Source organism: Gracilinanus agilis, chromosome 4, assembly GCF_016433145.1.
Source record: "Gracilinanus agilis isolate LMUSP501 chromosome 4, AgileGrace, whole genome shotgun sequence".
NCBI classification, from domain to species: Eukaryota; Metazoa; Chordata; class Mammalia; order Didelphimorphia; family Didelphidae; genus Gracilinanus; species Gracilinanus agilis.
This window is the reverse complement of record NC_058133.1, coordinates 262,624,482-262,696,403: the sequence shown is the minus strand read 5'-3', so window position 1 is coordinate 262,696,403 and position 71,922 is coordinate 262,624,482. Positions and strand designations below refer to the sequence as shown.

The window sequence follows — 71,922 nt, the reverse complement described above, 5'->3', positions numbered from 1 at the left end:
CCCCAGAATGAGTGTCGAGTGTACCCCCCCTTCCCCCTTGCCTCCCTGGTCCTCCCTTACACCAGACTGGGGAAGAGAAGAAGTGCTCCTGTTGGGCTGCTGGGCAGAGGGGCAGGTGATGAGAGGCACATGTGGAGAGGGGGAGGAGAGTGGCCTCAGTGCTCTGCTCACCTCCAGCTATGTGCTGTGCTGTGAGCTATACTCCCCTTAAACCTACCTCCTCTCCAACCCCACCATGGGAATCACTTTCACCATAGACTCAACAGGCTGCCATCTGTGCTGCACCCTCATGCAGCATGTGAACCCCCTCCCCAGCACCTTACCCCAGACAGGGGAGGGAGGAAGCATTTCCATTGGACTGCTGGGCAGAGGGGTGAGTGAAGTGAATGTCCTCAGGTGCATGGAGAGGGGGAGGGAAACAGCTCCAGCCCGAGTCTCTCTGGTTTTCTAGTAACAAATTCTGATGGGCATCTGCAGGCATGCCCACAGAGAGGACTCTGTGTGTCATTTTTGGCACACATGCTATCGGTTTGCCATCACTGCTATATAGCTGCAATAATAGTTCTGGACACAAAGTAATATCAAAGAATTGAGTAACACCATAACGATGTAGCTCAGAACTCAAATCAGATTCTAATTTCCTAGGTTGTGGCATACATAGTATTGATTTTCTTTTCTCTTAATAGGGGCTTTGTTGAAGTTTGTTCTTTGTGGTGCAGATTATGCCAACTCAATCAAAAGATATTTATTAAGTACCTACAGAGTATTTGATACCAAAAAATATCCCCCAGTGAATCTGTGACTTTATCTATTTGAGCATTCCTCCAGTTATATAAAACACCCCATTCATGTCTATCCATCCTGTGACTCTTGTCCCCATGCCTTCCCATCGAACGTCCAATTTGTTGGATATCTTTCTAAGTTTCTTCTGACTTTGCAAAGAGAGTTACCCGTGAAACTGGCTGACCATTGATTATCCTTCACTCTCACCATGATATCAGCCCACTTTTCTGTCATGACATTCTTTACTCAGCTTCTTGTTTGTATTGTTCATTCACCATATCTTTCTCCATTTCTCTTCAGATAATATTCAGTTTTACTTGAAGACTAGTATTCCATGATTTGAAACTATAAAACAACAATTATAGACTATTGATATAAAAAAATGGGCTTATGTCTTAAATAGAAGCTTGGAACATTAAAAGAGCATTGAGGGGGAAGCTGGGTGGCCCAGTGAATAGATAGCCAGACCCAGAGATAGGAGGTCCTGGGTTCAATCTGGCCTCAGATACTTCCTAGCTGGGTGACCCTGGGCAAATCACTTAAATCTCATTGCCTAGTCCTTACTGCTCTTCTACTTTAGAATCGGTACATGGTATTGATTCTAAGACAGAAGGTAAGGCTTTAAAAAAAATAGAGCATTGAAATTTCCTCAAAGACAACTCAAGCTCATTTCCTCCTCTTGCTCCATTCTGGGATCAATGCATTTGTAATGTCTCTCCACATACATACATACACACATATATATTTTAAACACTTACCTTCCTTCTAATCTAGAAGCAATACTAATTCTTGGTTCTGTAATAGTTAAAAAGGTCACCAAATTGTAATAATTAAAATTAAATTATGAGCCTGCTGGTAGCTTTATTATATCAAAGTAGTGATAGTAAAGAGAGGGAAATGTAGGAAAGAGGTAGGGAGCAATTTAGCTAACTCTCCTAATTGCATTCTGATGGAATGAAGTTCACCTAAGACAAAGACTCCTTCAGATCCAATCTCCAGTCAAGAAGTCCTCAAGAGTCTCTTCAGCAAGAGTCACCAGAGTAAGCATCTCACCAGCATAGTAGTATCTCCAGCAAGAGTGTCACCAACACAAGAATGGGTCTTCAGACCTCTGGAAATGCCTTTATAAGCCATTTTCTCCATCCACTAGCTCTCCCACATCACATCTCAGGAACCAATCGTAGTTCCTTAATTTGCTGGCACCAACCAGGAGGACAGTGCCCATGGGATCAATTTTCTGTCTTTGAGGGTGTGTCTGTACATGCACATCAATGGTAAAGTATCTTCAAGTTCCTGACTGATTACATCAAAGGTCTGCAGATTGATTACATCAAAGAAAACAAAGGGAGGATAATTCCTATTTCACATTTCTGAGGCAGAAGAGTGGAAAGGACCAAGCAATTGGGGTTGACTTGCCTAGGGTCATATAGCTAGGAAGTGTCGAGTTTAGATTTGAACCCAGAACTTCCTGTCTCCAGGCCTAGCATCTCTATCCACTGAGCCACATAGCTGCCCCCCTACATATATATTGATGAGCAATCTCAGTGAGTTCTCCATTCAACTCCATATCATGGTCTGGACAATATACATTCTTTGAGAGCTTGGTTTTTCCTGTATGGACAGTTAAGGGCAAATTCATTTATTTTTTTTATTTAGAATTATTTTATTAATGATTTTCTTTTGCACTGCAGTCACTTCTGTATACATACATACCTTGACTCTGTTAAGAAAGAAAAATAGCCCCAAACCAAATGATAAGAGTAATGACAATGTATGCAGGGTTCTGTCCTTATAGTCTCTTGCTTTTCTTTGAAGAAGAGAGAGTTATATCTAGTTACCTATTATTTGGGGCATTATTCCTTTTTTTAGTTACTTAGAATTTCTTTTCTTTTTTTAATCTTTCAATTTCTCTTGTTTGTGGTCACTGTGCAATCTTCTTATTTGGCTCTGCTTATCCCACTGGATAAATTGGACACGTGATGGGTATTTTCTCACACTGTGACCAGTATGGACGTATATTTTGCATCATCATACATGTATAACCCAGATCAAATTGCTTTCCATCTCAGAGATTGGGGAGAGAGGGAGACAATTGGGACTCATTTCCAGAAATGAGTGTTAAAAATTGTTATTACATATTTATAGCAGCTCTTTTTGTAGTGGCAAAGAATTGGAAATTATGGGGATATCCATCAATTAGGGAGTGGATAAACAAATTGCAGTACTTGTTGATGATGAAATTCTATTGTGCTTTAAGAAATGATAAGCAAGATGATTTCAGAAAAAGCTGGGAATATCTGCATAAAATGATGCAGATCAAAATAAGCAAAATTGGGGGAAAATTGTACGGAATTACAGCAATATTTTACTATGATCAACTGAGAAAACTTGACTACTCTCAGCAATGCAATGATCTGGGACAATCCTGAAAGACTTAAGATGGGGAATGCTATCCACCTCCAGAGAAAGAACTGTTGGAATCAGATGGATGCAGATCAAAGCATACTATTTTTTATAGCAGCATATTTTTGGTTTTAGGTTTTGAATAAGTTTGCTATTACAACAAAGACCAATTTGGAAGTATGTTTTGCATGATTATAAAAATAAAACTAAAAAATTGTCGTATTTAATTGGGAAAATAAAATTAAAAAATAAATTGGGCATGTGAATTAAGATGCTGTAGTTCAGAAGGGATGAGAGCTGCTCAAGAATTAAATCCTGAAGACACAAAGGCAAAGAATGCTAATGAGGAAAAATGGGATTTGTATGAAGCGTCTGAGGCAGATGCACAGGTAGCTCACTGACCACCTTAGATTTAAAAAAGATTTGTACAGAAGATGGAAGCAAAGAAAAGTAATGAAGACTGAATGTAAAAGTGTGGCACGGACCTGTAAAAAAAATTCAGGACTGCTTAAGCTCAGATTGAGCTGGGGTTGACAAAGGAAGTTAAGGAAATTAAAAAAAAATCTAATAGCTATATTGTTAGAGAAAGAGAAAGTTCAGAGGAGGGCTAGGATATTTGCATGGATGGAAGAGCTGCTGAATTTTTATTTCCTGTTTTCTTAGCAAAAGAGAATTAACTATTGTAAAAGGGAATTCTTGGTTCTCTTTGAATTCACACTTGTGAAAGGGAAACCTTTATTCTCAGCCTTGTTGAGCTAACACTTTAGTTAACACTAACTTAAGTACAAGCTTGAACTAGTGGAGGAACAAGCAAACCACTTAGTGAATTCACACCTTACTTAATGCTAGGTTAGAAGCCAGCAAAATGCTTGGAGAGCTCCACCCTTTTTTCTTTTGTTTTTTTAAACCCTTACCTTCCATCTTGGAGTCAATACTGTGTATTGCCTCCAAGGCAGAAGAATGGTAAAGGTAGGCAATGGGGGTCAAGTGACTTGCCCAGGGTCACACAGCTGGGAAGTGTCTGAGGTCATATTTGAACCCAGGACCTCCCATCTCTAGGCCTGGCTCTCAATCCACTGAGCTACCCAGCTGCCCCCATCCACCCTCAGCACACCTTCAGAAACTGTGAACCCTTTCAATGAGTATTCACCCCACCAGAAAGTGCAAACTGGTTCCTACAAACACTGCCCCCTAGGCAGTACTAGGCAATTTAGAAGCTGTGATTGGCCCCTGTGAAGAGAGGAGGAGACAATAAGCCACCATAAAAAGCCTTGAATTTCTGAGGCTAGAGGTAAGTCAACTCCAAGAAGAGAGTGGACTATAAGAAGAGAGTCTACTCCAAGAAAGAAGTTGGCTTTAAGAAGAAAGTGAGCCTCAGGAGTCACCTTGAGCTCAAGTCATTGTCTTGGCCTGCCTCTTAGAGGGAACTTGGGTGAGTGGATAGTTGGCTTTTCCTTCCTGTCTTCTGGAGAGAGTTTGATTCCCATCGAAGGTTAACAAGTCTTGGCTGAGCCAAGCACTGGAACAATATTTAGTTAGATAGATTAATGTCTTCTCTACCCTTTTGTATTTCTCTGCTTTCACTCTTTCTACCTCTTTTATAAATAAAAGATTTATAATTTTCATATATTTAGCCAAACCATTAATTTTAACACTTGTATTTTACACTGGAAATGTTAGAACATGAATGACTAATAGTCAAATTGATAACTAAGATATAGAAGCAGATGATAAGAGAGGAAATGGCTGCCTTTGATTAATTCAAATCACTTGACTCAGATGAATAACCTAGAATACTGATAGAGACAGCAGATGGGATGGCTGAGCCACTGTCAGAGCTATTTGATATAAATATTTTTGTAGATATGGGTCCTTTTACCTTTTCTTTGGGGTATAGACCTAGTAGTGGTATTGACAGGTTAAAAGATATGCACAATCTAACAACGTTGGGGGGCATACTTGCTTTCTAGAATGGCTGGATGAATTCACAGCTCCATCTATAGTGCATTAATATACCCATTTTCCCACAGCCCCCCTGGCATTTGTGATTTTAATTTTTTGTCAACTTATTCAGTCTGATGTGTGGTACCCTAGAGTTGTTTAATTTTCCATTTCTCTAATTTTTAATAATTTAGAACATTTTTATGACTATTGGTAGCTTGGATTTTTCCCTTTGAAAACTGCCTATTACTATATCTTTATTGTTTATCAATTGTAGAATCTCTTATTCCTATCAATATGAATCAGTTTCCTTTATATACATATGAAATGAAACCTTTATCAAAGGAACTTGCTGCAAAGACCTCCCCTTGTTTACCTGACTTTCTTCTATTATAGCTGTGTTGATTTGTATAAAACTTTCAATTTTATATAATCAAAATTATCCATTATTTTATCTCATATAAGCCTCTTTGACTTTTGTTTAGTCATGAATTCTTCCCCTGTTCATAGGTCTGACTCTTGATCTTAGATCCTTTATCTTCTAATTTGTTTATGATGTCACCTTCTTATCTAAATCATACTCACTTGGAGCTTATCTTGGTAAGGTGTGAAATGTTGGTCTATACCTAATTTCTGTCAGTGATATTTGGAAGATCATGGAAAAATTGGAGCAGTACAGAAGATTGGAGAAGGACAAATGTTCTGATTTTCAAAAAGGGATAGAGACCAGTGGCTTCAAATTAGAGCCCAGTGTGGGAAACTTCTCAAATAGATCATTGTAGAAATGGTTTTTGAACACTTAGAAAGGGCAGCAGTAATGGCAAACAAAGCCAGGCTGGCTTCATCAAGAACACACCACCCCATTTCTTTTTTAGATAGGGTTTACTAAAGTAGAAGATGAAGAGAAATATTACAGTTACAGTTTACCTAGATTTTAGTAAACTTTTGATACATTTTCTCTTACACATCTTGTCAGGAAGATAGATATGGATTAGATGCTAAATAATTTAATCAGAGAGATTCAGAACTAGGTAGATGGTCAGACCGAAAAAATTGTTAAAGACTCAGTGTCACTGTGGCAGGAAGTCTCCAGTGGAGTATCTCAGGGATCTGTGCTTGCTTCTGTGTTGTTTAACATTTTTATCAGTGATTTGTATAATGCCATAGATGGAATGCTCGTCAGATTTGAAGATGAAACAAAGATGGGAGGGACAATATATACACTGGATCTTAGGATCCAAAAGGATTTCAACAAGCTAGCCTTGAAATGAATTTAATAAGATGAAATTAAATGAAGATAAATACATGTCTTCCTGTTGTTGTTTAGTCATTGTCAGTTGTGTTGGACTCTTTTTTTCTCCTCTTTGGGTTTTCTTGGCAAAGATACTGAAGTGGTTTGCCTTTTCCCTTTCTAGCTCACTTTATAGATGAGGAAACTTAGGTCATATTTGAACTCAGGTCTTCCTGATTCCAAGCCTGGCACTCTATCCACTGCACCACCTAGTGCCCTATATATACTTTAGTACAAAATACAAGTAAAATAGTTAAAAGTAGTTGTTCTGAAAACTACCTGGGATTTTTAGAGGACTAAGCTCAACATGAATGAGGAATAGGAGCTAAAAACCCCAAGGTAGCTATTTTAAGAGGGGCCTAGTTTTTAGGGATATGGAAGAGATAGTCCTGTATTCTGCTCTCCTCAGACCTTATCCAGAGTATTCTGGAAGCTACCATTTAAGAGGGATCTTGATAAGTTGGAGAGTGTCTAGAGGAAGATAATCAGAGTGATGAATAGATTGGAGTTCATGCCATATAAAGATAGTTTGAAGGAACTAGGAGAAGAGAAGATGTAAGGAGAAACATGATAATTGTATTCACATAATTGAATGGTTGTCATCTGGAAAATGTATTAATTTTGTGGTTTGGCCCTCCAAAAAGAGAAAAAGGAACAAAGAATGGAAACTGCAAAGAGACAACTTCCTAACAATTAGAGCTGTCCAAAATATATACCGGGTTGCTGCTTTCAGAGGTAGTGGGTTCTTTTTTTCTTAGAGGTCTTTGAGCAAAGGCTGGGTGACCACTTTTCCAGTATATTGTAGCAAGAGTTTATTTCTTGTATGGGTTGGACTAAATTGCTTCCAAAATCCCCTCCACCTCTAAAATTCTAGGGTCCAGAGAAGTTTGTATAAATCTACCATGATTCTCTTACTCTTATCATATTCAATCAGTTGGTCAACCAACAAGAGCCTACAATGGATAAAGCACTGTGCTAGATCCCAGACACACAAAAACAAAAAATAAGTCTGTCAAAGGAGTATATATCCCGTTGAGGGAGGTAATGTGTGTATAGATAAATATATACAAAATCAATATGTAACAAGGTCCATCCCATGGAGCATGCCTGGAGTGTCCCTTCCTGGTTCCTGGTTCTGGTTGACTGTGTAGAAATATTGGATCTTGCTTTCAGTCATATGTGACTCAAGGGAAAGGTTTTGTACTTTATTTTAATTTAATTTAATTTTTTAAACCATTACCATTTGACTTAGAATTAGTACTGTATATTGGTTTGAAGGCAGAAGAACAGTATGATTAGACAATGGAGGTTGAGTGACTTGCCCAGGATCACACAGCTAGGAAGTATCTGAGGTCTAATTTGAATTTAGGACCTCCTATCTGGACCTGGCTCACAGTCCACTGAGTTACCTAGCTGCCCCCATGCCTTTCACTTTAAATGATGATAAATTCTCTTAATGGCTGCAGAACCAGAAAGGCGGATGATTCAATGGATTTTCCAAAGGAAGTATCCTCACTTTTGGTTTTCTCTCTCTTTCCAGCTGTGAATCATATTGTCAGGACTATTTTATGCTATTTCCAAAAGAGGACTGGGATCCAAGGAGGCTTGTGCTCTCTTTACTCTGGCGATGGAATGTATTTGAAGTGTATGTCCTGCCTATGTAAACCTAAAACTGAATTTGAGATGCTTCTTTGGGGTTTGTTTTCTCCTGGTCTTGGATAAATAGGTATCATTCCCAAGATGGGCATATTTAGGTTTGGAGGTGAACTTATAAGTTTGAGAGATTCAAATGTCCTGAGTCCTAGTCAACTCCTACCTAAATGGTGGCAGAAAAGGAATCTCTGACTAATATTTCTTGTTTGAAATTTGCTTTTGCCAATGCATGCTAGTATTTATTATTAATTTTGTGTGTAAGAAATTGCCTTGCACCTGACTTAAATTGTAGATTGAATACATCTTTCTAATCTGTTTTAGAAAAATCCTAGACATAGCCCCAAAACATCATCATCATCATCATCATCATCATCATCAACAACAACAAGTATTTATTAAGCACTTATTGTAGGCTATTGTAGTGCTAAGTGATATATATATATATATACATATTCAAGTATTTCATTTTTTCCTAATTAGATGTAACAAATTTCAAAATATTTGTTTTTTAAAAATTTGAATTTCACATTCTCTTCCTCCCTTCCTCCCTCCCCTTCCCCCTCATTGAAAAGGAAAGCAATTGGATGTAGTGTTGTATATATGTGCAGTCATGTAAAACGTATTTCCATATTATTGGGTTTTTGAATTTTAAATCTTTTAAAAATTTAAAAATTTTTTTCCAGATTACACATTGCTACAAGTTCTTTTAAACCTTTATCTTCTGTCTTAGAATTGATACTAAGAATCAGTTCCAAGGCAGAAGAGTGGTAAAGGCTAGTCAATTGTGTTGTGATTTGTCTAGGCTTACATAGCTAGAAGTACCTGAGGTCAGATTTGAATCTAGGACCACCCATATCCAGACCTGGTTCTATATCTCCTAAGTCACTTTGCTGCCCCTGATATAATTTTTAAGAATCATTTTCTGATATTTTTTGATCCATGTTCTCTCTTTCCCTCTTATCCAAGATATCTCTTATCCCTCTTACTCTCTCCAAGATGGCATGCAGTATGATATAGGCTATACATGAGTACTCATACAATATATATTTACATGTTCATCATGTTGTGAAAGAAGACACATATTTCTTACACTCCATAAAAAATCATAGAGGAAATAAAGTGAAGAATGGTATACTTCAATCTGCTTTTAGACTCTATCAGTTCCTTCTATGGTAGTGGATAGCCTTTTTTCATCATGAGTCCCTTGGAGTTGTCTTAGATTGCTGCATGGCTGATAATAGTTAAGTCATTCACAGTTGATCATCATACATTATGGCTGTTTCTGTGTACAAATTGTCCTGGTTCTGCTCACTTCACTTTTCATCACTTCATACAAGTCTTAACTTTTTTTGTGTGTGTGATCCGTTTGTTTGTCATTTCTTATGGCACAATATTATTCCATCACAATTATATCATCATTCTCCCAATGATGAACATCCCTTAAGTTTCTAGTTTTTATAATATATGATATTTATAGTATGTAGTATAATATGTTTATAATACATAATGTTTTCTATATTATTATCGTGAAAGAAAACACAAGATGAAAAAAACAAGAAAAATAAAGAAATTTAAAAAATATCCTTTGATCTACTTTTCTTTTTTAAATTCTTACCTTTTGTCTAAGAATCAATACAGTGTATTGGTTCCCAGGCAGAAGAATGGTAAGGGCTAGGCAATGGGGGTTAAGTGACTTGCCAAGGGTCACACAGCTAGGGAGTATCTGAGACCAGATTTGAACCCAGGATCTCCCATCTCTGGGCCTGACTCTCAATCCACTGAGCCACCCAGCTGCCCCCAGGTACACATTTTTTAAACCCAGTTCTTTATACCACAAAAAGTATCATTATGATTATTTTTAATGTATTAAAATCTGAGACTTCCTTCTTTTACTCCTTTGGCATCTTTTCTCTCCAGATACAATAAAAACCAATTCTCAGTGTTCTCAAAATTGCATCACAGACTTATGTGCATTTGATCTAGTCCTACATTTTCCCATATTTGTTCTCCTTGGAACTGTTTCCATATTTTCCACAAATATGTTAGATGTTAGAATCCAAATTCACTTTGGTCACTAATGCTGATGTTAAATATGAAAGTAATTGCAGATATTTTCCATCTTTCATCTATTTGTTGTCCTTCTAGTTTCATCCTTAAATACTCTCAGGATCACTTTCCTTATTGGGGTTTCTTACTAGGCTTTCTTTACATTGTATTTTCTGCTCATACTCTTTGACTCAAAGATCCTAGTGTCACATACATACTCCAAGATGATCAAAGATATAAAGAATCATCCCATGTTTACCCAGATATTTGTAGCAGCAGTCTTAATAGCAAAGAACTGGAAATAGAATAGATACCTGTTGGGGAAAGGCTGAATAAATTGTGGGATATGAATAATAGAATTTTACTTTGACATAAAAAAGTGATGAAGATCCAGAGAAGCATGAGAACACTATTTGAACTATGATGCAACAGTATACATAGTGACTACAAAACAAAAATAAAAGGAACCTCCAAATGAAACTAAATTGTAATATAGTAATAATAATCATGCTTAGCCCAAATGAAGGGAGAGAAAATGTATCCTGCTTCCTTCTCTGTAGAGGTGGAGACAATGGGTGAAAATATTGTGTACAGTCACTTCGTGTGTTGATTAATTTTCCCAAACTGCTTTTTCCTTCTTTCTATATATTTTTTATTCCTTATTACAAAGGATGGGACTCGAGTGAGGGGATAAATTAGGAAATGAAGTTGGTATAAAAACAAAAAATATTAATAAAGAAATTTTAAAACCTAGCTTTACTTTCACTACTTCTTAATGTATTATGAAATGTTACTACCCATAGTCTTCCAACATTCCTCTCTGTAAGATTTTTTCAAATAAATGTTATAAACTAGTGTTATTCCCAAGTTGCTTGGCAAGTAAATTAAATGTTTACTCATAAAAGCAGTTTTTAATATTCTCCTGGTCTCCTTATTATCACATTTGATTTATAGTGATACTTTTGTTCAAAATAACGGTCAGTGTTCATGTCCTTTCTTCCATCTACTTTATATATATTTTTTGGCATCAATAGCTTCTTTAAACAGGTCAGATTAGTGTTATTCTCATTGAATGCTATATATCTTCTTTTTTTTCCAGATTTGTGTTAATTTTGAAGCTTGTTCTAACAAGCTAGTGTCTGCCTGTATACACTTAAAAAAATCTTTATCTTCTTTCTTAGAATCAATATGATGTATTGGATTTGAGACAGAAGAGCAATGAGAGCTAGGCAGTGGAGGTTAAGGCACTTATCCAGGATCACACAACCAGGAAGTGTCTGAGGTCAGATTTTAATCTAGGACCTTCCATCTCTGGGCCTGGATTTCTATCCACTGAGCCATCTAGCCGTCCCTCTTATATATGCTTTTGACTTAGAAATTATTTCCATGTAAGTAATAAGAGATTTCATTTTTTTATGATGTCATTTGGTGCTCAATTTATCATACATTTATTGATGCTTCTTATGTGCCAGGCACTATACTTAATTTTGGGTATGTAAAGACAAAAACGAAATTGTCCTCATGTCTAAAGGAATTTAAAAGGAAATTTCCTGTGAGAAGAAAACATGTTCACATGTAAATAAACATAAAACATAAGCAAAGTAAGGAAAAGAGGGAAGGAAATAAGTATTTATTAAATGCTTATTATATGCCAGGCACTGTGCTTAGCACTTCACAAATAGTATTCCATTTGATCTTCATAACAACTCTAGCAGATAGTTGCTATTGTTTTCTTTATTTTACAGTGGAGAAAACTGAGGCAGATAGAAGTTAAGGGCCTTGCCCAGAATCACAGAGCTAGTAATTGTCTAAGGCTGCATTTGAACTTAGTTTTTCCTGACTCCAGGCACAGTACTCTCTCCAGTGAGATGCAAATACAAAGAATCTGGGGATGGGAAGAATACCTTCTATTGATTAGGAAAGATCAGGAAAACTTTATGTTTGAAGTGGCACTTGAACAAAGCCTTGAAGGGAGTTACAGATCCCAAGAAGTTAAGAGAGAGAGTGTTCTTGTACACAGGCACAGGCATGGAAGATGGGATATTGTGTAACAGGGGCATGTACACAAGTAGGCTATCTTGATTGGAATGTAGATTGTATACAGGAAATAAATATTAAAACAAGTCTAGAAAAGTAGTCTAAAATTAAAATAAAATAAAATATTAGAATAGTCTAGAAAGATAGGAATCAGATTAGAAGTACTTAAAATGACAAATATAGAACTTTGTATTTTAGCTTAGAAACAATGGAAATAACTGAAGCTTTCTGAAGGGAGTGACATGAGCAAATATATGCTTTTGGAAGATCAATTTGGCAGCTTTATGAAGGATGAATTGGAGAAAGGTGGGAGATGAATTAGATCTATTAGATTAATTAGAAATTAGGATCAATTAGAATCAAACCAGGATCAAACCAGAATCAATTAGAAAGTAATGGGGAGGGCATTTAGGTGGCTCAGTTGGACTGAGAGCCAGGCCAAGAGAAGGGAAGTCTTAGGTTCAAATCTTCCCACAGACACATCCTAGCTGTGTGATACTGGGTGTGTCACTTAACCCCAACTGTCTGTCTTTTGTTTTGGAACCAATACATTGTATTGATTCAAAGACAGAATGCTAGGTTTTAAAAAAAAAGTAATGAAGGCCTAAATTGGGACGATATTAGTGGAGAGAAGTGAATTGGGTACAAGAGATTCCAGGATAAAATCAGCAGGACTTGGTGTCCAGTTGAATGTGGGGATGGCAGTGATGAAGAATAAAGAATTGAGGATGATTTTGAGATTGTGAACTTGAGTGACTGCCAGAATGATGGTGTCCTCAATAGAATTAGGAAGTTAGGAAGAGGGATGGGTTTTGGAGGGAAGTCAATGAGTTTTATTTTAGACATGTTGAATTTTTGAGATGGTAAGTGAAAATGGGAATGAGATCACAGGACTATAGATGTAGAGTTGGAAAGGATATCAGAAATCATCTAGTTCAATCTCCTAATTTTTTTTATAATCTTTAATTCTTATTCCTGAGCCATATTTTCAAAAATACCTTTTCTTTTCCTCTTCTTTTCCCACCTTTGTCTTTTAATCATTTAATATCAACATATGTATTTATTTAGTTGGACAATCTTACCAAGTTCTTTTCAAAATTGTTGTGTCTCTTCATCTGAAATAGATGTTGTCTCATAAGCTATAATTATTTTAATGATAGTCTTTTAAAAATGATAGTCTTTAGGGGGCAGGTAGGTAGTTCAGTGGATTGAGAGCTAGGCCTATAGATAGGAAGACCTGGATTCAAGTCTGGTTTCAGACACTTCCTAGCAGTATGATTGTAGGCAAATCACTTAACCCCCATTGCCTAGCCTTTACTGCTCTTCTGCCTTGGAAACAATACACAGTATTGATTCTAAGACAGAAGGTAACTGTTTTTTTCAAAATGGTAGTTTAAAAAAATAAGCCTTTTATTTTACAAAACTTTATATCACATCCATTTCCTTTTTTTTAAGCAGTTAATTATTTAATTTTAAAAGGCTAGACTAGAGTTGAGGGGCAGTTAGTGCATGACTTTCTGTTCACAGATGATTTTGCACTCAATGCAGCTTCTGAGTCTGAGATGCCACAGAGCCACTTGTGCTAATTTTGGCCTGATTATTATCATGGGGAAAAAACCAACCTAGAGATTGTCCAGCCTGCCAGCACAGCACTACCCATATGTAGAACCATTGGTTACAGCAAATGGAGATATTTTGAATGCTGTGGATAAGTTTACTTACCTTATCAGTATACTTTCCAGGGATATCCACAGAGATAATGTGGTTGACTTATGTATTGCCAGAGTTAACTCAGAGTTTAGGAAACCTCTGAAGGAAAGTGGGGGAGAGAAGAGGTATTAGACAGCCCACTAAACCGAAAGTCCATAAATAGAGCTGAAACCTAGACAGGATACAAGCACCATGCCAGGAAATTGAATCACTTCCATTTAAATTATCTTAGGGAGTTTCTTCATAAGAACACAACGCTTTCCACAAATTGGTCAAAGGATATGAATAAGCAATTCTCAGATGAGGAAATGAAAACTAGTCATATGAAAAATGCTCCGTATTATCATTACTTAAAGAAATGCATGTTAAAACAACTCTGATCCACCGCCTTATACCTATCATACTGAATAATATGATTAAGAAGGAGACTGATAAATATTGGAGAGGATGTGAAATAACTGGGACACTAATTACTCTATTGATGAAACTGTAAACACATAAAAACCATCTGGAGAGCAATTTGGAACCTTGCCCACAGAGCTGTAAAACTCTGTCTGCCCTTTCACTCAGCAATACCACTACTAGATCTGTATCCCAAAGAGATCAATGATAGGGGCAAAGGACCTACTTGTATGAACATTTATAGCAGTTCTTTAAAAAAATTTTTTTATTATCCTGCAAAACATACTTCCATATTGGTCATTGTTGTAAGAGCATATTCAGACATAATCAAAACCCCCAAATAAAACTATAAATGCACTGATGTGAAAGATAATATGCTTGATCCGCATCCATCTGGCTCCAAAAGTTCTTTCTCTGGAGGTGGATAGCATTCCCCATCATGTCTTTCAGGATTGTCCCAGATCATTGCATTGCTAAGAGTAGCCATGCTTTCTCATATAGTAATATTGTTAATGTGTACAATGTTTTCCTGGTTCTGTTTATTTTGCTGTGCATCAGTTCCTACAGATCTTTCCAGTATAGCAGTTCTTTTTTAATGGTAGCAAAGAACTGGAAATGAAGAGATGCCCATCCATTGGGAAATGACTGAACAACTTATGGTATATGATTGTAATGGAATACTATTATGCCATAAGAAATGACAAGACAGTCACAAAAAACCCTGGAAGGACTTATATGAAGTGATGTGAAGTGAAGTAAACAGAACCAGGAGGATATTGTATACAGTAGCAACAATAATGTATGATGATCAATAGTGAAAGATTTACCTATTATCAGAAATGCAAGGATCCAGGACAACTCTAAGGGACTCATGATTAAAAAAGTCTACGCACTACCATAGAAAGACTTGGAGTCTGAATGCAAATTGAAGCATACCATTCTTCACTTTATTTCCTCCATGAATTAATAAGAGCCTAAACCCCTTATTTTCTATCTTAGAATTAGGTACTAAGTATTTATTCCAAGGCAGAAGAGTGGTAAGGGCTAGGAAATTGGAGTTATGTGACTTGTCCAGGGTCACATAGCAAGGAAGTATCTGAGGCCAGATTTGAACCCAATACCTCCTGTCTTTAGGCCTGACTCTCTATCCACTGAGTCACTTATTTGTCCCTCTTCCATGAATTTTTCATGAAAATAGTGTTACTGGTATGTGTCTTCTTTTATAATATCATGAACATGGGAATGTGCATTGTATGATAACACATCTGTCTATATAATAATATCATATTGCCTGCTCCCTTGGGGAGGGGGAAGGGTTGGGAGGAAGGTAGAGACTATGGACTGTAAAAAGTCAGAAAACAATTATTTAAAATGGTATTGATATGTAATCTGAAAAAAATTAAAAATGAAAAATAAAACAAAATGAAATAATTTGTCTTAGGAAATTTCTAAAGATCATCTGGCAAGACTACATAATGGACACTGAAGTCCTATCTTGAGCTAAAAGGCCAAGCATTCAGACTATTGCAGAGAGCGCAACTCTTATGGGCTGGCTATGATATTTGAATGCCAAACATATATTTGTCTAAAAGTGCGTTTTACGTAGAACTCACACAAGGTGAGTGTTCACATAGAGGTCAGAAGAAATGATACAAGGACACTCTCAAGATCTCTCTGAAGACCCTTAATATTGATTGTGAGACATGGGAGAGGCTGGGACAGGACTGTCTTGCATGGCATTCCACATCAAAGAAGGCACTGTGCTCTCTGAGCAAAGCAGAATTGCAATAGTTTAAAAGAAACACACCAGGTGCAAATTTAGAGATGTCCCCACCCCAAATGTTCATGCAGGCCATTTGTACCCCACCTGTGATAGAGCCTTTAGAGATCTTTTTGGTCTGATCAGCCATAGTTGCACACATGGTACATTGACTAGTGGTGTCATTTTGGTCCTTTTTCAAGTACAAACCACTCAATACTCCAAACAGAATCTGTTCAGGACACAGTATAGCAGGACCATCACCTTTCTAATCCTATACACTATGCCTCTCTTAAGGAAACCTAGAATCACATCAGCTTTCTTGGCTGTCCTTTCATACTGTTGACTCATATTGAGCTTGCAGTCCATTCAGACCCCACAATATTAAGAAAAGTTTTTTTTACTGTACTTCATTGATACAGCACATTCATTTTTGAACATATCTTTTCCCCTTCCCCTACATAGAAAACCTTCCCTGTGGCAGGGATGACAGGAGGAAGCTTGTACCAGGCAAATCAGGTTATCACCACCATTTTGATCACCATTAGACACTGATAGAGAAAAGTCAGGATGATGAACCCAAGAGCCTTGGGAATGGCATTGCTTCCAACCCAGAGTCATCAGCCATCATCCTGGGGAGCCACCCTTTTAGAGATGCAGCCTAGTAACTGCTCTTGCTGGTGCTATGGCCACAGCTACTGAAGACTCAGGAAAATGCTTATCATCCAAGTCTTTGTCACTGTCGAATGGTTCGCCATGAGAAAATGATAGAATTTTGTCAGAGGATATGACATTAAAGAAAAGGAATTACTATAAGTTTTGCCTAAATACTCTAATGATCATGGGAACTTTCTATCTGACCCATAGCTGAAATTTTCTCTATGTGAGCTCCTTGAGGGTGGGTACTATATTACTTTTCTATTTATTTCCTCCATGCTTAGTCTTGTGCTTTACACATTTATTTATTCATCCATTCTCTTATAAGAAAGATTAAAACAGAAGAAAAACAGCACTTCAGCAAAACTACCCAATCATTGACCATTTCTGACATTATATGTAACATTTTGTAGCCATAGTTCCCCATACCTTGTGGGCTTGTTCTGATGATAAAGTGGTTGCTTAGGGCCTAAAAAATCTCAGCCCACAGTAGCATGAATAAGATGTTCAACACTGATTCAGGTAGCTGCAGCCTCTCTCCTCGTATGGTCAGAAGGGTGTATTGATTCTCATGGCAAAATCCATTAAGTCTGAGGGATTCTGACTCCTTATAGACTGAGTTTTATGTCCCAAACAAGTAGAAAGGAATCCCTGTCAACAGCTCGAGCCCGAGTCTGCTGGAACCATCAAGTCTACAGATCAACCTCTATGCCTTTTAGGGAAAAACTATCAGCCTACCTGGGCATAGACCATAGTAGATGTTGCTCCCCTCAAAAATCCCAAGTTTTTTCCTCTTTAAGGAGAACTCAAATCAGAGTATGTTTTAAATCTTAAGGCCTCAGATAAATAAAGCCTGTATAGAGATATGAGCCAAAGAGTGATTATGTGAGAAATAGATTTGCATAAATCTATAGCTTTGGTACTGGATCATCAATTACATATTATGGTGATTTATGTCTTATTTCAGTATTCCTCCCATATTAGACTTTAACCTCTTTGAAGACAGTTTGTCTCATTTCATTTTCCTATCTCCAGTCTCTCCCAAAGCAAATAGGTGCTTAATTAGTGTTTTAAAAAAATTAATTGTTTTTCAGATTGAGTTAATCAAAACATTTCATGACTAAATAATTATTAATTGTAGGCAGTTACAGAGATTTATTCCTTTTATTTTATAGACTTGAAATTTAGGGTCTCTCAAGGATAAGGTGTTGGCTTATGCAAAACATGAAGCCCTGATATATATTTTTTTAAACCCTTACCTTCCATCTTGGAGTCAATACTGTGTATTGGTTCTAAGGCAGAAGAGTGGTAAGGATAGGCAATGGGGATCAAGTGACTTGCCCAGGGTCACACAGCTGGGAAGTGTCTGAGGCTGGATTTGAACCTAGGACCTCCCGTCTCTAGGCCTGGCTCGCAATCCACTGAGCTACCCAGCTGCCCCCCCTGATATTTTTTTTAAAATGAGATTACTACTCAACTTTGAACCTTGGAACTTATTTCCAGAGGTTTCTGTTATTTTTCTTAAACTATGTTGATAAGTCTGTTTTGCCTTTAAGGTTAGAAAAACCGTCAGGAAATCTATGTGACTGAATCTGAAAAGTTTTCTCCATTATTGAGAAGTGGAGAAGAAGCAGTAGTTTACTGGTTTTTTTTCTTTATAACATATGATAGAATCAAAGCAGGATCATAGGATGTGAAAGCCGAAAAAGCACCTTATACATAATACCCACTCCTCACTAATCTTATAGCTGAAGAAGTAGTGTCCCCAAGAAGTTGTGATGTGCTCAGGGTTACATGGAAACAGAGTCTGAATGGAGGCCCTCTGTCTCTATTTCCAGCATTCCTTCCACTAAATCACACTGCTTCTTCAAGATGTATTCCATTTTATTCTTTGTTGCAAGATGAAATTTTGATTATTGGCTAGCCATGGTTTACAAAAGACTGAATGAAGTTGGAATATCTGGATTCCCAAATTCTAGGTGACAAGTTCTAGATGTGGTTCTTCTACTAATGAGTTACATGACATTAGGTCAAAATTGAATTTTACTACTCTGAGACTTAATTTCCTTACCTGGACAATGAGAGTATAACTGCCAAGACCCCTTCCATATCTAAAATTCTTTGATTCTTTGTTTTCTGGGGTGGTGTGATCTAGATTCTCTTTTTCTAAGCAAAGGCTTTCCCTCCCCTCCCTCTGGGACCTGGGTTTCCATTTCTTCTTCTTCTCTTAAGATTTTGAAGCTAATAGCTCCTTAGGGGAATGATTTGATTCATCCCAGGGTTTGGTAGTATATTTCTTATGTCTGTTAGGGCCACTTGAAATCATGGGATTTATATTGATTGACATTATTGGACTTAATCTAAATTAAATCAGTTTATGGAGGGCTGAAGCTCCCAGGGATCCTCAGCTCCTATACTATCTTGGCAAAGGAGGGCCTCAGGACATTCTTTTTTCTAGTCATTTTTTTTTAACCCTTGTACTTCGGTGTATTGTCTCATAGGTGGAAGATTGGTAAGGGTGGGCAATGGGGGTCAAGTGACTTGCCCAGGGTCACACAGCTGGGAAGTGGCTGAGGCTGGATTTGAACCTAGAACCTCCTGTCTCTAGGCCTGACTCTCACTCCACTGAGCTACCCAGCTGCCCCCGGCCTCAGGACATTCTTGACCCTTCCAGGGGAATCCTTAAAGACAGGACTACGGGGAGGGCAAACTTTCCTCAAAGTCTCAGGGAATCAGACACTAAACTTCCTCACTCCTAATCAAGTCCCTTCTAGAGGGGAATCATTTGCCAGTGTTTCTGCATCAAAATCATAAGATAGACAAAAGGAAGAACTCTATTCTTTGCAATTTTTCAGACACCTTTCTATATGATTGACGGTGTGCCTGCCTGAATGCAAGAAGAAGCCTTTCGAGCTCTAGGATCAAGTATGGAGACATTCAAGAGTGGATACTGGCTAGACCAGGGGAAGTTTCATTTAGTAATTTAATAATAACAATAATAATAATAATTAAAAAAGACAATACAAAATCCAAATGTTTCTTTTTACAAGTTCAGATACAATTTTTTTCCCCAAGTGCAAAATACTTTATGAACCACATTGGTTGTTTAATGTTGATTGTGTAAGAGATGCTTTGAGTGGCAGTGGTAGAAGGCAGATAAACAGCATTTCAAGATTTCTTTTGCATTTAGAAATAAAAACAAAAACCCAGAATGTCCCACATGATCATATTTTTGTTTGGGGACATTCAAGCCAACCCTCACAGAAGGATGAAGTTTTTAGTTTGTTCAAACCCCATACAAACTGTGCCATTTGGCTGGGCTTAAGATTCCATTTGATAGCACAACTAGAGGTTTCCTGACCTCCAATTAGGCCTTTCCTTAAATGAGTTCTGGTCCTAATAAAAATCCCAAGACTTTTTAGTTTATCTTTTCATCAGGTCAAATCCCAGCAACTTCTTTAATCCAATTCCATTCTTTCCCTACTGTACCGAGGAAGAAACCAGGTAAACTGGTTTGGTTCCACTCTCTGAAGCCAATTAAATGTTCATATTCCCTTTCCTTAGTTGAGGATGGTATATGTGGGCTCAAACAGCAGGCAAAGGAATCTTAAATGCCTGAAAACTTGTCAGGGACATTCGGGGAAACAATATCCTACCATATCCCAGATTTGCCTAACATGTTATTATGGAAAACACCTTCTTTAGAAATCAAACCTCCATTTTGAACCAAAGCCTCTCTCAACTGTACACCAAATCTGCCCAAACTGACTGACATTGACCAAATCCTGGGGAAGAGATTAGGGAGGGAAGCACTGATGCCTGGGTCAGTTATAGCCCTTCGAGTTTTCCAGCCTTTCTGTTTCAGAATGAGGTGAAATGGAGGCCTGCCTATCAAGACCCATTGCAAGCTGCCCAAGAGTTTAGAACAAATCTCATCATCAAGGTATCAGTGGGAGTTTCACCTAATTTTGGAAATCTTGTCCAATCTAGAATGTAAGCCTGACCTGGCAATGAACAGAGAGGGAGCCAGTAAAGGGAAGAGATGGCATTTAATGACTCTTTTGCCTTTCTGGCATACCCTGTATGCCCATCAGTAGCTCTCAGAAAGAGCAGTGATTTCTCATTATCAGAGTATTGCTGAGATGGATGAAGGTGAATAAAGCCCCAGTATTCTGGTCATGAGAGAGCTTCTTCTTGTTAAGTAGTCTCTTAAATCCCATGCGAAGAGTCCCCATTCTGTCTCTTTATGGCCCACACCAGGAGAACATCTAATCTTCTGTATGATCTAGGGACGGTCAATCAACACTCCCTAGATTGTTGGTCCTTCATTCCCTTAACAACTCTCTAAGTGTTTAGCTGTCGAAAGTGCTACCTGAGGTGGTTTCTCTTTGCATATATGAGAAACAAGAGATACAGTTGGATTCTTAGCCATCTAGCCAGGTATTTTTTGTGGGGGAGGGAGGGTTGCTGCTCCAAACTGGGTCCTTGTGGAGCTGAGCTGGGCAAACAAGTTAATATTAACCTCCAAGACCCTTTTTTTGTTCTTAATATCAGAAGGACTCAGCAAAATGTGGAAGTCACTTTTAGGTCTCAGGAACCATAAAACTAGGAAGATTTGGAGGTGGGTGGAAAGAATCTACTCCATGTGAATTTTAAAGAAATCTAGCTAAAGCCTGAGGAAATTGTTTTCTAAGATGGGAAACTGCAGGAAGAAGAAAAGCAGGGAAGCTTCCCAACCTCCTGCTGGGCAGCTAGTTAGGATGGTCATTTAGATGAAAAAGTCTGCAAAGCACTTCCTCGGAAATGTTAACATCCTGGCCAATTAATCTTTCCTCTGCTTGTAAGTGGCTGTCTCCTTTCATCTTGAAGTTTCAGAGTGTCTCACTTACCCCAGGAAACAGTCAGGCACCTAATCCTTAAGAGCCACAAAATGATGGCTAGTGCATGAGAAAAAAATGGATACTGGCCACAGGGCCAACTTAGGGAAGGAGGAAGGCAAATAGGCAAACACTACTTTCTCCAATATTCCACCTTTACTCCTTATTATCCCGGGGACCCACTGTGACAACCTTGTAGGACTCGAAGGAGAAAAGAGGTGGATATAAACAGCATCTAACAATGGCAGCTGTGTTTTGGGGAACATTGTGTATAGAGGATCTGAGATGCCTGTTTTGGTTCCCTGCCTCCCTCTTCCCTTTGAAAAGCAGCACTTGAGGATAAAGCCCTTGAAAAGAGTTCAGAGGGAGATTTGGGGTGATGGGGATAGGTAGACTGGCTGAAGTTTGACACACCTCGGGTGAGGTCCACAGCCTTATACCTTGGAAGGGGTTCCTTTCACAGTCCCTCTAGGGTTATAGCCCTCTTGGCCACGGAGTCCTAAACCATGATTTTTTTTTTTGGAACAATGCTTCCTGGTCCTTCTCCATTGAAGCCTAGGGATGTAATATAACAAAGGGAAGGCAGAACAGCAAGATGGTCATTCCCAATGTCCAGAGAAGAAATGTAAGCCACTCCTACTTTCAATGGACAGCCAATGACCACATCCATCAGGTCTCTGAAATTACAAGATCCTCTACTCTGCTCCAAGGAGAAGCAGGAGGAAAATATTGCAGCATGGACTAAGTGATTGCCAGGCCACTCTACTTTCTGCTCCATCAGGTCTCCAGAATTCCTACCCTGTCTTTGAGTTCTAGCCCTGGTCCAGCATGGATCATTTCCCTTAGAGGTCCTATAAATGGCTGCTGGGGGACTAAAAGATATTTCAGATCTGAAAATTTCAGTACACATGGTTCATGTGAATCAAAACCTCTCTTCTTCCATTCCAAACATACACTCTTCTTTCTTGGGCAGCTATAAATAGGGTTGTTTCTAAAAGAAAACAAAAAACAACAAAAAAACTCCCTCTAAATAACATAAAGAAGACTCAAAATGATTGCACTTATTTAGATGTGGACAAGGTGGGCAAAAGGCTCTCCAAGTGCACACACATTCCTCTCATTGCCCAGGGCCTGGGGCCAGGGGCAGGCAACTCCAGTTCACAGGGCTGAGCCCTCTTTGGTGGAGCCTATTGAAACATCTGGGGCTGCCAGGCATGGCCCAAGGATGGTTTCCCATCAGTAACCATGGTTCTCTAAGGATGTGACTTAGGAAGTGGTGCAGGACTCCCCCAGGGAGCACTGGAATGGGGGTTAGGGAGGATGGCTGAGCCAGGGGCTAGAGTTTGGGGCAAAAAGTTAGTGTCTGCGGTTATTATTCAGTCATTCTGTAGTGTAGTCCTTTAGATTTTTTTTTTTCTTTTTTGGCGATGCTTAAAATCCCGGTTTCTCTTCTGCAGAACTTTATGTTTTCTCCTGGAAGCCATGGCGATGTGATCTGCCTGGCAATTGCCCATTCCTTGTCTGCTCCTCATCAGTTAGTTCAGAGGTCACCAGCTCAGTGGTAAGTATCATTGTGAGTGAGCCCTTGAGTGGCAGAACATGTAGGGTAAGGAGGAGGAACACTGGGGCAATCTAGACAAGATAGTTGATCCACACATCTCAGTGGTGGTAGTGGAGGGTAGGCTTGAGAGTAGTGCCCAAACTATGCCCCACAGAGGATCAGTGCTAGGGAAATGCCTGCAGGCCAAAGACTTCTTTGGTAAGACCCTGGGCTGCCTGAGTTGCCATGGGTTGGGGGATATGTAACAGAGAGGAGGGGAGGATTCTGGCTCTAGACACTCAGGGCACAGCCCTGAGAAGGCAGATACACCTTCCCTGCCTTGCCTCTAGGGCACATTTGCCCTCAGCCCAATCACCTTCATGGACCCCCTCACCCCTTTCAAACTGATCTTGACCATAGAGCATGGGCTAGGGAGAAGGTCAGTTTGTGGGGTTGCTACTCTATCCCTTAAGGGAAACAGAGCTAGCACGGAATGGCTTTTCTAATACTCAGGGAGCATGTAGGAAACGGAAGAATGGGTGAATTAGAGAGAGAAAGGCAGGGAGATGGAGGGACAGAATGGGAGAGTAAGTAGTCTGCATAGTGAATATTTGTTTTCCCCAAAAAGAGAGAGTTCCTTGGCGGTAGATGGGGGCTGTTGGACTATGAAGGGTTAGGCAACCAGGGAGCTTTGAAGCTGGGGTCTGTGAGGCTGGGGAGGGCTATTTGTAAGGTCGAAGGAAGCTGGAAACTTTGGAGCGTAGCAGCTTGATGAAAGATCGGGGTAACATCTCCTTGTGCTTCTCTGTGTACTTGAAGTAGTTCTGTGGGTGGGCTAGCACCTCAAAGAAGGCCTTGATGAGCTTCTTATCCTATAGAAGACAAGAAGGAGCACTGAATATGTTAGTCTTAAAGCTAGGAGAGGGAAAGGTGAACATCAGAGTGGACAATATGAAGGAGATAGGCAAATGAAAACAAGACTAATACTGTGCATGTAGTAGGTGCTCAACAAATATTTGTTGAGTTAGTTAATGAGCTGCCTCCCCCTCAGGCTTCTCTTTTAACCATTCTAAGCCCCTTGCCTAGTCCTCTGGACATTGGAGAGTTCCTCTTCTCTCAGGTCCTTCACAATTTAAAGATGGCACCCAGGGAATCCTCTTCCTCATTTCTCACCCTCCTACTTTTCTGGATATCATTATCTCCAGAAACTCATCATTCTATAAGATGAAATCAACTCCAACTTCAACTTCCTCAGATCATTTTCAACACTAGTTCCATGACTTTACCATCCCCCTACTAAGGACTTTAAAATACCTCTCTTTGTATCTGCAGGCCTTAGTACAGTTCCCAGCACATACCAAGCACTTAATAAATGCTTATTGAATCGGACCCTTTTGTAGCATTGGAACCCTATTTCTAAGCTACTATCTTCTGAATTAGAGTATCCATTTTCTTTATCCTTAAAAGGACATCCAAGACTCATAGAATGGTAGAGCTTGGAAGGGTCTTGGAAATCATCCTATCTAGTGTCTTATCTAACTGAGGGTTAGATAGAAAATGACATATTCAGAGTTTTAGGGCTAGCTAGTGACAGAGTTGAGACTAAGAACCCTGATGACTTCTTTTTCACTGCCTCTTGGTCTTATGACCCTATAATCCAGTACTGGTGAAGGTTTTTCAAGTTCGCATGCCTAAACTGCAACTTCAAGCTGCCTGTGTGCCCTCCCGAATTACCACAGAGAGTGGAGGAAGGAAATGCTTGCTTTGGGCAGCTGTCCAGAGGAGCAGGGCATGCAAAAAATGTCCTTGGGCATTGGGAAGAGGGGAAACGGAGCAGCTCCCTCAGTGTTGGCTTGGTATACATGCCAATACTTCACCAACAATCCTTCCAATCCCTCTTCATTACCCTCCTTTTCCTTAGCCTTTTCCCAATGTGTTTCCCTTTCTTTCTTTCACCTTCAGAATCTCTTGGTGGTTTTCTGAGGCATAGAGTCGACCATCTCGTACAATGTCTTCTACCAATTGTTCATAGTCCTCTGCAAAGCCAACAGATAGGATAAGGCTCAGAGTTAGGGAACTTCCCTGCTTCCTAGTTCACTCCCTCAATCTTCTTCTTGAATCTCACTGAACTCAAGAGAACATGAGCCCCCCACCCCTACCCCTGACCTCCTAACCATCGTAGGTGACATAGGGTATCTGGAAGCCTCTGGCACTGTTAGCTTCACTAGTCTTGAAGTTGATCCAGAGCTTTCGAGAGCGAGCAGTGAAGGCAATGGGACGCTCATAGGTCTGGCAGGTCTCATAGGTAGTGATTGAGGATGGAGAGGCTGAGGACATAAAGTATAAGGAGGTAACAAAGTGAGGAGGTGAGGTGAGCAGAGTTTGCCTTAAGAAGAGGGTTTAGAGAATTGGAAAGAAGGCATCAGACTGACAAAACTTTGGGAAATTGCAGTTATTATCCCCCTCTCCCCTCCATTGTCCAACATATACACAAACATATTACCCCATTATGGTGCTGCAATGTCTCTACAGCATACTGGTACCCAGAGGATATTAAAATATCATTTAAAATTATAAAAAGATAAAATTTCTATGATGAGGAAGTAGGGAAGCAGCCCCTCCTCTTAGCACCCCCTTCCCTCAGTTTCTCCTCCCTATCTCCCAGGTTCTCTCTCTTCTTGGTCTCTCATCTCTTCCCTCTGTTTGCCTTAGTGCCTTTATTCTTAGCCCTCCCCAGCTCCCTTCCCCCCCCCCCCCATGACTCTGCTACTACCCACAGTTCTTGCGCATGACGAGGACATCCCCGCATTCATCTTCGGAGGGCAAGAAAATTTCAGGCACTACGATGAGGATTTTTCGCTTAGGTGGTGGATTGATGTTCCAGGTGCACTCCACTCCTGCTGGGTAGTTGCCGGGGTAGTTGGGAGATTCAATATATCCAGTGAACTCACCTATCTCCCCACCACACTGGCGATCTGTAGCCAAGTCCAGGTAGATAGGGCAAGAATAAGAATAGAAATAAGTATGAGGGATGCTGGAGGGAGTATGAGAGAATCAGGATCTAAAAGGATTTCCTGGGAGAATCTGAAAAAATCTCATGGGGGCAAAGGCTATGGTCAAACATATAGTTTGTGGGTTTACCATGGTGCCAGTGCAGTTACCTTCTTAGGGTGACTTGGATGATCATGGAATGACCCTGGATTGCTCTCCAAATTTTTTATCTTCTTGCCTTTCTTTTTCCTAACCTCCTTGCCTCCCTAAAACCTATCCTTCAAGGAGGAGATTTTGCTGTGACTATATATGAAAGTATTAAGGAGGCAGAAGGAAGGCCTTAATGCCCATTACCGTCTTGTCTTGAATCTTCTTGTTCCAGTCCCTTTCAACTTTTCCTTGTGTATCTCATCCCTATCCCTACCCATCTCTGCCAACCCTCTACTCCCAGTAACTTCTACTTCCCTCTACCATCATTCTCTGGCCCCTTCCCTATTGCTTGATCCTGACACTTACTTTTACACTGGGTCACACTGGTGGAGCCATCAAAGTCAGTGCTAGTATTTCCTGGACATCGAGTACAGAAGTTTTGGCGAAATTCAGGTTGGTAGGAACCCAGGGCACAGCGTATACAACGATGGATGCTGGTATTATAGTAGTGACCAGGGGAACACTGAACTGTGGGAGAAGAGATAAGCAGGGAGAGTCAAATAGAACTGGGGAAGGAGCATGGATGCTAAACTACATCAGTAGTCATATACATAAAACATACACATAAACAATAAAGATTTGTTCCTTGAGCTGAACTGAAGTGGAATGGAATGCAGGAGACCAGAATTTCTTCTTAGGCTCCAGCGCTGCTAAAGGACCTTAGCAATTCCAGCTTGTGTTCTGTTTCTTTACTTAGGGATGGCAGCCTTTGATAGGCCATGTACTACTGAGGTTGTGGCTTTTTTTCCTTTTGAAGACTGAACATTTGCTGATCTTTCACTAACTCAGGGAGGTTTTAATAATCATTTTAGACAATTCTTGGAGGTGTATGTGAATGGTGCTAATTCTGATGATGAGGATGTAGGACTATATCTAATAGTATTTGAAGTGAGAGGGTGGTGATGGGCCAATACCAAGGCAGTATTGGGGCCATATTTACTGGCCCAAGTGCCATCTAACACTTAGCTTGGGCCCCGCTCCCCTCCCAAGGTTGCCATGAAGTGAAGGATTATGCTTTGAAATCAGAAATGAAATTTGAAAATTCAGCTAGTGTTGGGGGACAGGGTACATATGCCTATTAAAGTTGAGAGGCAATCTGTTCAGATTCTGATTTTGCTATATATTATCTATGTGACCTTGTGCAAATTATTTAATCTCTCTGGGCCTTCATTTGTAAAAAGACGGAGTTGGTCTGATCTCTAAAGTCCTTTCCAACTTGAAATCTATGATTGTGCAGAGTTTGTAGTCCACACACCTTTGGTGTCGCAGTCTTGGAAGGAGATAGCACCTTCATGTTTGGTGGTGAGGCCCCCACCACATGGAAAGCACAGTGTCCGTCCTGACTCAGGTTGGTAGGTGCCCCGTGGGCATTGCTGGCATGGTTTGAACCCATCTGCTGAATATTGGCCTGGTGGGCACTGACCTGCAATAAGCCAAAGGCCAGACTCTGATGGGGGTGGTCCTAAGGCCCTGCCCATAGGGTCACCCAGTCCCATGGGGCAGGGGCGCATGGGGCACCAACTAGGGCAGCAGCCTATAACTTTGTCCTGTCCCCTGGGGAACTTTATGCCCATGGGCTTCCCTTCTCCCACCCCTCCCCAGGCTAGATTGCTTGTTCCCCTGGCACCTGCACATGTGGTGATGTTGGTGGCTCCGAGGGGCCCATGGGCATCACTCCCAGGGCACAGGTCGCAGGAGAGCTGCCCTTCCCTCTCCTGGAAGGTGCCTGGTGGGCATGGCACACACTGCTCCGTCTGGCCGTGGTAATACGTTCCCTGCGGGCAGCTGACTGAGGGAGAGTCGGCCGTGCTAGCCACCCCCCCCCCCCCAGTCCTAGGACTGCCCTCCCACTCCCCTAGAATTGGGACCCTCTCCCCATGGGGGAAAAGTAAAATCTTATTTGGAAGGTGTGTGATATAGGTTGGAAACCATGTATAGGAGGAATGGAGTAGTAAGAGAATATAAACCCAGTCTGGTATATATAATCTTAGTACTTTGAGATCTAGGGGACATGATTGGGACACAAGGATGTAGAATGATCATAGCTTGAAAGTGTAGAAAGCCACAAATTGGAGCACATCAAATGGTTAGGTATGGGGTGCCTATTAAATGAGGGGGTTAACCTCAAGAATCCATGTCTATTTCCTATCCCAAACCAGCCCCTGATTTGTACCCCCATTCCCCTCCCATCACGCTCCCTTACCACACTTGACCCCAGTACGATGCTGCCCAGGCACACAGGTCTCTGCCTGTTCCACTCGCTCCCCAGCTGGGCTGGGCTTATGTGCCAGCTCATAGTCTAGGCCTGCAAGGCGCAGTAAGAAGCGATCCTGATTGATAGATTTTCTTAGCATCTTCAGTGACCCCTTCAGTCGCCGTTCCATCCTCTGTCGGAGGCAAGGCAGCCCACAGCCTGCTGTGGAAGGGAGCAGCTGTGAGCAGGAGGGCTTGTGTATCTTTCAGGGGAACAGCAATGAATGGGAGGGTGTCAAGAAGAATGGCCATGCGCCGAAGAACTAATGGAGAGCAGCCAGCAGCTAGGATAGGACAAGTATAAGGCTAGCAGCCTTGTACTATAAGTACTTAGTGGATAGGTATGGGAGTAGTTCTCATGATCCCTACTCTTCTCTTTCTATCCCTTTATTCCTCATTCCCAGTTTCCTCGTATGCCCAGCTCTTCTCAGTTGATGATAGGGAGTATTCCCATCTCATCTCCAACCTTTCATGTTCCCATATTCCTTAGCCTCTGAAGTTCTACCTGTGGTTTCTTCAGCTTTGACTTCAGCCTCCAGTTCCAGAGTGAGACGAGTGACTTCCTTTCCAGGAGGGGTCCGGGCACGGCGTCCTTTTCCCTTACGGGATGAATCACACTTGAGGTGGATAAAGGTGACATGGCAGTCGGAGCAAGGAGTCCCACCTGGAGAAGAGAACAATTCAGTCCCATCCCAGATCCCTAATCCCAAGATCCACCTCATCTAAGGAAAAGAAATCAGCTTAGACATGTTCTATTCCTCAATCTCATACCTATAGGATAACTGCCTGTACCCCCGAATTTACTTTATTTCTTAGATTCAAGACTGGTGGTCTTGGAAGAATTATAAGAGTCTCTTCCAATTCTAAATCGTAAGATTCTGTGGAAAAAAGAAGCCCTCTCCTGACCCTTGCCCCCTTTGTGAATAGGGATCTCTGCTAGTAAAACTCTTCTTTTATCTGAGTTGACCCAGACTCTGGAGTATGAAGGACCAACAGGTTGGAGAATTTATGAGGCATCAAGTTATCTGGAGCCAGGAACAGAACTCAGAAGAGCACAGGGATTGAGTGGGCGTGGGGCAGGGCAGGGTGGTTCAGTGTTCACAGGACAAAAGAATGTTAAGGCTGGGAGGAACCTTCTTAGCCTGAGTTCTGTGAACTTTGTTTTATTTTATTTTAAAACTCCTACTTTCTGTCTTAGAATCAATACTGTGAACTGGTTCCAAGGCAGAAGAACACTAAGGGCTGGGCAATGGGGGTTAAATGGCTTGCCTAAGGTCACATAGGTAGGAAGTGTCTGAGGTCAGGTTTGAACCCAGGACCTCCTGTCTCTAGGCCTGGATCTCAGTCTACTAGCTGCCCTCAGTCTTGTATATTTTATTTTCTGAATTAAAAAAATATTCTTAGAAGTGGCTCATATTCTTTACCAGAATGTCAAAAGGGTCCAAGACACAAAAAAGCCAAGAATGCCCTGATCTAATTCAACTTCCTCATTTTATTTTATTTAAGATTTTTTAAAATTTTATTTTATTTTCACCCCAATTACATGTAAAAACAGTTTCCAACATTTAAAAATTTTTTTTGAATCTCAAATCCTCCCCCACCCCCCATTCCTGGTTGAGATGGTAAGCAATCTGATGTAGATTTTACATGTGTAACCATGTAAAACGTTCTCCTCATTTTAGAGATAAGGAAAGAGACCCAGAGGTGAAGTGAATTGCCCAGGGTCATAGCATAGCTAGTGGCAGGCAGAGCAAGGAATAGGACTTGGGTTTCCTGACTCCCAGTTCATTGCTCTTTCCACCATTACATCTCCTGCCTCTCATTCCATGCCTTCATGGTGAGAATCCAAATTCCTGACCTGATGCTGGTAGTCTGCCTGCCTCCTCCAGCTTGCCCTTGTTTCGAAGGTGCAGGCGACACTTGGCATCTTTAATCTTGAAGGAAGCTCGTTGTTTGACAGAGAGCACAGCTGTTTCTAAATAGAATAGCAGTGGTTCAGATGATTCTGAGTGCTGGCTTGGGACTTGGTGGGGAGGGAAATGAGTAGCTGATGAAGGTGATGAGAGTAAACTAGGGATTTAGAAGACATGGCAAGATAAGGGTTGAGAGCAGGAAGGGAGTCTGCAGGTCTAAGGAAGAGTTTTAGGATAAATTAAAAAAGAATAATGATTACTGTGCAGTATTAAAAGCCTCACGGGAAATTAGGATTAGGGAACTTGAGAACAGGGAGAAAGGAAATGGATCTTTCCAAAGAGCATTGGTAGTTCTAGGAACTCAGATAGGGGCTCACCAAGGCAGTGGTGGGTACTGGTGTTGTTACCACTCCTGGATTGGGAGGAACGGGGACTGGGAGTGCCACAGGTCACCATGAAGCCATTCTCTGATTCTAGGGGGAGTAGCATGTTACATATCTGCCCCATTCCCCACCCCAAAGCTCATGGTGCTACAAGAACCCCAGGGAGGACAGGGATAATGCCTGGACCTCCCTGGAATCTTTCCAGATCTCTTTACCACCCACAGTCTTCTCATCATCAACTCATTTACCTGGCAGAAATCGAGCCCGGGAGGGGCAGGTCAGAGCACAAGTGTCCTTCTTGCCTGATCTGCTACAGCTGAGCATGGCCCTTGGGGCACTGAGGCTTCCATGGCATTTCACCAGCTCTGGGAGGAGACAGCATTAATATATCTACTTGTCATAGTGGAAGGAGGAGTGGTGAGGTAGAACAGGCATTTCCTTTTCCTCTTTTGGCCCTTCCAGACTTTTCCTACTCTAGGTAGGTCCTATTCAGCAATTGAAGGCAACAGAGTCAACTATATTTATAGATTATCTTAGGAGCTTTTTGTCAAAACCTTCTTTTCCCATGTTCAGCTGGTCAGAATGATTGCCTTACCCTTTACAGTCACTGGCTCAGAATGGGGAGCACTACTCTTACCACCCCCCTCCTAGAAACTCACCGAAGGGGCAGTGCCTACCATGGCCAGCAGAGGGCATCACACACCTGTGCAGTCTTTGCCATTCCAGTGCAGGCGGCCCTGGCCTGAGGGGCAGGTGCACTGATAGCTCCCAGGGGTGTTGATGCAGCCAAACCGGCAGCCTCCCCGGTTGATGCTGCATTCGTCCACATCTGGAGATAAAAGAAGCTCATCAGTAGGCTAGAGTGGGGAGGTGATGCTGGTGGGGTTCCTATAGTTCCTAAGATGACCACCAGCCCCAAAAGAGACTGGAAAGAAAAACTCTTAACAGAAGGGGCTCTTAGCCAAATCCCACCCTAGTCACACCTGAGGTTTTCTTTATTTGCTTTCTTATAGGTTCTAAGTTGTGAAGTTGGCAGTAGAGATAAGCTGCCACTGAAGAGCTCCAATAAGTACAGGTCTATTTAAAAAGTGAATTTAAGGCATAGCTAGGTAGCACAGTAGATAGAGCACCAGGCTTGGAGTCAAGAGGACCTGGGTTCAAATCTGGCCTCAGACACTTCCTAGCTGTGTGACCCCAGGCAAGTCACTTAACCCTGGTTACCTAGCCCTTGCTACTCTTCTGTCTTAGAATTGATACCATCAATATAAGGGTTGCTTGTTTTGTTTTTTTAAGTGAAGTTAGAAAACATGAATTCAGATTGGACTGTGATGAGTCCTGGTCTATTTCCTGCTTAGGGTCATTTCTTTCCATAGTCACTGTCTGGTACCTATCCAAACTCTACCATCAAGGCTCCTTCCCAGCTCTAACTCCTCCCCAGGGTATGAAAGGGATAGACCTGTCCTATTCTCAGCCAAACCTACTCCTTTATCCTGACTGCTCTGCAGATAAAATTGTTGGATCAAGCTTTAGAGTCAAGGGGAAAGGTTAGGAGGAAGCTCTGGGGGTCTAATAGGCAGGCTGCTATGACCTAGCTCCTTAGAATGGAAACAGGAATCTTGGACACATGGCTACAACTCATTGGTTCCTGGGGTTTAAGTACTGGTATGTTGAGGCATGTTCAACAAGGATGAGACATCAGATTTCATTCTTGTCCTCTGAGGACCAGCTTAGTTAAGTTCAGAGAGGTTTTTCATCAGAGTTGGCCACCAGCATTTCTGAAAGTCTATTTACTTAGATGTGGAAGGATTGCAACCTGTACCAGTAGAGGGAGCACCTATATCATAAATGCCTGTTGTAGTAAAGTATCCGGAGTCCTTGGCTATCTCTGCATATGTTTGTGGGGAGGACAATGTATTCTGTGCATGCCCAGAACAAAGATTATTTGGAAGGATGCTGAGCACCATTTTTATGGGCTTATGGATAGTTAGAGCCGTGTTGCTTGGGTTTGGGTTTACATCCATGTGTTTCCAAGTACTAATCTGATAGGCTAATGTGGGATATTTGCCCACGGCCTGAGAGCAATGACTTAGTTCTTTCTGGACTTAAAGCACTATATGCCATTTAATTTGGAGGCTTCTCCTTCTGAACCCTTAACAGTCTCCCCATCCATGCTGTTCATCAGGAGCAGACAGGTTATGATGGTGAGTTGTCACATGGAAATTCCTATAAAGGTGGGTTCATATTGGGACCCAGGAGTCCTACTCTCAGAACCTGTCCTACGTTTTTTCTTTTTTCATCATCATACATTCAGGTACCAATACACATATACATTCAGTTACTTCTTTCAAAATAGAAGGACAGATCAAGATTGGTTCATTTGTTGAGTTAAAGAGTCACAAGGAATGCATGAGGAGCTGGGAAATATAGGTCAGGTTGGGTTAATGGTGAAAGGTCTCTGGCTCACCCCCACAGTGGGTGAGCCCGTAGAGCAGGTAGCCTCGGTGACAGAAACACTGGAAGCTTCCTGGGGTGTTGACACAGATGTGGTCACACGTTCGGTCGAAGGAGCATTCGTCAATATCTGGAGGTAAGAGTGGGGATAGTAGAACAGCGTTCCTGGGAATTGAAGCCCCTTAACCTGTGCTGTTGTATCTTGACTCAATGCCCACCTCTATCACCTGCCAGGGCAAGACCGAGAAGTTGCAGAATGATATAACCCAGGCCCCTTACTCTCCAGTCCACATCCTGAATAGACCCTCTGCATAGACCGAGGAGGAAGAAAGTGGAATGATAAATGGCACCAGAGGTGAGGACTAAGAAATTCAGGGAGTTCAGATCCTAAGGGACTAGGGAAGAATGAAGGGGATTTCATGTCACTGGTTGCAGTAGTCACAGATGCCCACCTTTTCTCTTCTACCATTTCCTTAAATGAGAACGCCCTTCTTCTTTGTCCCTGACTCTTGGTCCTTAATTCCCACAGTGCCTTTCCTAACCCTGCTCCCTTGACTTGGTTGCCCAAGCCTGTACTTACCCTGGCAGCTTCTCTCATTGATGAGCAGCTTGTAGCCTTTCTTGCAGCTGCACTCAAAGCTGCCAACTGTGTTTCTGCATATGTGGTCACAGCCTCCATTGTTCAGGCGGCACTCATCTATGTCTGAGTTGGAAGGATTTTAAGGACAAAAACAGAGAAAAGCAAAGAGATGAATGAGGGACAGGAAAAAACAAAACACCACTGAAACCAGGGAATCAGAGGATCTGGGACAAGCTTTGGGCTACTAGGTTCTAATTCTGCTCTTTCATACCTCTTTCTTCCCTCCTCCCTCTTATTCTAAGGGACTCTGTACTTGAAAGATTCCTTCTTCCTTGGTTTGAGTTCCCAGATAAGGAGTTGGGGGTAGGAGAGAAGATGACCACTAAGCTCTTGGGAAGTGAACTAAAGGAGACAAGGACCCCAGGAGAAAACAAGGGCCAGGACCAAGACGGGGGCAGAAGCCTAGTTGGAGAAGGGAACTAGGAACCATTTAGCCTCATCCTTCATTCTCCTTCTCTACCCATGAAGGCAGTTGAGAGGTGAAAGAAGGAGTTCTGTCCTTTACCCGGTGGCAGTAACAGTGTTGGGAACCTTGAGGAGAATGAAGAGATGGGCCTGGGGCATTAAGGTAGGAATTGAGAGGTAGGTGGCATGGTGGCATAGGAGAAGTTCAAAGGGAGGGGAAACTGGGAAAAGGGCCAGGTTGGGAGGGAGAGATAGAGGGAAGCCACTGATAGGTAGGTGAGGGGGTGATCAGAGGCCAAGCAGGGGGCCTGGGCTGGGGAGGGTTCTGGAGAGAATCAGGCCTGAGGCAGCTTTCAGCACCAGCTTGGAGAAGGGGGAGTAAGGGTTGCTTCCTTCCAGAGGTCAAGTTCCCTGAGTTGGTGACAGACAGGACCCAGGCTACTCACCTCTCAGTTGGGAGCATAGAAAGGAGTGTAGAGGGCAGATTTCTACTCTGCACTTAACATACCTGTCAAAAGTCCTTCTGAGCCGGAAGCCCCCTAACTCTAGATGTGTGACCTGTGTGCCCCCACCCTCCCCCTTCTTCCACAGCTGCTGTTCCACAGTGAGACACAATGAACAAGGCCCAAAAGCTTCTTGCAGGTCCCACTCTCCTTACCTAGTAAAAGGGAGGATGAAGTTGAGAGAAGGAAGAGAACACATGCTGATGGGTCAGGGCTTTCAATTGGACTTTCTCCCTCATGCAACTGATTATTTGAGGGGTGGAGGGGAGGGGGAAGGAGAGACAGAAAATGGAGCAAATACTTCCCAAAATCCAAGGAGAAGAAGGCAGCAAAGATAATGCCACCAAAATGGGCAGAGAACATGCCTATGACATCAGGCATCAGGGTATAGTGAGGGCTTACACTGCTATCAGCCTCCCTCCCCTTTCCCTCCATCCTTCCTTTCCAGACTAGGAGTAAGCCAGTTATTATTGGCACAATTCCTTAATGAGGTATGTGTGTGTGTGTGTGTGTGAAGGAGATGGTGAAGAATGGAAAGAGGAGAGAGAGAAAAGAAGAGATGGGATTAGGAAGTGGGTAGAATGGAGACTAGAATCAAAGAACTAGAGATACACTCACTGTATTACTGAACCCCTTGGACTGAGTTGAGAAATGTGGATGGAAGAACTGGCACGATAAAAACATGTAGAATTAAGAAAAAATAAAGACTGACCTGGAAGTTGGGAGACCTGGGTTCTAGTCCTTAATTTACCACTAATGAGCTATGTGATCTTTGGCAAGTCAATTCAACTCTTTAGGACTTAGTCTTTTTTTACAATTTATAACTACATATCTATATATAATTTAAATGTTAGATTTAATTTAAATAAATCTAAATTATATATATGTATATATATGTGTGTGTGCTTGGGGGGGAAGTTATATATTTTGGGAGAAATATATACATATATATCTTTTTTTTTTTTAACCCTTACTTTCCATCTTAGAATCAATACTGTGTATTGGTTTTAAGGCAGAAGAGAAGTAAGGGCTAGGCAACGAGGGTTAAAGTGGTAAAGGCCAGGCAATGGGGGTTAAGTGACTTGTTCACTTAGGAAGTGTGTGAGGCCAAATCTGAACCCAGGACTTCTCATCCCTGGGCCTAGCTCTCAATCCACTGAGGCACCTAGCTGCCCTATCTTTTTTAATCAGCAAAAATCTGCCCTCAATCCCTACACCCCAATCTTCCTGCCTCCATTGAGAACCAAGACATGATTTCTTCATTTGAAAAATGAGAAGTTTTGAGAAAATGATCTCTTAAGTTCTCTTCTGGTTCTTAAATACAATAATTCTACAATGGGGTGATATAAAACTTGGGGGTAGTATGAGCAGGAGTATTTGCTAAGAATTCCTGACAGGTATGTTAAGAGAATTCATCCTTCCTTCTACTCTCCCTGCTCCCGAATGAGAGGTGAGTAGCCATTGCCAGTTGTAGGGCAGAGAGATATTTTCTACTCTTTGAAGTTAGAGGGTCTTCCCTGAGCAGAGGCAAGAGAGACTTGGTCCTAGTTGCTCTGGGTCCTGGGCACCATTCCTGAGAGGAGGGGACCTCCTGGTCTCTCCTCCTGCCTGTGTCCTCAGTCCAGGGGCTTGCCTTACCTTTGCAGGTCTTTCTGTCAGGCTGTAACATGAAGCCCACAGGGCAGCTGCAGTGGACACCAGTGGCCGCATCGTGGCACTTGCTGTCACAACCACCATTGTTGACTGCGCATGTCTCTGTTTTGGGGGGAAGTCGGGGAGGAAGGAAAAGAATGTTACCGACCACGAGGGGCCCCCCCACCTCAAGGTCAGCAGAGGCAAGCAAGGCCCAGAATGGGAGGCCTCGGCCCCCTTGGTGCCCTCACTCAGTCTTAGGCAGAGTCTTGAAGTCCAGGCTCCCATCCCCCCTTCTTTCCCCCTGCAAGTGCAGCCAAGCAGTCAGCTTCCCTGCCCCCAACTTGATTGAAACAAGGTGGACAGCAGCGAGGCAGGTACAAGCCAGAGCTGTCAAGCAGGAATGTGCTGAAGGGGGGTGGGGGTGGGTAGGAGGAGTTTAAAGGGGGGAAAAGTCAAGTAGGGGTGGAAGGAGCTAGAGTGGGTCTGTCTGTCAGCAACAGAGATGAGTAGATAGGGCTCCCCTTTCTTCCCATCCTCCATCCCCTTCTTATAAGAGGGGTGGGGGTGGGCTGGGAGAGACTTTACCCAAGGACATGGAGGAGGGGCAGGTCAGCCTGGGCCCAGTAGCCTCCAGTCCTCAGACCATAGAGGAATTCCCAGAGGTCACTGGGTCCAGGCTGAAAAGTACCTATTCATCTCTGGAGGAGACACCACAACCTCTCCTGGTTCAAGTACTTTCCACCCTGAGTATCGGAAAGTGCATCGCCTCTAGCCTAAAGCCTGCCCAGTTCGGGCCTATTTCCTTTTGTGTTGCCCAGGATGGAATCAGGCCAGATGCTCTTGAGCTCATAAAGGCATTTTTTCTCCTCATTTCATCAGCAAAAACATCTGTAGAGTTTGAGGGAAGATGGATATGGGAGAGAAATGGTGCAGAGGGGAGGGAATGTCTTGGGAATATGGGATAAAAGAGATGGAGAGTCAACAGAGCAAAGAGGCAATCGTTTGAGACCTAATAAAAACCATTACATTCAAGCTATGTTCCTTCTGTTGTCTCTTCCCTGACTCTACAGATTTTCCAGTCTCGGAAAGAATCCATATCTGAGGAAAGGGTTTAGAGCAGGGGTCAGCAACATATGGCTCTTTCTGCAGGAGCCATAAAGTCAATTTTTTTTCAGGTGCTGTTACAGAAATGTGCACTGTGAGCACTGTACGGCTCTCACGAAATTACATTTTAAAAAATGTGGCGTTTATGGCTCTCACGGCCAAAAAGGTTGCCGACCCCTGGTTTAGAGGGTTGAAGCTATTCCCCTTCTTTCCTGAGGTTTGAGCAAGAGGAAGGAGACTTAAACAGAAGAGGTTCAGATTAGATGGAAGGAAAATTGCCCATTTATTAGCTTGAGACTCTCCTTTAAAATAAAAAATCTTTAGGTTTTTGCTTTCTAGGAGTCCCTAATAAAGAATCTTGGGATTCCCAAAGAAGCAGCAGAAACTTAGAAACCAGGACGTGGATAAGATGAGCACTAGAATCTTCTGTCAGCTCGAGTAGTCTTTGACCCACAAGTTGAGGCCCTATTACTATAGGGAGCGGGACCAGGATTTAGGATATCCTGGGAATAACTCACTTCTGCCTTTCGACATGTCCCATCCCCTCCTTATACATAGGAGCTAGGACCGTACCAAAGGGATGGCATTTTATTCAAATGGGTCACAGTGCTTTATCCAGCTTATCTCCTTTCTCATCCTCCCTCCTAGATTCTAGAGTTTTGTTTTGCTTCAACTTGACTTTCCTAAAAGGGGATGTAGGATCTTAATGAGTTCAGAACTGCTTAGGTGTATCCTAGACTCAGACTCTCCCAGGTTTCTCCAGACCAATGTGGAGATTTTGAGAACGTTAGGATGGAACCCTGAAGTCTCCTCCCATCCCCAACTTTGATGTAGGAGCTACTAAGGTTCTGAAAGTGGGGCTAGGACTAGTAGAGCTCCAGGTGAGAGGAATAGGAACATTATCTCAGCCACCTTCTTGGGATCCTAAGGAGGAAGAGAAGCACTAGGGGCAGAAAGTAGATAACACTGGTAACAGAAAATGCCTCTCTCTAAAGGGGTCCTAGCAAGCAGAGCACTAGCTGCTGTAATTAGAGCAGGGCAGCCATTTCTAGGAGAGGAGGACAGGACAATTTAAGTCTCCAGTCGTCTGCTCTCCAGTTTACCGACCCATGGCTTCTTAAAAAAGCACTGGGGAAGAAAAAAAGGAGGGTAAAGGAAAAAAAAAAAAGAAAAAGAAAAAAACCCTGCGGGGTTTTAGAGGGCTAGGAGTTTGGAGGGTAGAACTAAGGGAATCAGGGGTCTGAGAAGCAAGCACCATTGGGAGAGGATGCCTTTGACTATCATCATCCCCATCCCTGGCTACATGGAGAAATATGCAGGGTGGAGCTGCTTGGACCTTTAGCTGTATAGAAAAGGATCAGAAGAGGCAGTTATGTCAGAAGGACAGTCAAGAACTCAAAGGAAAAATGGGTGAGGAAGACCTAGAGGCAGAAGGAGGAAGAAAAAACAGAAGCAGGGAAATGGAGAGCAAAGGAAATAGGAAGAATAAAGACAAGCAAGATTGACAAAGACTCTTTGGCCAGCTCTTGGGGGCCCAGGATTCTTGCCACCCTCCTTTCCCCTCAGTAGGGCTCATGGTGAGGCTGGGGGCAGGCCTGGTGGGGCATGCAGTTAGTGGGAGCCCCCAGCGGGTTAGCCCCTCCCTAAGCAAGCGAGCGAGCATGGGAGCACGGAGAGAGCAGATATATTTACCATTAGAAACGGCCTGGGGGGGGATGTGCTGCTCTAGCCGCCTTTCCCCTGTTTGACATTGTAAAAAAGCTGTTTAGATGCTGGGCAGGAGACACCTGGCCCTCTGGGCCCTAGCTCCTGCCCCGTGGACGGGAGCCAGCAGAGCCCCAAGTAACAAAGCCACTTTATTTCCAGAGCCCTCTTCCTTTCTGGCATCTTATTTTCCTCACTACACCACACAGGGGCTAGGATTACCTATCTTCTGTTATAGATGGGAAATGCAGGGTCCAGAGAGTTAGGCATTTACCTAAGGTCACACAGCATACTGATGGCAAAGATAATGACTAAACTCCAACTTTCTAGCCCCTAGTTGAATGCATTTTTCTTGCCTCTGAGACTAATTGTCTCAGTCTTTCTAAATAGACTAAAAGCTCTGTCATCCCCAAACATTCTTCAAAAGGCTCCTTCCACTAATAAACTTGGAATGGGGAGAATGTGAGAGCAAGAGAAAGACAGAAAATTAACTCTCTAGGGGAAGGGGAGAGGTGTTGGAAAAGGGACCCACTACAATTCAGGGAACAACCACATTCTCTGTTGGTTATGAGACAGGTTAAAAGAAAAGGATATGGAAGGGGCAGCTAGAGGGCTCAGTGGATAGAGAGCTAGGCCTGGAGATGGGAAGTCTTGGGTTCAAATTTGGCCTCAGACACTGCCTGGTTGTGTGCCCCTGGGCAAGTCACTTAACCTCAATTTCCTAGCCCTTATTTCTCTTCTGCCTTGGAATTGATACTTACTATTGATTCTAAGACAAAAGGTAAGGGTTAAAAAAAAAAGGATATAGGAGGTAGAAAGATAAACAGGCATCAATGTGGAGCATCCTTGATTAAAAAAAAAGTAATAAAAAAAATTTTAAAGCATGACCATGGGATATCCTAATAAAAAGAAACCAGGCAATTTCTCTACCAGTCTTAAGCCTAGTCCAGACTATGACCAAGAATCGTTCTGAGCTCTCTGACTTCGGAGGACTATAGGGAATAGGTGGGATGAGAGAAGAGAGCCCCAGAGAGTGTTGGGAAAAGAGAAAAAAATGAAAGAATCTGGAACAATCTAATCTGAAAAAGTGAAGACCCTACAAATACCCCCCAAAAAGGCCTTAATTAAAGATGAATACAAGGAGAGAAAACTTAGTAGGAGGGATTTAAACTTAAAATAAGGAAGACCCATGAGGGATGGTGGTGACTAAGGGAAGTTGTACACAAACACATGACAAACTTGGATATCTTTGAGTGCAAAAAGACCCTCTGTTCTTGTGGTCTGGGGGAAGGGGGAGCACAGCTTAGAGTGTAACGGTTGGATCTCTGGGGTGAGGGACTATTGACATTGAATGTTACACGAGGTGTGCATTATTAGGATGTGTAGGGGACCAATCAAAGACATTCCACCTTCTCCATTCTAGCTGTGTGATCTTGGGCAAAAACACTTAAGCCCCTGGAGCTTTTATTTCCTTATTATCTATATGAGTAATAATATTGGTTGCAGGGAAAATGCTTTGTAAACTTAAAAGCGCTATAGAAATGGGAGCTGTTATTAAGATTCCTGCCATTTTATTGCCTGTGGTGGCTGTTCTGAAATACCCATCAAAGAAAACAAGCTCTGTGGGAGAAGCCAAGAAGTGCAAAAAAGGGGTTTGGGGTTGACTGTAGTTCAGGGAACAACCACATACTCTTGTGTTTCTTTTGGCCACGCATAATAAGAGCTCCTGCATCGCTCAGGATTCGGACCCTGGCCAGACTTAGTCCAGCAGAGCCCTGTCGAACTGAACCGAAGGGCTCTCCAGGTTAAGGCCCTTTTTGGTCTCTCACCTCTCTGAAACACTGCCTTTTGCCACCTCCTTCCTTACCTCCCTGGGAAATTGATTTTTCTTCTTGTCTCTAAGAGGCATTAAATGCTTGGTGAACTGAATTGCTTGGGACTTAATTTGACCCTGTGACTTGAGAGACAGTGTGTAGGGCTGAAAAACTAAGGAAATGGGGTCAAGATACAGATAAGCAAAGACTAAGGAAGTAGAAGCCTGGGATTGGGGTAGGTGAGGGCCTAGAGCTTCTGAGGGAGAGAAAGGATATAAGGGCATAAGGGGAAAGCTGAGAGGGAATACCATTCAAGTTAGGAAGGAAAAGAGGAGAGAAAGTGGCTGTGATGGGGAGGTGCCTGAAAGAGAGCAAAAGGAGACAAGAACATGATATAGAAGAGAAGGGAAAGGTCCTTAGAGCCAGGAGAATCCCAACCTCTTCCAGGTCCTGCTTCCTACAGCTGAGAAAGGTATCTGACTGCCTCATCCCATTTCTTCCACCATTTAGGTGTGCAAAGAGGATTATGCCAAGTCATGTTAAATTCCGTCAGTCACTGTCAGAGATTGGATAAACCAAAGAGTCTTTTCAGGGGCAAACAGCTTCATTTCTACAGTTCTTCCCTCCATCCTTACCCCTTCCAGCAAAGTTGTCTCCTTCCCTCTCTTCTTTCATCTCAGAGCAGTTGAGGTTTCTAATGTCTCTTATGCCAGGGCTAGCAGTGGCCTGGATCCAGGGCTCCATGTTGAGCTAGGACCCTCCATGTACCCCCCAACCCCCACAATAGCATCTGTCCCCAGGATGCCCATTTGGTGTAAATGTAATTATTTGGGCTCCTCCCTACCCCTGCTTCACTTTTACCCAGTGCCCATTTGCCAGTTTCCATGTCTTTCCCTTAGAGATTTACCCACCAATGCATGTCTTTCCATCAGTGTGTAGCACAAACTTGACATGGCATCCACACTTGGGTCCTTGTTCTGTGTCATCACATGTATGCTGACAGCCACCATTGCCGTAGTTACATGTCACTATAAGTCAGGGGAGAGGTGAACAATGAAGTGCTAAGTGATTAAGTTCTCCCTAGTTACTACCCCTAAATTAAGAACACTGACCCAGCTTGTTCAGTGGTTTCTTTTCAGAGTCCTCTGGTCCTTTCCTTCCCCATATTTCTTTCCTCCACCACTCTCTTTCCAACCATGCCCCACCCCCTCCTGCCCTCTAAGCCCTTCTCTCCATTACTTATACTTTTCTCTTCCTTTCTCCAGCACCCCAACTTACATTTGCAGTCTCGCTGGTTCTTGGTAAGTTCGAAACCTGGGCGGCATTCACAGGCAATACCACCCTTGGGTGTTTCACGGCATATATGGGCACAGCCATGGTTCTTGTTCATGCAGTTCATTCCTTCTAAAGAGGAAGAAGAATATACCAGCCGTGCAGCCTCTGGGCACAGGGAGTCGGGGAACTGCTTGGAGAATGGGGCTTGGTGAGCCGGAAGGTCCTAACCTCTCTCCAACCTTATCTTAGAGGGAAGTAGCTAACCCTGGATCTGAGAAGCCTTTCTTTGTTCTTAGTACACTTCCATGGATACCGACGTGCCACTCTATGCCAGGTACCAGTTGGCACAATAAACCTAGATCAGGCATCCATTCATTCAAAGTATATAGTGTTGCCTATTTATGCTTCCTCCTAGGGAGTCTCAGTCTGCCGAGCCTTCCATTCTAGGAAATGCCTTCTAAGCACCCATCTATGGATTTATGCACAGCAGGATACAGAAAATTATAGGAAAGTGTCCCTGTCTTCAGGGAGATGACATACGTATGAAAAGTGAGCTAACACCATAAGGACAAGTATATAATGTAGCAAATGGATGGGACAGAAAGTAAATGCCATCAGATATGAGGACACTAGAAGATATACTACACAACTCCTCTTGTCCTTCATTACTTACATGGGAGGCAGCCACTCTTCAGATAGCAGTTAAGGCATCTGTAGTTGGGGAGGTTTTAGCTCCCTTCAGTGGGTAGTGACATGAGCCCCATAGGGCCAAAGCATCCCATCCCCTCTGCTCTGCATCTGATTCCACAGCCTCCATCCCAAACCAAAACATGGAAGGTCTTTAGGTATTTTCAGCACAAAGGGCTGAATGTTGAACCCCCTGCCATGGCAAGCCCAGGTGTTTAGAGTTTTACCCTACTTAGATACATATGGCATACTGCCCACAAATCCCATTTACCACAAACTTATCTCAACCCAATATTTATTCTCAAATCTATGCTTGAATAAGCTTCTCATACTCACCCTACCCTCACATTGACTCCGGTCCTACAATTAAAACACACTGAGCCTATGCTCATCCTAACCCTACACTGCTAAGCAGCTAGGTGCCTCAGTGGATTGAACTCTGGGCCTGGAGTCAGCCTCAGACACTTACTAGATGTTTGACCCTGGGCAATTCATTTTACTTCTGTTTGTCTCCATCTACATCTATAAAATGAGGATAAAGTAGAAACTATCTCCCAGAGTTGTTGTAAGATCTAATGAAACTGTAAAGCCCTCAGTGCAGTGCCTGTTATATGGTGTGCCCTATATAAATGTTAGCTATTATTATCATGATGATGATGATTACATCGACCTTTACCCCTCCTCTATACCAATCTCTAGCCCTATGCTGACTTCTAGCCTTGAGATTACACTGAACATTCATTTATCCCAACCCTTCCCCAACATTAATTTTATACTGACTCCTCAGCTCAAAGTGGAACTATTCTCATTATTTGTCTCTCTGTATTTCTTTCTCTGTCTCTGTATCTCTCTCTGTCTGTCTGTCTGTCTCTGCTTCTCTCCTCCCAGCTGCAACAAGATTCTAACTTCTCTTGTAACCTACAGGGACCCTGTGGAACTAAGTCTTCATGGGATCCCTGGGCACAGTGAAGCAATTATAGGGGATTCCACTGAGTCATGTGGATGAGATAGCAAACGATAAGAAGGGTCTAGAGGTAACAGAAATAAGGGCTTAACCAGGGTCAGGAAAGGAAGTGATTATTCTCCAAACTGGGGTACTGACCTTCTGGCCGCTGGATACAGGTATGCTGGTTGTCGCTGAGGAAGAAGCCATCTCGACAGAGGCACTCATAACTGCCCATCATGTTGACACAGCTCTGCTGACAGCCTCCATTGCCCTCAGCACATTCATCCACATCTGCAGATAAAAAAAAGGTTAAGGGGGGGGGCAGTTAGGTAGCACAATGGATAGAGTACCAGGCTTTGAGTTGGGTGGACCTGGGTTCAAATCTGGCCTCAGACACTCCCTAGCTGTATAACTCTGGGCAAGTCATTTAACCCCAATTGCTTAGTCCTTACCACTCTTCTGCCTTAGAATCAAGAAGGTAAGGGCTTAAAAAAACCCAAACTTAAGGAAGCATTAGGGACCATCCAGGACCTGGGGAAGTGAAGCAGGGGACAGTAAGTAACCCAGACAGTAGCCCCTGAGTGTGGAAGGGTACGACAGCTTAACAATCCCTTCCCACCTCCTCTCCATCCCTCTCCTGTACCTCGGGGGCCCTGGGAAGAAAGAATCATAGGAGAAGGGGCTGTAAGGGGCTTTGGTGATCACTTAGTCCAGCCTTCTCATTTTACAGAGGAGAAAAATGAGGCCCAGTGGAGAGTGACACAGACATGACAACAAGCAGCAGAATTTGACTCTAAATACAGTGCCTTTCCCAATACACTATGATGTGTTATCTTTAGTAACTGGAGCAAGTCTTCTCCCCCTCCCCCCACTCCAATTCAGCACACACCATTGCCTCCTGGGCTTAGCATGGAAATATAAACCAGAAGGGCAAAGCTCAGGGTCAGGGAAGTGGAGAGAGGGAGTCTGGTGATGGGTCCCACATAGGTGCTATGCCCAGACCTGGAAGAGTAAGCTGAAAAAGGAGTTAATGAAATAGGGATCTCAAGAGATAGAGAAGGGGTTATGATGCTTATAAGAAGCATAAAATAAAATAAATTAGAAAAAAAGAATTTAGTGAGGGTCCTATGCCTGTGAAATCAGAGCTGAGGGAGGGGAAAGGCAGACCAAGTTTCCAGGCTCTTTGTGGGGAAGTGTCCATTTCTCTGGACAGGCCAAAGGCCCCAATATTCTCTCTTCCTCTCTTCCCTTTCCCACCATCCTCTCCCTTCCCCCCACCCCCAGCCTGGGCTTACTGCCACACTCCCCAGACTCTCCTATTTTGGTTTAACAAAACAAAGTGTAGCAGTCTGGGAGGGAGGGATGGAGGATGATAGTGGAGCAGCCAGGCCACACCCTGGGCTCTGAGGGACTGAGAGAGGGCAGAGGGGTTCACCCCAAACTTATACCCTCACACCTCTGAGTCAAGCTTTCTTGATGTTCTACACCCCAGCTTCCAGGCTCTTTCAAACCCTCTCAGCCCCTTTAGTACATCTCCTGAACCCTGCTCACCAGGGCATTCCAAACAACATTGTGGGTCCCTCTTTGTTCAGCCGGACCCAAGGGGTAAAGACAGTCCCTTTGAGAGCCTTGGATGCACCCCCTTCCCCTCTGCTGACCCTTACTATCCCAGAGCATCTCTGCTATATACAGTGGGCATTAGCAGAGGAGGCTGACCTCTATCCCAACCATTCTTAGGCTTGAGATTCACTTATAGGAAAAAAAATTCAGGAGACTTTTCCTCTCTTCCTATCCTCATGTCTGTCCACCTCAGTCCCTGTTCAGGTTTTCATATTCAGCCCTTTCCCACCCTTTTTTCTTTTTCCTTTCCTTTTTTCTCTGTCTTTGACTCTGCTCCAGTTTTAGTTCCGACTACCTCCATTCACTCCTATTGTTCAGGGCTCAGCCTTATTTCTTCATAGGACAATTAGGCCCCCAGGGAGTTGAGATGTGGCAAAAGAACTCTGGAGCCCCAGATGGCCAGCCCTCCAGGCAGCTTTTCTGTCTGACTTGTGTTGCTTTTAGAGTTTCTCATCCACTGTTGCCCATATCCGAATGCCAGAAGCTCTGTAGCATAAGGATAAGAGTTATCATAGTAATGAAAGAGTAGTCCAGGGTATGAACCCTGGTCAGCCTGGGATCTAGGGCTGTGTGGCTGAGGTGAAGGCATGGAGTCATGAAGGTGAAGGCATGAAGGTACAGGATAAATACAGAGAGTAGGGCAGAACTAGGGCCAAGCAGTCTTTTTTGTTGTTTTTTAAACTTCCATCTTGGAATCAATATCTTGATTCCAAGGCAGAAAAGTGGTAAGTTCTGGGCAATGGAGGTTATGTGACTTGCCCACAGTCACACAGCTAGGAAGTGTCTGAGGCTGTATTTAAACCCAGGACCTCCTATCTCTAGTTCTGGCTTTCAATCCACTGAGCCATCTAGTTGCCCTCAAAGCCTATGAGTCTTGGCTTATACACTTAGTTCCAGAGCAAGAAGGCTCTCCTTAGCTGATGATCTTAAGGAAGTAGTCAATTTGGGAAGGTTAGAGATCAAGTGAAGTAGATCTTGGACCAGTATGCTGTTATGGATTCAGATCCTCCTCTTTACTCTTCCCTTTATGATCCTGTGATTTCTTCTCTTTCTTTGGCCCTGGGATTAGCAATAAATTGGGAGCATCAAGGTGGTGCATTGGATAGAGTATGGGACATGAAATTTGGAGAGACTCAAATTCACATCCTGTCTCAGATTCTTATTAGCTGTGAGACCCTCAGCAAATCACTTAGCCCTAGCATCTTTATCTGTAAAATGGAGATAATAATAGCACCTACCTCAAATGGTAATTGTGAGGATCACCTGTGATGGCATATGTAAATGCCTATGGAAGCCTTAAAGCCCTTTATCAGTGATGGTGAACCTATGACACGAGTGCCAAAGATGGTATGCAGAGCACTCTTTGTAGGCACTCAGCTGTACCCCCCCAAGAGTTTGTTACTAGAAAGGCAGAGGGACTCTGATGGAGCTACTCCCCCTCCCCTGCCAAATGACATTTTTTTCACATGCTCTGCCCCTCTGCCTTAGCAGCCCAATGGGAGTGCACAGGGGGTAAGATGGGTGGCTCACAGGTGGCAGAGCTGGAGGGGAGCAGAGTGATTAGGCCACTCCTCTCCCCCTCTTTATACTTTCTGAGGGCATTCCTCACTTTACCCACTTCTCTGCCCAGTAGCCCAATGGGAGAGCTTTCTCCCTCTCCTGTGTGAGGTAAAGAGGGGGGACAGGGCATACCTGGCACTTGGTGGAGGGGCAAGACACTCAGTCTGGGGGTGGGGGTGGGGGTTTGGCATTCCATCTCTAAAAGGTTCATCATCACTGCCCTATATAAATGGTAGAGCCAATAATATTGGGTTCCATCACAAATCCTTTCCTTCTCCTAGTTTTTACCCCTAAGAAGAATCTGGGCAAAGACTACTTTCTTGTTCTGCCTTTTCATTCCCATACAATTTCCCTACCAAATATCCTAGATCTGCTCAGACCAAGACCTGAAGTTCAGGGTCTTTAGGGACTTCTTTTTTTTCTTTCCTTTTAAAATATTTTTCCATGCTTACATATTTTGTTTTCTCTCCCTCCCCTCTTCCCTCCCTATTCTCAGATATAATAAGCAATTCCATTGGGTAATACAAATTTATCACTTATATCAATTTCCATATTATTTGTTTTTGCAATAAAGCATTCTTTTAAAACCAAAGTCCCAAATCATATATCCAGTTAATCAAATGATAAGTCATTTGTTTTTCTTCTCTGTTTCTACTCCCACAGTTCTTTCTCTCCATGTGGATAGCATTCTTTCTCATAAGTCCCTTGGGATTGTCTTGTATTAGCAAAGCCAATTACATTGTATTGTTCCACAATGTTTCATTTTCTGTGTATAATGTTCTCTTGGTTCTGTTCATTTCACTCTGCATCAGTTCCTGGAGGTTCTTCCAGTTCATATAGAAATCTTCCACTTTAGGGACTTCTAATTTCTGAACACTAAGCACTAGAGCTCTATGAACAGCCCTTGGCTAAGGGGTGCTAGTCCTCTTATTCTCTTCTCCATTTGCCCTCCTCTTCTCATAGAGAGACAAGCAGAGCAGAATGGGGCAGGATCAGAAATGAGGAGACAAGGGAACCTCTGTGTGTATGTATATTTTGTATGGACTTCCTTGAAGTTGGATGAAAGGAAGAACCTCTGTGTGTGTGTGAATTATTCTGTGTAGACTTCCCTTGAAGGTGGTTCTTCCCTTGATAGTGTTCTTTGGCACCAGCTGAATGAAAGTGGCATATACCCCACTTCTAGATCTATCTCAAAGCACCTAAATTCAAAATATTTTTCATCATTGCCCCTAGAATTTTTCCCATCCATGTGCAGGATGAATTCCTCTTTTGGGGATGTTTCTAATTAGAGAATAACCATTTCCTGCTTGTTTCAGAAGTCGGGTACTCCAGGCTCTTAGGTATAGATATTAATCCTGGCAGGTAGCCCTGAAGAACGAAATTTTACTGTCCCACCACCCTACCTAAGAAATGTTTGTGATCTCCCTCCCTCCTTCTATCAAGTCCCCTTGCTCACCCAAACAATTATGTCCATCGTGTGCCAGGTGGAAGCCATCATAGCAGGTGCATCGGTAGTTACCAGGGATGTTAACACACTCATGTACACAACCAGCATTGTCATCTCTCTCACATTCATCCACATCTATGAGAGAATGAAAGGCTAAGACAGTGATCAGTCCCCCCCACCCATCCACCCACCAAGTCCACCAACAACCATTCAAATCTTCCTGGGTTCCCTCTCTTCCCACCTAAGGGCTGGAATCCAAGGATAGAAGTTCTCATACTAGGAGATTCTCTTTCATTCTCTTTCCCCTCTAAGTTGAGGGCTGGTCATGACTTGCCAGATCTTTTTGGCTGACTGTCTCCTCTAGGCTCCTCTTCTCCCCAGCCTCACCTTTGCAGTGCTTGCCATCTCCACTGTAGCCAGACTTGCAGATGCACTTATAGGAACGAGGTGTGTTCTGGCAAATGGCATCAATGTGGCAATTGTCAGTGCCCTCCACACATTCATCCACATCTGTTAGGGGAGAGGGGATAAAGATCAAGTGGGATCTCTGCCAGCATCCTCCCAAAGGAGTATCCTCAGTGCAGACTCCCCTGGGCTGGGTACCTCTTATGTTCAGAACATAGGCAGTGGATGTTTCAGAGGCTGTACACTCCTTTATAAGTCCTTAGATCCCACTAGGGCCAGACTTGATAGAAATCCAGAGAACAGAGTGATTTCAGGGGCTCAGGAAATTCTCCTGACCCAAGAGTATCTCTTTCATCTGGTCAAAGAAGCCTAAAATTTCACAGTTAGAACTTTGTTCCTTTGGCTTAAGACTTTTTCTATGGTTAAAAAGTGAATATTCCTAGTGTAGAAAACACTGAGCTATCTACATTTTAGTATGGATGAACTTACTATATCCTTTCCTGAGAGAAAGTTTTAATAGGGAGAATGAATGCCATTAATAAGGTGGCTAATAGGAGCTTGTATCAGTGATTTGAAAACTGACAGTTATCCCCAATTCCAGGTCCCCACAGTTGCCCTAAGGTAGCTAGATGGTGCAGTGGATAGAGTTCTGGGCCTAGAGTTAGGAAGATTCATCTTACTGAGTTCAAATCTAGCCTCAGATACTTACTAGCTGTGTGACCCTGGGCAAACCATGTAACCCTGTTTGCCTCAGTTTCCTCATCTGGAGAAGGAAATGGTAAACCACTCCAGTATCTTTGTCAAGAACACCTCCCCCCCCCCCAAATGGAATCATGCAGAGTTGAACACAACTGAAATGACTGGACAACAGAAGAATTGGTTTGTAGATCCCTAGCACAGTCCAGAGAAGGTAAAATGCCCTAATGGAGGGGACATTCCAAGCTCTTCAGAGGTTTGTAAAGCTCTCAGCTAGGAGACCAGAGTGTGGGTTTAAAATAAAGACTTCTAAAAAAGAACAGCCCCTATCAGGCTATGTCTGAAATCTCCAACCATTCATTACTTCAAGGGCCCACTTAGGAGAGGAGAGAAACTTTTGGGAGTACCAAATGGGAGCTGGAGATTATAGTCTCTGCAGGAAAAGGACATGAAGATGGCGTGGGGAAAGGTTTTCACATATCCTGCCCTAAACCATCTTTTCGTGTTTCTCCTCTTTCACTTCTACCCATCCCAACTCTTTTTAGTCCCTTACCTGGTTTATTGAATGAATCTGGGAGTTATTTGCTCCTCTATCTACTTCTTTCCCCCACTTCTCTTTCAGCATCAGTCATGGTAGTCAGGCTTCAGTTTTAATGAACATTTATTAAGCTTGCTGCTTCAACCCAGGGAGTCCCTACTCCAGCTCAGGATGGGAAAAAAACTGATGAGAATGGGAAAGAAGGCCATGAGGGACTGAGTACCATGCACAGTGCTTTGCACACATAGTAGACATTTATTAAATCGAATTGATTTTTCCAAAGCAAAGAAGCAGAATGGAAAATTAGGATCAATGGTCAGGACTGTCACAGAGATGGTAGAGAAAAGAGCAATGGCTTTGGAGTCAGAAACTTGGGGTTTAATCCTGGTTCTGGGTGGCCAAGTGGCTCAGAGGATAAAGTGCTGGGCCTAAAGACAGGAAGGCTTATCTTCTTGAGTTCAAATCCAGCCTCAGACACTTCCTAGCTATGTGACTCTGGATAAATCCCTTCATCCCATTTGCCTCAGTTTCCTCATTTATTAAATTATCTGGAGAAGGAAATGACAAAACCATTCCAGTCAAAATGGGGTCACAAAGAGTCAGACATGACTGGAATGACTGAGCAATGAATATCTTGCCATTTACTAGTTTTGTGATTCTGGGCAAATGACTTCACTAACTTGGAAGCTGAATTTCCTCATCTGTGAGGTGGGGATAAAACTAACATTTTCTCATAGGACTGCTGTGAGGATCAATAGATAAAATGTACTTATTTACCCTTGGAAACCTTATAGCACTACATAAATGTCAGTTCTTATTACTCTATGAGTTAATAGTTTCCTCTTTCTCCCTCCTTGCAACTTAAATCTGTAGCTTCTTATTGCTCCTGAAGTCAAATCCAGCCCCTTCAGTCTAGCCTTCAGTTATCCCTTGGCTCCTAACTTCAAAATTTCATGGACCCCTTTTCTAATGAATTCCTTCCTTGGATTCCGCTTTCATGGGATCATGAATTTTGGGAGATTAGCCCATGAGGGCTGTTTTTTTTTCTATATCAGCCTTTGAAAGAATATGGAAATATGATGTGTCTAATGTCAGGTCTTTTGTGTATGCTTGTTTTTTCAAATTAACCTCTGTTATTGTGCTGTTAGGTAATGCCTACATGTTTCCCTATTACTCCATTGGGTTCTTTTTCCTTAGACCATTTCACATTACATTTATAATGTTTACCCTTTTACTTTCATCATTTCCATGTAAAAAATATTGAATTGATAAAAGATTGTTTTGTGAATGTTTAAAATGAAATATTTTGAATAAAATCATTTTAAAATATAGAAAACATTTTAATTTAAAGCTGGAAGAGACCTTGGGATTCATTAGGTTCAACTCCTTTATTTTTCAGATGAGGAATAAGTACATGCTCAGGGAGACAGAGCTAGTAAGTGTTTGAGTCAGGATTTGAATTGAGCTTTCCTTGATTCCAAGACTTTCCCTTAAAATACTTGCCCTTTTGGCTAAATTTGTCATTCCCTCTGCCTTCATCTCCTGCTCTGTCCCTGGCACACCACTTGTCTTATTTTTATTTATTTTTATTTTTTTATCCCTTACCTTCTGCCTTAGAACCAACACTTGTATTGGTTCTAAGGCAGAAGAGTGGTAAGGGCTAGGCAATGGGGGTCAAGTGACTTGCCCAGGGTCACAAGGCTAGACACTTGTCTGAGACCAGAGTTGAACCCAGGACTTCCTGTCTCTGGGCCTGTCTGTCAATCCACTGAGCCACTTAGTTGCCCCCTACTTGTCTGTTTTGAGCCTTTATAGTATTCCCCATCCTGAAATGTCTCTCTGCTAGTCTTTGCATTTCTGTTCTTTCTTCATAGTTTGGCTCAAAACAGTGGCTACTTAGAAGCAGCTAGTGGCACAAGGAGTAGTTGGGTTTGGAACTAGGAAAGATTTGAGGTCAAATCTGGTCTCAGACATTTACTAGCTGTGTAATCCTAGGCAAGCCACTTAACCTCTGTTTGCCTCAGTTTTCTCAACTGTAACTTGAGTATAATAATAGCACTTTGCAGAATTGTTGTGAGGATCAAATGAGAAGACATTTGTAAAAAGCACTCAGCTCAGTGCCTGGAACATAGTAGGTGCTTCCAAAACTAATATAGTCTTCTCAGATTAACCCCAGATATCCTGGGGCTTAATTATCCATTTTCTCTATGCTACCTCAACGTTCCTCAACATAGATTCACCTGACACACTCTCATTTGTACTTAATGAAATTTTGCTTTTTAAATCTCATGATGCCTTAGTTTTGCCAAATTTGCAATACTAGTTGCCCTCCCCTCCCCATATCACCCCTCATTGGTCCTAAGCAAAACTAGAAATAAGGTGAAGTTCATCTTTGGTTTCCCCTTTTTCTTTAACTCAGACCTTCTGCCCAGCAAACAGAATTAGGTGACTTGCCCAGGATCACATGGCTAAGGAAGTGTTTGAGGTCACATTTGAACCCAGGACCAACTCTGGGCTTGGCTCTCAATCAACTGTGCCACCTGGCTGCCCCTCATCTTTGGCTCTTGAAGAAGAAGCTTCTCCTAGTGGCTCCAACACCCCAGGCCCCCCACAGCCTGTCCCAAGCCCTTATGCTTCTTCCTTAAAATCCTTCCCATCCCCACCTCTAATAAATGTCTCCCTTGGGCCTCCCCCTTAGATACCTACTTTGTTTTTGTACTTTTCAAATGCATTTATCATGTAATATTACGAATTACAGTTAAATGTCCTTGTGTCTTATCTCCTTACTAGACTGAGGGTTCAATGGGAGCAAGAGCTCTCCCAGCACCAAGAACTACTCTTTGAACGCAGAAAGCACTCAAATATTTATTGAGTTGAATTTGACTTATGGTGGGTGGTTTGTGGCAATTTCATACTTTTTTAGAATTTAGAATTCAAGGATACCTTATTGTAGTACCACCTTTGAGAGAGATACGTCCCACCTAGCACACAGTAAGTGCCTCTGTTTTTGTTTAACCCCATAGTAGGAATTCCAAATGAGGTAAGAGAAGGATATAGTAGCATTGTATCCCCTATAGGAGATATTTGGAGATGAGGTGCCTTTTAATGTCCCTCAGATCACACCATTAAGCAGCTGCCTTTTTGGTCTGTTTGTAAGTCAGCTTCGGTCGCCAGTGTTCCTGATATGGGTGCTAAAAACACACTGAGTAACAGACTGGTCTCCCTCCTTGCTAATTCAGAGGCAGCCTCAGCAAGTATTTGAAGGGAAAGTCTTGGAATCAAGGAAAGCTCAATTCAAATCCTGACTCAAACATTGCTGTATGTCTCTACCCCTTCCTCCCACACCATCCTCATTAGACCATGTATGCAGGGGATTAATCTTTGTATCCCTGTCTGTTCCCATCACCAGTACATGTGCTGGTAGTAGACATTCAATGTCTCTTGAAATGAACTGTATTACTCCCGTACCTGCTCGCTGCAGAGAATTCTACTTATAGTTGTGAAACCACTGAGCTCAGAATCTATAGGTAAAAGATGATATTACCACTCTCTTGTCTAGACTCTCTCTGTTTGGATAGTCAGAGCCAAATTTTCCTCTCTGGGAATCCCCTCTCTATCCTCCCCTTCTGCAACTATCCCCCACACCCCGGCCCCAAGTGCTAAAACATTCGAGATAATTCCATCCCTGCCAAGCTGAAGTTGGGCCAGAAAGAGAAGAGGGAGGGAAGATCCAGTCAAGCTCATGGGTTTTGGTGGGGTGGGGTGGGGGTTTGTAGGGGATAATGGGGAAGGATTGGCACCTAAATCTGTCCCCAAAGGGCCCTAAGGGCCACCAAACAAGCTGAAAGTGACAACTTCAGAGGTTCTGTGTTTTTTCCAGTTTGATTTCCATCACTCAGCTCAGGCTCCAGAATGTAAATAAATCATTTGCCTAAATAAGGGAAAGAGCTCCTGGGGTGGCATTTTGTAGGTTCCTTCTTGACATTCAGTCAGTCATACTCTCCAGGAAGAAGTCCTGCCTTGTATTATAAATTGAAGCTGAAAGCCATCCAGGCCAAGGATCTCCTAAGCACTCTACCAAGGGGGTGTTCCTATCCTTCCATCAATCTGTCAGCCAGCAACCATTTATTAAACATCTATTCTATGCCTTGGCACTGGGGTAAATACTGGTGAAATAACTCCTATCAAAGAGTTTATATTCTATAAGGGGAAATACATATATGCACATATACAAAATTTGTACAAAGAAATAAGATAAAAAATTTTTAAGGGGGTGGTACTTGTAGCTGGGAAGATCAAGAAAGGTCTCTTAGGGGGCAGCTAGGTAGTTTAGTGGATTGAGAGCTAGGCCTGGAGATGGGAGATTCTGGGTTCAAATCTGGCCTTAGACACTTCCTCTTTGACCCTGGGCAAGTTACTTAACTCCCATTGCCTAATCTTTATTGCTCTTCTGCCTTGGAATCAATATACAGTATTGATTCCAAAATGAAAGGTAAAGGTTTAAAAAACCAACCAAACAAATAAACAAACAAAGGTCTATTATACAGGAGATGATGCTTTAACTGAGCTTTGAGGGAAGTTAGAATGTCTGAGAAGTAAAGATGAGGAGGCAGCATATGGGGGTGCAGCCTGAGTTAAGGCATGGGGATAAGACAGCTTGTATTGAGGAAGCAGGAAGACCATTCCTAAAATTTAGAAAGACAGTAATGTAGAATAAGTTTGAAAACTTAGGCTGGATCCATGTTGTGAGTGTTACATATGAAACAGAGGATTTCTGTTTGATTTTAGAGAAGGATTTCTTAACCTAGGATCCATGAGCTTGCCTGCCTTCCTTCCTTGCTTGCTTCTTTCCTCTCTTTCTTCCTGTATTTCAGTATAAATGGTTTCTTTTGCAGTCCAATGTATTTCATTTTATTCCTTTAAAAATATTTTGAGATGGGGTCATAAGCTTCATCATACATCCTATGGAATCACAAGACAAGAGAGATTAAATGCCATTCCCACCTCCCTTCCAAAGGTAATAGAATGTCCCAATATCTCCTCCTCTTTTATCCTGGTTAGTCATTCTAAGGTATTGGATAGTCTAGGAGGAAGGACCCCAAGGAGTCTGCCCACCTTACTAGAATAAGCCCAGATTTCTTTATCATTTTGAGTATCTCTGAGTTTGGAGCTTTCACTATTGATGCCAAGGCAAGACACATTTAAACCTCCCAGCCTTACTTTTATTGGTAGACCTAATGCTAGAACAGAAGCCCACTGGATGGAGCAGTTTCTTCTCCACTCATTCTAGGGCTTTCCTAGAATGACTTCACCATTTCCAATTGCCAAATTTGGGGTCCTAGGGAAGAACTGAAATGTTAATGGATCCCTGGGCCCAAGCACAACTAGGTCAGAGGGGCAAGGAGATGGGCTTTGAAGTCAAGGATCTAGTGGGAACTGCTTGGCCTCTGGTCCCTAGCCACAGGGTTAAGAAAAATTCACTGTCTACCGGTAGTTTCCCAGCTCCTCCTTCCAGATTAAGAAGCAAGGGACTCTTTAAATGTCTTGTCAGTTCCTCTCAGCCTTCCCAAATTTGATCCTTCTTTCAAGGTTCAACTTAAATCTAACCATTACTGTCAATCATTGTCACCAAGGAGTAGGTGTTTACTATGTGTCAGGGGCTTGCAACCTGAAGACAAAAATTAAATGACCCTTGACTTTGAGGAGTTTCTATTCCACCAGTGAGACAACATGTACACAAAGAAGTAGATACAAAATATATACAAAGTATATGCAAATACATATATGGTATATACATGAAACATGAATATGTGAAATATATGTACTGCATATATATAAAGAGGTTTTCTTGTTCGGTTGTTTCAGTTGTGTCTGCCACTTTGTGACTCCATTTGGGATTTTCTTGGCAAAGATACTGGAGAAGTTTGCCGTTTCCTTTTCCACCTCATTTTATAGATGAGTAAACTGAGGCAAACAAGGTCAAGTGACTTACCCAGGATCACACAGCCAGTAAGTGTCTGAGGTCAAATTTGAACTCAGAAGAGTCTTCCTGACTTCAGGCCTGGCACTCAATCTATGGCACCACCTAGCTGCCCTTGTGTCCCTTAGTGTTCAAGTACTAGTGAGTCAGCCATATATCAGCATTTGTTAAAGGAAGAAAAGGAGTTAAGTGAGGGGAGCTCAGGGAGCATGGACTCTAGCAATCATGTGCCTACTTTAGCTGGCTGGGCTTCGCTTTTATTCTAGCAGCTGACAGCTTCTTACTGATGTTGTGTTATTGCTGACTTTAATTATTTGATTTTTTTTCAGTTATGATTTGGAGAATTCTAATGATGCCCAAAGAGCATTCTTGGATCTGGCTCTAAGGGATAGAACATTGGGTAGTTAGTCTACCAGTTGGGTCTAGTGAGAACTTTCCTTCTGCATTCTTTACTGCCCAGCCTGGTAGACTCCACCTTCATGATGAGGATCTGGGAACAATGAAAGATACTCTACCAAAAATGTCTCTGCCATCAGAGGCCACAGTGCCTGAACTCCCCAAATGGGACCAGTTATTTGAGTCGAGGTGCTGTCATCACCAGCAGTACCCTTCAAGTGCAGGTGCCTCTGAGAGGGTCAGCACATTTTTAAGCCTTTCTCACTTACTATCCCTATAATGTGAATCAGTTTATCAGTCAATCAGCAATCATTCATTAAGAATCTACCATGCTTTGCAATTTTTCACTGAAGTTTATTTGGGTTTTTGCTTTATATTATTATTTTCTTACAAAAATGAATGATATGGAAATGTTTTGCATGGTAATATAAATATAATTCAGATCTCAAATTGCTTGCTAGCTCTAGGACGGGGGGAGGGAGGAAGACAATTTGGAGCATATAGAAAACTTATGTGGAAATTTGTTATTATGTGTAATTAGTAAAAATAAAATATTTGCTAAAAAAAAGATTCTACCATGCTTTAGGCACTATACTAGGAATTAAAAGTAAAAATTCAAAGGGAGATAATTCTTGAGGCATCGAGGTGGCTCAGATGATTGAAAGCCAGGCCTAGAGATGGTGGGGAGGGCCTGGGTTCAAAGTAGGCCTTGGACATTTCTTAACTCTGTGACCCTGGGCAAGTCATTTAACCCCCATTGCCTAGCCCTTACCACTCTTCTGCCTTGGAACCAATAACTTGGAACCAATAAAGTAGAAATAAGGTAAGGATTTTAAAAAAAGAAAAAGAAAGAGAGCTAATTTCTGAACTCAAAGACTTTACTTCCTATTGGAGAGAATAAAATCTATTTGTAAACATGTAATCAAAGGATCTATACAAAATATTGAAAGTGATATGAGGGCAATAACTTGGGGAACCAGAAAGAAATAACATTTGTGTTTTTTTAATCACAGAGCTTTCCAATGAGACAGTGAGGCACAGGGCAGGTAAGTTTTATTGACATCAGGCAGAAGGTCCTACCTGGTGAAGACTAGCCTGAGTGAAGCCCTCGGTGGGTTATCCAGGGCATCATGAGAGCACTGCATACCTGAAGCTGGCATAGGGTGTGCAATATGAGAGAGAAGAAGACTGAGGAAAGGAGAGTTGAGAAAGAACCAAAAGCCTTCATCCATTTCACAATTTTGCTTGCTTAACAAATGTGCATTATATATTAGAGGAGTCATGTGGGTCCAGGGCTAAAGGAAGAAATCTAGGCTGCAGGTAAGGCAGACACCCCTAGGTGGAGCCCACCACAACATCTTCCTAGGCTGGGCTAGCCACTAGCATCGGAAAGTTGGGAGACTTGGATGTTATTGAGGTAATGGCTGAGTGGGTCAGAAGAGGCTTATCACCTTTTCCTATTCAGGTATAAGAATCTTATACTCCAGGCAAACCAATCAACTCATTTCAGTCTATCACTATTCAGTTTAGTTAAGTGCCCAGCTGCCTGTGCATCGGGCTTGTCCTCCCTGTGACCCTCTGGCTGTTTCCCTATACCTGGCAACCCCTTTTCCCTCTCCTTCCCCCATTCTGCAGTCTCCTCATCCTTCTATAACAATTCATATTGACGCTGGCAAGGTCAAGTTTGCAAAACCCTTTTTTTACAACAGTTCTGTGAAGTAGAAAATGCAATGTTATCTCCATTTGTAAACTGAAGCTTCAAGACCTTGTTAGGGTCACTTCAATGCCACAGCCAGCATTCAAGTCCTTCCTGCCCAGGTCTTCTACCTCTCCAATATACCATGCTGTCTCTCCAGGCTTGACTCAAATCTGATCTCCATAAAGCCTTTCCCAAACACCCTGGCTTCCCTTTTCCCAGAACTCCTACAGTCCTTACTTGGCTTCCGTTTAATTATTGATGCTCATGTGCCACTTCTCATATTGTTGCCTTAAATTGTGAACTTCATGTGTGTTTATGTTATCTGCCTGACCAGCTCTTCAAAGGCAGATGGATCCTTCATACTTCTTTGTAATCTTTTAGGTATTTGGCCCAAGGTGTAAGGCTGTTAGTACCCTCTCCCCCACTTCAAACATTTTTGTAAAATCCTTATTGCCTTCTGTCAGTAGCAGTTATAAAACAGAAGAACAGTAAAGGCTAGGCAATAGAGGTAAAGTAACTTGCTCAGGGTCATATAACTGGGAAGTGTCTGAGGCCAGATTTGAACTCAGGCTCCACCTTACTCCAGGCCTGATTCTCAATCCTCTCTGCTACCTAGCTAAATCCTTACCTTTTCTCTTAGAATCAATACTGTATATCAGTTCCAAGGCAGAAGAGCAGTAAGGGCTAGGCAATGGGGTGATTTGCCACAGCTAGAAAGCCTCTAAGCTCAGATTTGAACCAGGGCTTAATACTGTATATCAATTCCAAGACAGAAGAGCAGTAAGGACTAGGCAATGGGGGTTAAATGACTTGCCATAGCTAGAAAGTCTCTAAGCCCAGATTTGAACCCTTGTCTCTAGGCCTGGCCCTCTATCCACTAAGCCACCTAGCTGTAAACCTGCCCCCCCCAAACATTCTTAAAACATTTTGGTTAGTCCCTCTCTCTTTTTTCCCCTTAATGGCTGCCAACAGTGGAATATAAATTTCTCAAGAGCAGATACTTTTCTCTTTTTTGGTCTTTTCACAGTGCTTTGCCCATACTAAACACTTCTTAAAGGATTGTTGAATGGACTAGAAGGTGTTCCATAAATACTACTACATGAAGAAGGTGATGCCTGTGGCACTCAGTTGCTTAAAAGGTAGCTCTTCACCATACTTTTCTCACAACTGAGAACAATAATCCAGTAGACACTGCCATGGTCTCTAAGGACATGTCAAGCACTAGTCTTTCTTTCTTTTTTTTAAACCCTTACCTTCTGTCTTAGAATTGATACTAAATATTGGTTCCCAAGGCAAAAGAGCAGTAAGGACTAGGCAATGGGGGTTAAGTGACTTGCACAGGGTCACACAGCTAGGAAATGTCTGAGGCTACATCTGAACCCAGGATTTTCCATCTCCAGGCCTACCTCTCTATCCACTGAACCACCTAGTTTCCCCACTATTCTTTCTGATTTCCCTCTTCTAGACATTCTTCTCTGCCCACTACTCCCCTATATTTGAGATCTTCCCCTAGAATGCCAACTCCTTAAGATTAAGGATTATCTTGCTTGCTTGGATCTGTATCAGTAGGAGAACAAGTGGTTAATACATATATATGTGTATATATATTTTTTAATCCATTCGTATTTGTGTCTTTATATCATCTTTATGGGAAGGGAAGATATGAGAAAATTATTCCCATTTAGTTGTTCAGTTGTTTCAGTTGTGTCTGACTCTTCATTATCTCATCTGGGGTTTGCTTGGCAAAGATACTAGAGTAGTTTGCCATTACCTTTTCTAGCTCATTTTACAGATGAGGAAACTGAAGTAAACAGGGTGAATGAAATGCCTTGCCCAGAGTTACACAGCTGGCAGAAGTGTGAAGCCCGATTTGGATTCATGAAGTTGAATCTTCCTGATTCTAAGCCCAGAGCTCTATCCACTGCCCCACCTAGCTCCCTGTTACAGTTTCTCTGGAGGAAGGAAAGATTAAGGGAAATGATTCCCATTTAAGGGCTACAGAAATCTGAGGCCCAAAAGAGGTAGAGAGAAAGTTATCTTCTATGTGAGGGAACTAAAGAGATACTCTAGATTCAAAGAGTTATAAGGGACTTAGAGGTCATCTAGTCTAACTTCCCACCCAGGGTAAGAATCTCCTTCACAGTATTCGTGACAAGAGAGCATCCAGCCCCTGCCTGGGACCTCACAAAGGAGCCAATTCCTTTTTCCTCAGTATGCCTGTTCCCCATGCTGCTTCCCCATATGAAAATAGCATCAAAGTAGAAAACACAAAGTATCGTGTTCTGGGTTCTGGGTGTTTTGTTTTAGGATGAATATTTGTAAACTGAGCAGTTTCTAAGGGAAGGAAATTAGGATTGTGAAGGGTCTTAAGTTCCTACTGGAGAAGTAGTTGAAGGAACTAGAGATGTTTAGCCTGAATAAATAAGGTGAGCTGTCTTTGGAATAGGGAATAAGAGGATCTGGGTTCAAGTCATACCCTGTGTGACTTTGGGTAAGTCACTGAACTTCCCTCTGCCTCAGTTTCCTCATCTGTAAAATGAGGGGTTGGACTAGATAGCCTCTGAGGTCCTTTCTAGCTTTAGATGATAATAAGTTCCTGAAGGGGTATCCTGTGAAAGAGACACTGGACTTGCTCCACTTGGACTCAGAGGCAGTGGGTGAGTTGTCAAGCAACAAAATGAGCTTTGATCTAAGGAAAAGTCCTCCTAATAATAAGGGAGAACCCAGAGTGGAAACCGGGTACATTGGGTGACGGTGGATTTCCCCTTGCTGGAGGTCTAAAAGGAAAGGCTAGATAACTACTTGTTGAGTATTTTGCAGAAGGGATTAGTCTAAAGGGCCACTGGTTTCCTTCCATATCTAAGATTCTACAATTCTAGAATTCATTCAAACTCAGTATTAGCTAAGACCCATCAACCCAAGCCCTTTTCATAATATTAAACCCTCGAACATGCAGATGCTCTTGTATTCACATACATCTGTCCTGACATGATATCCAAAAAGCGACAATAGGAGCAACCTAATCCAGTACCTGGATGAAAGGAACTTAAACCATTATCCTTGGACCATATTCTCTCTTCACTCTCTTCAGTGTCACCCCCCACCCCCGAAAAGACTCAAGTAACTAGTGTTGCTGGGGATGTTTCCTGGTGGCTTGTTATATTAATAAATCTCTATTGGCTTTAAATTTTTTCCCCTGGGTTTAGTGAGTTACTAGTTCATGAGGTTTTAGGCTACTACTTGAAGGGCTCCTTTGGCATGGCAGGCCTCAGAGAGAGGACAGGTGCAGAAGTGGCTAATGAGAAAAGGCTAGGATAGAGGGAGAGAGAATTTCAGAGATGGCCTCATCTTTACCCCCATCATTAGGCCTTCTTTCCCTCCATGCAAGGGAGATAAATCATTTCTCTTCCAAGAAAACAAAATGTTCCTCCACATTTTATATGTTAATATAAATATAGAGATTTCTATTATTTTTCTATTATTATACCTAACATACCTATATATTAAATATGAAATGTTTTATATTTATAATTATATAGATTTATGATAATTAAATTATTATACATTTATAATATAAAATATGTTAAAATAAATATAGATAGCATCATGTAATAAGTGTCTCTATAGTTATAGCATCTGATAGATTTCAACTGTAGTGTAGTGGGAAAAGCACCAGGTGAAAACAAAAATAGAGTTTCTCCTTCTTGGCTGTCTGACTTTAGGGAAGTCACTCTTCCTCCCTGGTCCTCACTTTCCTCATCAGGAAAATGGTGATAATAACTGCTGTATTACTTAACTCAATAGGGTTGTGAAGAATTTGCTTTGAAAATCTTGCATCTCTATAGAAATGTTATTATTACGACTACAGGCCTGTGTGGTCGGCAGGGGAAACATTCTGAACCAATGATTATATTCCTCATCTGTGGAGGTTTACATTATCCTAGTAATTAATTTGCATTGCACCGAATTGAAATGAGCTGAATTCCAGTATCCTGCCAAGAACAATTCTCAGTGGAAACTGTGCAATGAGCATCAGAAGTGAATATCAGAGTATGGGCAGCAGAGAGCAAGAGAGATGGATGGCATGGAGGTGTGGACTGGAGGAAAAGGGGAGCTTAGAGTTAGGGTGGACTGGGGTGAACAGAAGGCTGGGCATTGTGGCTATGGGCAGGTGCCTTCTTCCCTTGGCTTCCCTCTGCTGGGGCCAGGCAGCTGGTTAGAAACAAAAACAAACACCAGAGATGCAGGTTCCTGCTGTTAACAGCTTCAAACCACTGGAGGAAAACTCCAAATAAATATAATTAGAAACTTGTAAAAACGTCCTCTTTGTAAACCTGTTCCTGAGGGACCCTTGGACTCCCCCCTCATCCCAACCCCAAATCACATAAACTGCCACTCCACCCCCATCCCGGGATTTTGCTGTCCAGTTTCCCAAGTCAGCTTCTTCCTTCATGTGGCTTGCCCACGAATCTCCCTCTTCCTCTCTGGTTCTTTCCTCCACTTGCCTCCATAGGTTACTAGAGACTAAAGAGTTGTCAGGTTTGGGTATCCTGAAAGCCAACCCTTATAGCCAAAGCCCCCAAACTTATGTCTCTATGGTCTTGGCTCTAGCCACCAAGAAGACTCCAGGTTGAAATTGAAGGCACCAGAGGTTGTGCCTGTTTGTGGAACAAGTCAGTTCAATTCCGTACTGATGGATTAAATATCTATTGAGTACAGAACAATATATTAGGGTAAGGTTGGGGGGGGGATAGTCTGTTTTCTCCTGTCATGAAGCTTATAGTATAGTGGGAGATAATATGCCTGCAGTGACAACTATGATACATAACAAGTACATTAAAAATGTGCAGAACAGAGTCAGTTAGGTGGCTTAGGGGATGGAGAGCCAAGACTGGAGACAGGAGGTCCTGAGTTTGAATCTGAACTCAGACACTTCCTAGTTGTGTGACTCTGGGCAAGTCTTAACCTCCATTTCCTAGTCCTTATGGCTCTTCTGCCTTAGAACCAATACTTAGTATTAGTTCTAAGACAGAAAGTGAGGGTTTAAAAAAATGTGTAGAACAAAGTGCTCCATAAGATCCTGAACTGTGTATGTGGGGGTATGGGGTAGGGGCTCAGTGAGAATCTTTACTGACAGGAAGCATTAAGGAAAGCTTCCTGAAAGAGGTGACATTTGAGCAGGAGAAAAAGGGAAGGAAAATATTTTAGGCAAAGGGAATAGCATGAAGAAAGGCACAAAGGCAGGAATATATGGGAGGACAGAAAGTCATCTAGTTTAGCTAGACTGTAGTCTTTGGGAGAGAGTGAGTAATCCAGGAACAGTGAGGTTGCTCAGTGTATAGAATGCCAGGAGATCCTGGTTTCAAATCTGGCCTTAGAAATTCTCTAGCTGTGTGACCCTGGGCAAGTCACTTAACCCGATTTGCCTAGCCTTTGCTCTTTTGTCTAAGAATTAATACAGAAAGTAAAGGGTTTAAGAAGGAAAAAAAAGACAGTAATCTGAAATACCACTAGAAAGGCAGAGTAGTACTAGGTTGTGGGGGGCTTTGAATGCCAGGCAAAAAAGTCAGTTGCTACACATAAAGGAAAGTAGCAGGGAATTAGGAGAATGGGAAGGTAATACTGGCATAAAATGTAAAGGTTTGGCCTAGGGTTCAATATGGACACTGGGCTCAGGAATCCAGGTGTCAGAGCTAGAACTTACTGTCTAATCATCCATGCTGAGGAGCCTAATCCTGAATTCTGTTCAACTTTCAAAATCCAAATAGTTCATTTCTAGTTTCCAGCCCCAGAAGAAAGAAAAGAAGGAAGAAGGAAGGAAGGAAGGAAGGAAGAGAAGGAAGGAAGGAAGGAAGGAAGGAAGGAAGGAAGGAAAGAAGGAAAGAAGGAAAGAAGGAAAGAAGGAAAGAAGGAAAGAAGGAAAGAGGGAGGGAAGGAAAGGAGGAAGGAAGGGAGGGAGGGAGGGAGGGAGAGAGGAAAGGAGAAAGGGAAATTTTAAAAGTTTTATATAGGCTGCTTTCAATAGGAAACTATGTGTAATGAGAAATGTGTTATTAGAAAGTTGGAAGTAGGGAGGAACCAGGGTGAGGAGGGGGTATATTCAAGTGTCAGACTTAAGTAACAAATTCAACCAAATTGAAAGAAGAGTCAGGTAGAATTTCCAATTCCTGGAAAGAAAGGAAGGAGGGAGTAGTGGAAGAAAGGGGAGAGAGAGAGAACACACACACACACACACACACACACACACACACAGAGAGAGAGAGAGAGAGAGAGAGAGAGAGAGAGAGAGAGAACAGAGAGAAAGAGGAAGAGATGGAGAAAAAGATTGGAGAAAGGGAGGAAATGATGGAGAAAGAGATGGGAGAAAGTGAGGGAGAGAAAGAAGAAGAAAGGGAGAGAGAAAGGGAATGAGAGATAGAGAAAGAGGTAGGAGAGAAGGAGGTAGAGGATGAGAGGGAAGGAGGGGGTTAGAAAGAGATTATGTGTGTGTATGTGTCTGTAAGTACACATGCATGAATTGGGTTGGTTTAGGGGAATGACAATCAGGGAGCTTTGAAAATAAATCCAAGGATCTCCACTAAATATTTCTATTGTCCTTTCCTGCAGCAGCAAGAAAAATTTAAACTAGATGTGAAAAGAACTTCCAGTTTTCCATAGAAGGCTCCTTCATCATACTCTGAATTTTCCCCAACCAGACTTACTTTTGCACCAGTCTTGAATGCCATCTGGATAGCCAGTATGAGAGGGAGGGAGGTCAGCTGGGAAAAAGGTTAATCTGGTGAGGGAAAGGGTCACATGGATGAAGGGAAAGTTTGGCTTTAAAGGCCCTGCCTTGCCTGCACCCACTGTTTCATAGATGAATCTTTCTCTGTGTTGTCTCCTCCTAATAGAACATGAGCTTCATGAGAGCAGGAATTGTCTCCTCAATGCTTAGCACAGTGCTTGGCACATAGTAAACACTTTGCCATCTATTCATGGTATTCTTTCATCCTCTTCTCCTTCCTCCCCACACTCCTACAGGACTGGACTGAGGTTTCTGATGCCCAGTTTCCTCTCCAGGTTATGACATTGGATTTAGGAGATTGTTGGGGGCTTTTCCTTCTCTCTGATTTCAAAGTTTCGGACTTCTTGATGTTTGGAGAGGAATTGTGATAGAATAGGAAGAAAGACAGATCAAAAGAATTGGGCTTAGAGTCCTAGCTCCACCACTGACTGTGTGACCTTAGCAACCTCTCTAGGCCTCAGATTCCACATCTGTAAAATGGACCCAGTGATTCTTGCATTACTTACCTTGAGAGTTGTGGAGAAAGTGCTTTTAAGGTACTGAGGGACAGGAGAAAAGAGGGACATAGGAAATGAGGAATACCTCAACACTGCATCATGCCTGGGGGTGAGGAGGCTATCTCATATCTTTCTCAATGGGGCTTCCAGTCATATCTTCCTTCCTTTTAGTTTTTAGCCCATGGCACTGAAGCTAACCATTCTACTTCCTTGCTTCCCTGAGATGAAACAAAACACAAACTGTGTACCTTCCTTTTTCTTCTCACCCCAACACTCTGAACACACATGCACACGCACGTTCACACACACACGCCCTGACGAGCACACACCTCACATTCCCAAACTCACAAACACAGCTCTCTCTTTTTACAACAGGTCCCAGCTGCGCTTGCAAACAAAACCGGTTCTCGTGCACTCAGATCCCGAAATGCTTCTAGAACAAGGGCTGCCTGATAACTTTCCTTCTCTACCTTCAGTTTTCTGACTTTGAGGGCCTCTGCTGAGAGCTATGAAAACTCAAACATCTCGATTCTCTCTTCTTCTACTCAACTACACAGGTGGGGAGAGAGGCAGGAAGAAACCCAGAAACCGTCTTGGGCCAGCTTGGGTTTACCTCACCTCCCCCAACCCCTCCTGACTCCCCAGGGATTATCACCAGGAAAGCAGAGACTCAAGGGAACAGCTCAAGAATTTCTGAGAGCTGTCTTTTAAAAAATATTCTCTTCCTGCCTCTGATTCCTTCCCATCCCTTAAATCCACGAGAACTTACAAGAAAGCATCCCTGTGAGTGTTGGGAGCTCCAGAGCAGCCATAAGCCTGGCAATGTCCCTAAGAGGCCCAGCCTTGGGAACTGCTTGTGTGAGGAGTAAGAAATCATAGGGTCTGGAGTTAGAAAAGGAAATGGCTCCCCTGGCCCAAGTGGGTGAGGAGTAGGGGGAGGGGAGGGAGAATGGACCATTTTCCAGCCACAACTGCTGATGGATGGGGAAGAGGGGTCTTTGGGAGATGAGTGGGACCAAATCAGAAGGGCCTGACATTTCGATGCTTACTGCTGGTTGGACTGAAATGGAGTTGAATTGAATCTGGATCTTGAAGGCCCAGCCTTTCTTTCCCTGACCAGACTGACCTGCAGATGGCAGTAGGGGTAAAAAATGAGATTTGGGTAAGTTCTGAGTCTAGAGCCTGGGACCTGGCAAATCTTCATGCCCCGAGACAGGAATATTTCTGAGTGGATGCTTCCCTCCTTCCCTCCTGGACCCACCGGGGCCTAAGCAGTTAGAAACCAGCTGTCCATGGGGCCACCCTTCCTCGCTGACATAGTTATGGTTCTCATTTCATATTTGGGAGGGAGGGGCGGGAGGAACAGTCCCCTCACTGTAAGGCCCAGCCACAGGAGCTGAGGGAAGCAGGGAGGAGAGGAAACAGCCACATTAAAGGGAGAGAAAGAGACACACACACACACACACACACACACACACACACACACACACACACACACACACACACATATATACCCAGACAGAGACTGGAGAGACGTACATAGAGACACTCAGAGACAGGGAGACTCTGTTTGAAGGCTTCTCCCAAGAGTAGCGGCCCCTTTCGAGGTTCCAAAGACTCCTGTCTTTTAAAGCGTGAAATACCTTATCAAAAGCCTATCGATAATAAGGAGAAAAAACAACAAGGTAGAGTCTAATCCTGTGGAGCCAGAGCCAGCAGCGTCAGGGGAGGAGCTTTCTCAGGAGGCCAGGAGACCTTTTCATTCAGCTGTAACCTGAGCCCTGCAGAAGGATTATGTCTTTTTAACTGCCCCCCCCCTCCAGCAAATTAATGCTTTTAAGTTAACAATTATCTCAGTTATCCAGTCAGTCTACTTAAAATACATACACATACACTTGAAAACACTCAAAACCACACACTCAACACGCACTCACTCCTATGGCCATTCACTTGTTCAACACTTATTCCCATGCCTTAGAATTTGCACTCACACTCCACAGACCCATATTCCCTCGGATACACCCAGACATCCCCACTGATGAGGAACAGCAGTCCCAGAAGGGTGAGGCTGGAAGGAAGGGACCTTAGAGATCATTCAGTCTGTCACCGTCCTGTCTCCCACCCCACCAAGGCCCCCATTTTAGAGATGGGAAAACTAAGGTTCAAAGAATGGATCCCAAGGTTTTTGACTGTTGGTCTGATTCTCTTTCATTAAAAAATAAGAGAGTTTCTGCATCTAAATACTCATAAATACATTCACACAAACCCATACCAAATATCCTTGGCAAAATTGTGAAACAAAAGGGCAACGTTTCTCTTGAGCTCTACCAGCCTTGTCTTTCAGCTCTATCAAGCTTCTGATTGCCTTCTTTCATTTTCAACTCAGCACCCCCCCCTTCTTTAGCCCTAGGCTTCCCAGTGTTCTCAGAAGGAGAGCTGAAAGGAGGAAAGGGAATGACAAATTAATTTAGACTAAAGTGTTAGTGACTTAATATGCTACTCCTCCTAGGGGGCATTTGCATCAAGAATAGGACAATGCTTAACCCAAAGGGATAAGCCACTGATAATAGAATTTCAGGCGCTGGTGGCACCTCAGTGGGGGAGATATTTTTGAGAAAGGGGATCTTCTCAGTCCCCTCCACCCCAATCATAGGACACAAATTGGTTCTGCTTACATTTCTTCGTCCTCTTGGTTTTATCAGCTCTGTTCTCCTGCAAGCATCTGCCCTACAGAGATAAAACCTAGCACCCCCCCCCACTTACCCCCTCCCCAAGCTCAGAAAACTTACTATTAAACACATCTGTACATGCTAAGCCTAGCTCTGAGAGCTTCCTGTCCAAGGTAGTTGAAACTGAGGGGCTGTCAAAGGCTCACCAATGCCAACCCTATTTCTTCTCCCACTTCACTGGAACTCCCAGCTCTTGGGTCCTAGACTCAAAGATCAGAGCCAGAGTAGAAGCTACAGGAATCCCAAAGTACCTCAGGGTAAGTGTCAGCTCCTGAGTGATCTGAGAGATAAGTAACCCAGAGTTCTGGAGATGGAAAACTGTAGCTCTTTGAGGCCAAATAATAATAGTGCGTCCATTTTTGGATCCTTTCAAGTACCCAGTAGAGTACCCAGCACATCCCTGGTGCCAAGTTAAGAGTTACTGAATGAATGAACAAAATCTTTAAAGTGGTATGGGGGTGGGGTGGGATGAAGGATTGAATCCTTCCAAGCCTGGAGATGTGGGGAAACTCCCAGGGCCCTTGGTGACACCTGCCCCATCCAGTGGTTTCCATCTGGACCATCTGTCAATGTAAACCTTGAGGATGTGCTGCACCCCACTCATTCTCCCCCACCCGACCCCCCAGGCATTGGTCCACATCAGACACTGGCTCCAACTTGAAAGAGGCCCTTATCTTGTCTCTAGATTATTGCATGAAATCTGTTCCTTCCTTCAGACTAAACTCCCCTGCTAATTCCATGTTATGAGTAAGTCAGCACGCACTACAAAAGCCAGCTTTGTTTATGAAAACGCAAGCAAATCCATAGTGGGGAGAGGGGTTGCTCCCAAGCTGGGAGACGGCCATGGTGGTGGCTGTGGTGGCTGCCAAGGAGCAAGAATTGGGGAGCAAGGATTCGAGAAAAGGTGGCTGGGAGTTAGGATGGGGTGTGAGAGGTGGTGGTGGGAGGGGAGTGCTGGTAATTTGACAGCTGCAGATCTTCAGGGAGGGGGTTGCTCTTTCATGAATGGGCAGTATTTTGTGAAGCCGGTTGGGGGAGGGGGGGGAAGAGTGAGCTGAATGTTCCAACCTTTTCTGTTCAGTTTGATGGGAGTTTATCCTTTCTAAAAGAAGTGAACTCTCCCCATACTTAGAGACTCTTTCCCCTCACCTAAATTCCCTCCCCCACAACATTCATATCCATAACTCACATCCGATTCAGGTTAAGATCGAAGCTCCTCCGGGCTCCGAGACACACAGCAGACACTCCCAGACACACAGGCTTCCCTAACTTTCAAGTTCAACTTTCCCCTTTCACCTTCCCAGGGCTGCTCCAGCCAGGCCCCAGAGTAGCTAGGTAGAGTTACCACTCCAGTTCAAACCCTTGCCTGGAGGTGTTTTCTTTTTCTCCAACTTCAACCCCCTACCCCACCCCCCTCACACCCAGGAGGACCAGGGGATGGGGGAGGGGAGGGATGTCTCGGGGAAGAGCTGTCCTCAGGCCAGAGTGACTGCTCCAGGGATGGAGCTGCTCAGCCTTGAGAGTTAAGAAAGGATAAGCAAGGGGGCTCCAGGTTTGGGGGCTGGAGGCCCTTCTTGCCCCTCTGTCTCTAATTCCTAGAGGGATCTGTCAGAGCTCCCAAGACTGGAATTTTACTTTGTTATTTTAATGAAATTCTGACCTGGATTTAAATGGAATTGGAAACCCGAGGCCTTAATAAATAAATATTATGATAAGAAATGAAAGCCATACAGGACGAAAGAGATTTCCCCTCAAAAGAGACAGAAACTCAACATTCTTCTTGGAGCCGGCATCACAAAGATTTTTCTTCTCCCTTTCAGTCCCCGGTCCGGGTTAAGGGGCTGGCTGCTTTTTTCCAGAAAGTCTCCTATTGTTCTTTAAACACTTTTCAGCTGATAAGACAGCAGCCTTGAAATGCTAACTGCCCCGTGGATGGGGGAAAATATGGTATGGCTGAAAAGTTTGATTTCCCTTAGACTGTTCAGACCACAGTTAAAGTTTTTGAAGATGTTTAGGAAAAGAAGCAACAACTCTAACTCTCTCTCTCGTCTGTTTTTTCTTCTCCCTCAAATTCTCAGAGGCCATTTCTGTCCATAAAGCAGGAGAAGAATGGACCTACTGAAACCCCTCAAGGGTCTTCTTTCCAATTTCCCAAATCCGAGATTCGAAGTTGCCCCTTCTCCCTTACAAACTCTACCGTTCCTACTTCCTGCATAAATTTTGCCCCTTCGGGGATAGTACCTCATTAGTGCACGTGTAAACTCTCCCCCACCCAGACTAGCTATTAGAGTAAACCGAGGTTTCTATTCTGACAGCAGCAGCACATACACAACACACCTGCCCAGCACATCCGACAGTGCTCTTGACTGGCCTCGTACTACAAACCCCATCTTCCAGCCCCCGGGAAAGTTCCCATCTCTCGACCAGCGACTCTCGGAGACCGAGGGGAGAGCAGCCAGCCCCGCCACCCTGGCCCAGGTTCTAGGCGCCTTGGCCCAGGGGGTGGGGGAAGTGGGGCCAGACAGAGCGTCCTCTTACCTTGGCTGGCTTTACTTTGCTGAGAGGCGCGGGCGTGGACAAGGACGAGGAGCAGGCAGAGTCCCGAGGCGCTCCCCAACCCCATGGCCCGAGCCTGTCGGAGGGGAGGGAAGGGGAGAGCAGGCAGGGTCTCCGAGACCTCTGGGAGGACGGAAACCAGCCTGGCTCCCGCACACTGCTAGGGGCCGGCAGGGGAGGGCGAGGGCGAGGGCGAGGGGGAGGGGGAAGGGAGGGGAGAGGAAAGAAGGGAGGGCGGGGGGCGAAGCTCCAGCCCCGAGCCGGGCGCGAGTGTGTGCGTGTTTGTATGTGCGCGAGCGCGTGTGTGTGTAAGTGTGTGTGTGTGTGTGTGTGTGGTTGTATCCGTGTCTGTTGTGGGTCTGGCTGTCTGTGGGTATGGGCTCGCGAGGATGCGGGCAGCCGCGGCTGCTCCGCTGGAAGCTCCTGATGCTGCTGGGATTCCCGGGTAGGAGGCTGGAGAAAGAGAGACAGAGAGGAGGCGAGGGGGCACCCAGAGCTGCAGACGGAAAGGGGAACTGCAGCCCGCCCTCGCTGGGGCTGGAGTGGGGCTGGAGCTGGGACTGGGGCTCGCAGCGGCGGCGGCGGCTCCTTTTTATAATCCCACCCAATTCCCGGTTTCGCCCAGAGAGCAGCAGCCCCGAGTGCAGAGGCTGAGTGAGGGACCTGAGAAAGGGGAGGGGAAAAGCGAAGACAAGAAACACGCCCTTCTGCCTCTCTTTCTTCCTCGCTCTCTCCTTCTCTGCGTTTCTGGGAGCCTCTCCCGGTGCCTTTGCCTCTGCCTTTCTTTGCTTCGTCTACTTTCTCTTGGTCCCCCGCTTCCCCGTCTGCTCCCACTCTTTCCTCTTCTCTTTTTCCTCCTTTCTTCTCTTTCGGCCTCCTCGTCCCCCCTCCCTTTCTCTTCTTCTTCCTCCTCCTCCTCCCCCTCCTTTTTCTTCTTTTTCTTTCAAATGGGGCCTTGGCTCGGTAGTTGTTCCCTCTGCCTGGGCTCCCTCGGCCCCCTCC

At 43.1% G+C, this 71,922-nt stretch overlaps 1 protein-coding gene across 1 annotated transcript; it reads right to left on the bottom strand.

Annotated features, from left to right (window-relative positions):
• Nucleotides 1-23,642: 23,642 nt before the first annotated feature.
• SCUBE3 (signal peptide, CUB domain and EGF like domain containing 3) lies at nt 23,643-70,987 on the bottom strand. The gene is made up of 23 exons (XM_044672103.1): nt 70,903-70,987; nt 49,028-49,150; nt 48,650-48,775; nt 44,170-44,304; nt 42,384-42,509; nt 42,017-42,133; nt 39,280-39,327; nt 36,487-36,603; nt 33,881-34,003; nt 33,314-33,430; nt 31,553-31,678; nt 31,098-31,214; nt 30,844-30,939; nt 30,412-30,528; nt 29,059-29,217; nt 28,504-28,716; nt 27,928-28,089; nt 27,556-27,723; nt 26,607-26,768; nt 25,877-26,074; nt 25,274-25,426; nt 25,056-25,135; nt 23,643-23,971 (listed from the first exon to the last, which is right to left on the bottom strand). Exons 1-23 carry the CDS (start codon nt 70,985-70,987, stop codon nt 23,822-23,824), a joined length of 3,018 nt encoding a protein of 1,005 aa, XP_044528038.1. The 3' UTR covers nt 23,643-23,821.
• Between the last annotated feature and the right edge of the window lie 935 nt (nt 70,988-71,922).

Bases quoted from the DNA above. Each gene is read 5' to 3' on its own strand.
- SCUBE3 (XM_044672103.1), bottom strand. From the start codon at position 70,987: ATGGGGTTGGGGAGCGCCTCGGGACTCTGCCTGCTCCTCGTCCTTGTC. The intron at 49,151-70,902 runs GTAAGAGGACGC...CTCCCCTAACAG, and splicing joins GCAAAGTAAAGCCAGCCAAG to ATGTGGATGAATGTGTGGAG. The intron at 25,136-25,273 runs GTTAGGAGGTCA...TTGGCTTTGCAG, and splicing joins ACCCTATGTCACCTACGATG to AGGACTATGAACAATTGGTA.